Genomic DNA, 57,341 nt, shown 5'->3' with positions numbered 1-57,341 from the left:
TTTTGTCCTACAGCTCTTGCAGTTTCATTCCCAAAAGTGAACCTCACCTCTGCCACAACATCCACAAGCCGACTTCTTTTTCCTGAAAAGCCCCACATGTTGTCAGACTGGGATTCTTTTCAGAGCAATTGCTTTGAAGTTTCCGGCCTAATTTAGCAGGGGAAGTGATGTTTGCTCAGTAGAAAGTCAGAGGATAGGTATGCAGGTAGACAGAAATAGCTCCAAAAACTTTCGCCCCTCTTTTATGTGGGTGGACAGGACTTTGGGAAACAGTGGAGGCAAACAATGACATCAGGGTCACCTCCCACGCATACACACACACACACACACACACACACACCCACACACACACACACACACACACACACACACACACACACACACACACACACACACACAGTACCCAGCCTCCGCTCCTGTGGTGATCGAGGCGTCGACACATCAGGATTAAGTGATGTCATCCCCTAAGCAGCTCTGCTGTGGTCTTCCTCTGTGGCCTCTGTGACCCCTCAGGAGCCACCTGCAGTTCATAAACATCACCCGTGTGCACATATCAGCCCAGATGACCAACAATGAGCGGCAAAGGGCCTTAACTAATGCACAACAGCATTCCTGTTGCGTGTTGTCAGTATGATTGGGGGAGATCCCCCCCACGAAAGAGTATAGATAGATAGATAGATAGATAGATAGATAGATAGATAGAATTTGCTGACTGTGTAACCTTGTTGGTCTATTTTGATTCATTCATCTAAACAGACTCTTAATTCAATTTAAACTAACTAAGCCATAAATATCTTACAAATCAGAGTATGTCAGAAATGTTTAATCAAAACAGTTATTAAAGTAGATTGACAAAAAAATAAAATAAACTTAAGATCTGCTGACTTGTTTTGTTTGTTGCTTTCTTGCGAAGAGTTACGTGAGAAGATTGATACCACCTCTCACACCTGTACAATGAATATGAAGCTATACGGCCAGCAACCGGTTAGCTTAGCTTAAAGACTTGAAATAGGGGGAAACAGCTAGCTTGGCTGGTTTGTAAGATTGACTCACCAGTGAACATAAAGTAACAGTACGTTATGATTTCACATGGGTTATGTGCAAGACTTTTTCTTGCACAGTGATTTCCTGGCGTTTCCCAGAGTCGCCTGGCAATCTCACGAGGATGACAAGACTCCAGAAAGTCACAGCCAAGAAAAGAAACCTTAAAGTCTGTCTTTTTAGCTCCTTCATTTATCTTATTTCCCCCCCCCCCCCCCCCCACCCCCCCCTCCCTATCTCTTTCTCCTTCTGTTGCATGGATTGTGGAAATCTGGATCGTGGTCCGTGCCTACTAATTAATTTCTGTCATACTCATTGAATGTGTTGTAACTCTGTAATGCTGTTCATTCTGTACACATGACATCTATTGCTTCTGTCCATCCGGGGAGAGGGATCCTCCTCTGTTGCTCTCCTGAAGGTGTCTTCCCTTTTTTTCCTGTGAAAGGTTATTTTCTATTTTTTGGGGGAGTTTTTCCTGATCCGGTGTGAGTTCCTGGGACAGGGATGTCGTATGTGTACAGATTGTAAAGCCCTCTGAGGCAAATTTGTAATTTGTGATTTTGGGCTATATAAAATAAACTGTATTGAATCTTGCATCAATTAACTGAATGTTTGACCACTTGCAGAGCTGGAAAGGTACTCATTTGATGTATTTATTGACAGTATAAAAATACTTAATACATGGCAAGAAACTGGCAACTGTGTGTTCATGTTAATGTCCACCTCACATTCTCACATCAAGTCTGTAGTTAATAACCTTAACAAGTCATTAACAAAAGGCTGTTGGTTTCTCACTTTCTAGGGTCAGTGGTTAGCAGGTCCGTCTTTCAATCAGGGCGGTTGGCGGTTCAATCCCCGCCCTAGTCGATGTGTCCTTGAGCAAGACACTTAACCCTGAGTTGTTCCCTGTAGCTGTGTCTACAGTGTATGAATGTAACATGATTGTGAGTCGCTTTGGATAAAAGCGTCAGCTAAATGACATGTAATGTAATGTAATGTAATAAACCATCTAATCTGAATTGAAGGGCTGATGGAAAATGGAAAGAGGCACCACTCACTACTGATCTAAAACTCATTTTAAAGGATTTAACAATCATAAATGTGAAATAGTTGAAATAGTTGTGAAAGAGCTGTGCTGTTCAGTTTCTGTTCCCTATAAAGTTTCCGTGTACCTGTACTGCAACTTATTAATGAGGCACTAAGTAAGGGAACCCTCAGAGCATTTAGTATTAGGTACCTCTGTGACACCTCAGGTGCCGGTGAATGTCTCTACATCTTAATTTGTTTCTACTATCCATCCAGTGAGGGGAAAGTATGTCACAAACAGCCCAGGGGAAATAGAAACAGACCCACAGACATTGATGCGTGTCTAATGAGTCCATCAGCCTGACAGCACAGCGTCCTGGGGGACCCTCCGTTCACGATTACCAGCGTATCATAGATGAATGTTCCTGGATGGAGAATGCCATCCGTCATTACATCTGAGTGTTTGTTTACCAAACAGGGGTAAGTCATGGGCAAGTGCACCTGTTTGTCATTTTTGGTGAATTAAAAACAACTTCCCACCACATTCCTCCATATTCTCGGTCAAATGTTGGCGTGCATGTGTAATGGACAAGGTTCAGGGCCCATAACATGTAAGTCTGTATATGTCAAAAGCCACTAAGATATGAATGATTTACACGCCATACCTCAAGAGCACATGCAGTATATTAAGGTTTAAAAAATGTATGCTTCTTGCCGTTGCTACCCAACACAATTTTCACACATCAGGTGAGGCAATCAAACTGAAAATGATGTATTTCAACTTAACTTTGCCTTGCAGGACGGAAAGAGGTCCCCAGGGAGACACAGCGAGGTAGAAGTACTCATAATATTTAAAAGCTGTTGCACGCTACACATCAGGAGCCTCTTCCCCACTCATAGCTCTCCATGCTGAATGGTTTTAACCCTCTCATTCAGTCAACACTTGGAAATATCAACTCCCTTTCACTCGAATAGAGTAAATATTTTCACCCATGTCTTTTTTTTGCTATGCAACCTCAGCCCGACGATGGAACGCTTTTCATCGGTCGACATGACGAGCGAGCACGTAAACATCACATCACATGTCATCATTTGGTAATTTACTTTTGTCTCGCACCATGTACAGGTGCAACTCTCTCTGTAGTGGTGAGGTATCTTTAAACCAGGTCGAATGAGATGAGAAAATAACACACGAGTGAGAGTGGGTGTGTTTGATTTGCCAAATATGATTTTACTAAGCACACTTGAGCTCTTTGACACCTCACGTAAGCATGTATTCATTAAAAACTCAAGATAACAAAGAGTTCCTGTTGTAAAGAAAGCTAAACCTGCAGCCTTGGTATCAATATATAGTCTGTCGTGGGCTAAAACCCAGCGTGTCAAACATTGCATTTTACAACACCTTTTATTTCAAATACAATTAAAGCTCGACATGCATGTTAATATTTATATAATAAAAAAATGGGCTGCTGCTGTACTGTATCCAGTCTTATATGGGTACACCCAAAGGGCTGCAATAATAACGACAGAATAAATCAAATAAACATTGCTACATCCTGAATTGTCACAGCCACAGTTATTGTGTTGCAAGTGAGTGAATAACAGTGCGCCATGTGCTACATCTCTGCAGTGTTTCGCAGCCATGCTGCCTTGTTATTGCTCCTGCTCATATTCTGCACACATTCGTGGGCAGTTGTTCTTTCGACGGTTGTGACATGTGCTCTGGTTTCTGGTCGACTTCCTCTCGATGTGAAGGGAAGACTTCTGTGCCCCGTGATTCAAGTATGTGACATACGAAAAAGCAATCATATGATAAGACAGATGCTTATGGTTTCAGAAAGCTCTTTTTGCCCAGATACAAGCCTGAGTGTGTGCGTGTGTGTGCGTGTGTGCGTGTGTGTGTGTGTGTGTGCGTGTAGCGGTGTGGGTGGGAACTTGTTTACAGCTCACACACGCTGCTTAGAGTCCTTTCGACAGGGGAAGAAAGACAGCGAGCCAGAACTTGGCAGAGTGAAAGAGCAGCGGCGCACTAGCGGTGAGTTTTCAGGGATAAAAATACTGCCGGTGAGCAGCCTCGAGCTCAGCGGTGAGACTAGAGGTACAGCAGCCTTTGGGCTTTGAAGCATCACTATCTGTGGCAATCAGCCCAGTGTGCTGAAGTAGGCTAAACCAAATCTCCATAATATGCAAATGCCCGGTAAATCTTGGGATTAAACTTTCTGTAAAGTGAAGTTTGCCTACCACATAGAAGTCATGTGTTTTTAGTTGAAGGTATGTGGTTTTGCACGTGTCCTGTTGTCTGAATCCTCTTTGAATAAAACTACCCCACTAGCGTGGACATTTTCACAGTCCGCATACGGCTTTGGAGCGGATAAAAACACTTAAGCTTTAACCACCGACTATAATACATAATATAATAGGTTTCTGGAAAGAAAAAAGGGTTTGTGTGAAGTCAGGGAACCCTTAAATGAGCAGATCCTTAGGCCGAGGAGCTCAGCGAGGGACTCGGTGCCAACCAGCCCTGCAGCCTGGCAGCTCTCTGCTTGATTGGTCTCAGTGGGCAAATAGGGATGGAGGGCAGCAATCCCATCTACATGCACGTGCGTGCACACATAAAGACGTGAAGGCCGTGCACATGGTGGCACATGAGCGCGCATAAAGTGATGCACACAAAAAATGCTTTAATAACAGTAAAAAAAAAAGAAAAACGGAGTGGCGAAAAAGGACGGACATATCCAATTGCTCACACACCCACACATACAAAACACATACCACCCACATCCAAACACACAACACCCACATCACACCCACACACATTAAGAGTCTCACACATCACAGCTATGAGCGCAGCACGGGGGGGGGGGGGCTGGGTGCACGTTGCCCGCATGCTCAGTGCCTATTCAGAAGCTAATTCTTCTGCGCTGTGTTTCAAAGAGCCTGGCCGGCCACCTGCACTGATGAGGAGGAGGGAGGGGGGAGGGGAGGACAGTAGGGGAAAGAAAGGGAGGAGGGGAGGTAGCAGTGGAAGAATGACATCACCTCCTCTGAAATGTCACCATTATCTCAAGCCTCAGCTTAGCTGTCTACAGAGGTGACATCATCTTCCCGTTGCCCCTCCCCCCTCTGTTTTCTGCAAGGTTGAGTGTGGTGAGGGAGGGAGCGTGTTTGTTTTTGTGCATGTGCAAGCAAGCGTGTGTGTGTGTGTGTGTGTGTGAGTGTGAGTGTGAGTGTGTGTGTGTGTGTGTGTGTGTGTGTGTGTGTGCAGAAAATTATTTTCAAGGGAAGCATGAGTGGATGTTTGTCTGTGCTGCATCTTTCGTGCCTTTAAACTGACAGAAAAACAAAGCTTATACTTCAATGACACTTAAATGGTATTGGCTTTGTTTCGTGTGGATAAAATCATAATCAGATGTTTTAAACTGTATGTTGAGTTGCATGTTTATTTGCACATATTACTTAGAATCTAAATGATATGAATGTTAACGATATCTGAAGTCACACTATGAAGTAACCTAATGTTAAGCAGTCAGTTTTGAAGACATATTTTGTCTTTTGCCTTTAGTTTGTTGTTTGTTGAGCCAACACACATTGAAATGTTAACAACATCATGTAACTGTGCTAGGGTTATCTCAACAGCTAGTAACTAAAAACTACAAACAAGTTAGAGTCAATCCATAAAAGCACCAGACCATACATCTGAGTTAATGTTGTTATTGTTTTAAAAATATTACATCTGGAGCAGGTCCTTACCTACACAGGAAGAATATCCCAAAGGTTTACTAAATGTGGATTGACATTTAACAATAGTTTTAGTTTTGAGATATCAATTTGGCCATAATCAATCAAAATATACAAATCAAATCTGTTATTCTTATTCTTATTATTTATTATTTTTATTAAACTATTGAAAAATTCTGCAGAAACATCTCAGTCCAGATATAGTATCAGTGTTACTCTGGCTAAAAAGGTTTCAGTGACAGGATCACAAATAAAAATGTTGTGTTTTATCAAACGTATATCTCTTTGAAATAGCTTGTTTGCCAATCCAATTATAATATGAGGTGATGCGGAACTGGCAGTCAAATGGTCAGCAACATATTGCAAATTGGGTTGCTATGAAAAAAAAAAAAGAAGAAAATTGGGGGAGACTCTAATAATGAGCTGCTGGGTCTCTGCTCCCGTCTGGCCGAGGACCTTTGTTGCAAGTCATCCCCCATTTCTCTCTTCCCTCATCTCCTGTCAATTCTCTACTGCTGGCTATCTAATAAAGGCTCAATATACCCCCTAAGTCAACTTTTCTTCCTCTATAGTACGTTAAAATGCCTTAATGACGTCTCATAAACCTTCTTAACAATTTTTCAAACTCTTCCTCCCCGTTAGGCTGAAGACCGCTCCTGGCCTCATTGCGGGTCTTAGTAGACCAGTGCGAGGATTGACCTCTGTCATGTTATTACACCGTCCGATGCCATCGGCAGCTGGCGCTCATAAAATCCACCGAAGCATGCCAGCCATGCCATCGCTGCCCTTTGTAGACGTCTTAACACTCTCCGAATATACTCACTCCGGAGGACATCCCACGAATGCCTCGTTTAAACCGAGTCAAAAGAGAACGGGAGTGACAGGTAAATAAAGTCAAGTCTAATTGGAGGGTATTTCTGCGTGCCCCGTTCTGTTCCCGGGCCCGTGAACGCGCATCGCTCTCCACACTGAGAGAAACCACTGACCTTGAGGTGTCACTGGAAAGTAAAATAAAGATTTGAAAAGGGCGGTGGCTTTATGTAAGCAGAAAGCTTTAAGTTACCACACCAAAAATAACTTCATATTCAGGCATTTATAACAGGTGTGTGACCTGGAATTCAGACCTCCTTTGAGTGCGAGCCATCCCACAAAAGTCCTTTGGGTCAATAAAAATCAACGCCCAGTTAACGTCATTTCTGTGGAGCAGCGCCATGTATCATATCTTGTTAAAAGCAGGGCTTAGTTTCTAAAATTAAAGCTGCTATCATCACTGTTGTTATATCAACAGTGGATCCAATTCTACGGCTCAAAGGTATATTTTTAGCTGCTTTTGGCGAATTTGTCTGTCCCCGTCACATAAATTGGATTTTGTGTTTTTTTATTTTATTGACACAAAAGGATAAAACATTTGGGTTGAAACAACGTAATCAAATATATAATTAACCAATTAATAAAGATCTGCAATACAAGAGTTTAATGACTTCAATTATGTTTTACCCTTTGCAGATAAAGTAAAACAGGAAATACAGGATCTCGTTGTTATTACAACTTCTGTCGTCGCTCTATTTTTGTCTCATTATACTTTGCCGTATGTGGTATATTGTGATTTTTCATGCATCATTTTGTGTTTTTTTAGATGCTATAGTCAGTTTCTTTAGAGTGACTTATGTAAAGTTACTCTTGCATCGGTGTTTATTGTTCAAATTTCCCCTTTTATGGGATCAATAAAGTAGATCTTAATTACTATGATAAAGCTTTATGGTTGCCTGTAAATCAGACTCGAGATCAGTATTTGTTATTTTTCTGTCATCTTCCGTCATTTTTAAGTTACAAGTAAGTATTTCGGCCTATTCATCAATAGAAACAGCTACACAAGGTCAACAGAGTACCATTTAACACCACATTTCCACAGCATTTGACATCTTGTGTGAAAATGTAAATAGAGCTTTGTGATGTTATCAAGCCTGTCTAACCTGTGTTTACCAGTCTAACCTGTCTTTAATGACCTGCGTTTTTTTTAATACTTTTACTAGCATTTAACCACCACTGTGCCCTTTATTCTTTCCTCCAGGAGGCTTGATTGTATATCATTTCAAACAACAGTTCTCTATTCAAACTACCTCTTTAAGGATACGCACGGGGTGTTTCTTGTGCTTTTGGGCCTTGTTTGCTGAACTGTAATGTGGGGCCCCTGCTGCTTCTCACCTCTATTGTAATGCAGGCCAGGTTTATAATCCACTCCTGGCCCTGGCCACTTCACACCTCGATGAACACTGTGGACCCCTGCTGAGCTTGGAAGGGACTCAATGACCACCTCTTTACAGGACATGCTCATATAAACACCAAAGACCTACACACCTGCTACCTAAACCAAATAACTCCCCCGTTTCTCCTCTCTCGCACTGGTGTCCCAACTCTTTGTCTTGCAGGTGCCCGCTCCACGAGTCAAAAGGTGAGCAAATAGAGAAACGGGGACAAGTCATGGCTAACCATTACTCAGAGAGGTGATGTCAACAAAGCGTTGACCTCAGAGGTCTCCGCTAGAAGAATGTGGACTTAATGACCATCAGGGGGAAAGATAAATATTCTAGACATCATTAAACAGACAGAAGGTGGGGCAAAGATATCTGTAATGAGTTAGTAGGAGGTGGGGAGAGTGGACCTATAAGATCAAAGCATTCCAAGTCCACCGTTGGCACAGCCAGTGTTCAGGGTGGGGACTTTGGTAAGCAGGGTGGGATGCTTGGACAGGAGTCATCAGAGCTGTAATAACACTTTATCCCCCATGAAAGGGCAGCCGCTAAAAATAAGTCAAAATGGTTCAACCTCAATATGTGTTAAAGGTAGATTAAAGTCATTCATTAAGTTTTTTAAACATGACAAACCATATTTTAGGCAACATCAGATCACTTGTGTTATAAATCCTATTGTGGACCGAGGAAGAACGGCAACCAGCTACAACATAACAATGCTGCTTAACTACTTAATGATAATGAATGTACTTTTGACTGGTTTTATTAATACTCTTACCCCATCAGGACTGGATACTAATACTTCCTCCACCCCTGCTCTTGTGGCTAGACGATTACACCTATATGCATGTCCAGTTCAAGTTTTTGTTTACTTGTCATTCCAGCCCTAACAACATTCATGTTTCTCTCAGGACCTGGCTATAAAATCAGCAGAACATCAGACCAAACATAAAGGCACAGTCTGATATTGGTTTGAATGTTTTTTCATCCTATCATCACCTTATACACCCATGACGATGACAGGATGACTAGAATAACACAGTGAATCATATTGTTAGCTGCTTTGCTGCCATAATATATCTGATACTTCTCCTTCAACACCTCGGACTCCCCGGAGAAGAGACATTCTGCATGCCTCGAGTTTATGTTTCTAAATACTGTCACAGCTCATTGCAGGGAGGTGGCACCCAGCGAGGGCACAAGTAGAGGTGGAAGGGGGTGTGATGCTGAGGATTTAGGAGTTTCGGGGCAAGAGGGGGTCTCAGAGCGTCTGTGTTAATGATCACATAGAGCCCAGTGAACAGGGAAACCATTGTAGCTGCTAAAGCTGACCAGTGCACAGCCTGGGCCTGCTACTGTCTGAATGCATACAAATCCGGGCTTGACGGGCACCTGTTGTGGATTCTTGCCCTTGACACTGCTCCGGTCTGCTGGCTGGTGGGTGTTGTTTGGTCTCGTTCTGACCCAGACTTGAACTCCCCCACAGCTGTCACTGCTCCACACAGCTATTCCAAACTCCTCTGGCACAGAAAAGAGGACTGGACGCTTTAAGGAGGGAAAGGAATGGCTGAGTGACTTAAAGATGGCACTCTAATATGCTGTTGAGGACATACATACATACACCATGTTTATGTATTAATATATTGGATTTCATTGAGTTTGAATTTGAAGTTACACTACCCAAAAGTATAGAAAATGGTTGAATTATTTCCACCTCAATGAGCCACGACATTGAATTGCTGTTTACACATTGCATACACATGCAATCCAACAACATATGTGATAATATATACAAACACATTATGGGAATGATACTTAAGATACAAAGGCAGGACTTCAACTTATAATGTATTGCTTTTACACTATCAAATAGCTACTTTTATGTAACTTGTAACTTCACACACTCAGAGATTTCAATCGTAGGCTACATCACAGCTGGTGGTTCTGTTGCAATGAGGCTAGAAATGTAAACAAATGGGAGGCCTCCCACGATTTGTATTCATACAAGAATATTCCCAGAACAAAAACAAAACTTCACTGTATTGAACACCACTTTTAGTATCTTAGTCAGAAACTGTACAGAAAAGACTGCACCTCATATAAGTTAATCATAGATCATTTGTTTTTGCTTTAAACGTTGTCTTTATTTAACATTTATTTGCTTTAATGTCTGCATTGTATACCTCATGTCTTACCCTGTATTTCTTGCTGTAACCTTTTATTCCATATAAAGTATAAAGGCAAGCCAGGCTTTTTTACGGTCGGTGTCCAAGTCCTTTTCTTTGGTTTAGCTGGTCGCGCCATCTGCTGTTCGGGCGGTGTAATTACATCACTATAACGACAACAACCGTTAAGTGAAGACACCTGAACATAGGGACAACATTATCAAAAGGTAAGCTATGAATGAAAGAGAAAAAGAGCACAATTAAAATGAAATGCCCACAAAGTGTCGTAATCACTTCACGATGGATTTAAATTAGTATGTAAAGCAACTATTGTGTTTATCCAAATCGTTATTTCGACCTAAAAACTTTTAGTAGCAAAAACTACGAGCAAAGGTTATGAATCTAAAACTCCTGCGAGAGTCAGCAAAAAAAAAAAGAAGCATTTTTTGTTGTTGTTAACTTTTGTGTCGAAGGTACGAGGCAGTCCGCCATATTCCCAGTTTATGAGGCGCATGAAATAAGGAAGTGGCAGCAGACCGCAGAGGTGAGGGAGTGGCCACCTGCTCAGTGTGAGAGACGGACTGTCAGCGCCAGAGGAATAACACTTTCTGTCAAGCTTTTATTCTCAGAGGAATTAAACCAGAACCAGGTAAGACACGACACGAATAGATAACTTGCGTGAGTTTATTACAACTTCAGCCGTGGAAGAGTTTTACAACTAATTCTTGTGCTTCGGCCCACATTCATAGAGGTTAACGAAATAAACATGTACGAGCTGCGTTTAACCCATTACACGGGTCACACGTTCAGGTTGCTTATGTAATTGGCTATAAACATGGTTAAAAAAGGAAAGGAAAAAAAAAAAAAAAGAGTCATCTTCTGTGGGACCGTGCGACATGTCAAACTTAGCTTTGAAGCTTTTACAATAGCATTTTGTCCCAGGTAATTATATTGATTATTATGGCTTAATGTGAAGAGCTAGCTGCCATTTTTTTCTCCAAGAAAGAAAGAGAGAGAGAGAGAGAGAGAGAGAGAGAGAGAGACAGACCTTCATGTTCGTTATCACAGCAAGTCTGTGCAGGTGAAGAAGGAGACAGCCACATTCCACAGCCCGGGGGTGATGACTGTGCAGAGTGCAGACCCTCAGCACAGCCCTGTGGGGAGAGGACCTGCCTGTGTTGACAAGCACCTACACTAGGCTTCACTCTGCCACTCTGTCTTTATAAGTTCACGCTGTTTAATTCAGGGATTCGTCTATCTATCTATATATCTATCTATCTATATATCTATCTATCTCAAAAACATCCTTTTTTTTCTTTCTTTCTTTCACCTTTTCCTCCAATGACTTTTTGGAAATAAAAATACAGTCTGATGAAAACACTACACCCCCTGCTACCTACACGTGATATCTGATAATTAGTTGCAGTTTTCGTACAATGCCCACAAAACCATTGGATGACACTTCTTGATGGAATGGATATTAATTCAAGTCATGACAGATTCTGAAGTGAAGTGCCGCTTACATTGCAGCACTTCACTTATAGAGACACAGCAGAGAGACAGTCAAAGGTTCAAACTTGTATTGGAACGACAGCCCAACTATAAAACAATCCAATAATAGTATATTTGGGTTGAGATTGTAAACAAGATGAGACATCTAACAGTTGGACTGGTGGACTAACTTAAAGTAATATTCGGCGTAGAGTTAGTGAATTGTTTTCCATCAGCCAGCAGTGGCTCTAAAGAGAGGGTGAGGGGGAGCTAATTCAAGACTCACTCTTCAACTAAACTTTTTTCTCTGTTGGTATGGCGAGTAAACGGTTACTATGGCCAAATAAACAAAGCAAAGAGTGATGATTACAGATGTGAACACAGTTTGGATGTCTGGGAAGTGATATCCCCCAAAAACACAAGGTGCTACCAAAGACAACGAAAGGGAGATTGTAATGTTAACTCAAACCGTATTTCATTATTTTCTCGTTTAATCGTTTAGTCTTTAAAAATTTCAGGAAAATAGTGAGAAATGTCTAAAAAAATCCCCAAAAAATCCAACACCTGAAGGAGATATTCACTTTATATTTTATCATAAAACAGAAAAGCCTAAAATCCTCACTAGCGAGCCTAAAAATTGCTTCAATAATAATTTGACTATAAAAATAGCTCCAGAATATTTTTCTTTTGATTCACAATTAGCTGCAGCCATTCACACGACGCAAATCGGCGAATGTTTGGGTGCTGAATATTCCTGATGTGTTGAAAGAGTTTCTTCACTTTACCTTAGTTTCAGTTTGTGACAGATCTCCGGGGGCAGTGGTTACCATAACAACTCAAGTGCCAGCATGACCATGTGTGTGTGTGTGTGTGTGTGAGAGAGAGAGTAAACCCCACCGTGTGATTTTAGTTTGGGGCTTTTGTTGATGACAAGGAAAGTCCAAAATAAAAGACAGTATGTCTTCCAATAGGCTTGCAACACAGTTTCCAATACCTGAGTGAGATCGGCGATGTGGTGTTTCACAAGATGAAATCAAATGACGGCATCATCTCAGTTATTGTTGGCGTTAAAACAATAACTGAGTTTTGGCGCGATAACAAGAGCATGCCGATATATTACTTCACCAAACAAAGAAACACTTTTTTAAAAATGTCTTAAATTGTGATGCAGAAGTGTTTGATGAAGAAGAAATTTGATTCACGAGGATGAGATGATAAGAAATAGGCTTCAATGGGAATTCATGTTCCAATCCGACATTTCACTGAGCAGTCTTTTTCTATAGCTCAATGTTCTTGGTTTTAGAGTTTAAGTGTGAAGAATTAAAACTAGACAACAATCAACCCTTGTTACCTGAAGTTAAACGTAGGCCACCGGGTCAACGTGACTCAGACTACGGGTCCAAAGCTTCACCATTCACCACTCGGACGAGACTTTTCCTTTATTCTTGTCAAGATAAAAAAAGATTTTCAAAAAATGTTGTACACAGCTGACATTTGTTTTCACACAACATATTTTAAATTAGTCTCTCAGCGTTTATCGCGCAATCTGTCACTCGGCTGACTCACTGTTTCTTCCACGTGAGCCAGGGAATGTATTTGTACATCCACAGCGCCACATACTCCAACCCATGGATGTTTTCTTCCCACCAAGAAGTAATCTTAAACTTCACCCTCTTCAATCCCTTCTTGTCAGGCCTCCCACACCCAGGTGATGGTGCAACGCTGCACACTCATCTTCTCTCTCTCTTTCCCTTTCTCACTAAACGCACAAACACACCCACATAACCCTGCTGGGGAATTCATGGCCTCAGTCTAACAAAACACAACCTCGTCCAACAGCGAGGAACTAACGCAGCTCCGCTCCCTCGCGGCACACTGACAGCGTGGAGCAGCTTCTATGAGGAAGCACGTTGTGACATCTTTCTGACGGACACCATCGCGAGGTGGGTAACCGACGGGGTCGTCCGCTCTCACTGCGTTTGCCGAGGCAACGTGCCATCAGGTTTTTTGATTGACAGGGCAGAACATTACTGTGAGGAGTGGAGAGACGTATGTTTGGGGGCTCTACTTTCCTGATTTCTTTATTTGATGCACCAGTCGGTTGCTGCCCTTCTCTTTGCTGAAGTATAATCAAAGTGTGTGCAGGCTTTCAGTTTTTTCACCCAGCGAAAAAAAGACTACTGGTCGACCATTTCCAAGTGTGTAGTTGTGTCTGTGTGCTCAGGTTTTTTTGATGTATAGGCGTCCGTCATCATGTTTGTTTAAAGCTAAGAGGCCAGAGAAGGATCTCTTGTTGAGGTATTCACGTTTTGAAGAAATAGACATTTTAGGAAATACCTTTCTAATCTCAGAGTTAGATAAGAAGATTGATTCCACTCTCAATTCTGCGTAAATGTGTAGCTGGAGCTAGTAGCCTGTTAGCATAGCTTAGCACAAAGACTAGAAACAAGGGGAAACTGCTAGCCTGGCTCTGTCCAAAGGTAACAAAATAAGTCCACCGAGCACCCCTAGTAGCTAACAAGCCAGGGTGTAAAGCAGGAAGTCGGCCCAGAAATCACTCAGTAGTACGTATTAAACAAACAAGATATAGCTTATTAAAGTGTGAGCTTCAGAGATTCTAGTACGCAGATAAGTAATGCTGCAGGAATGAGTCCTAAAACACGGAAATGAGTCAGCATTTTTGCTCTTCCACGTCCGGTTCCGGTTTCTCAAAGTCAATGTTGTTGTTGTTGTTTTATATGGGTTTGTGGTTAGATGCATGAAATAAGGTTTATGGTTAACACAGGCTTAAGATACATAACGTCATCATGGTGAAAACTAGTCCGCCTTTAGCTTAGTGGTGGTAACGTGAAGTCATGCGACCGGGGTGTGTAGCCTAAGCTTTTACGACTGGCCATTGAATTTACGCTTCAAAAATCCTAAAAGTGGTGTTCATTTGTGAAGATGATGCTGAACAAAACACGTAAGCGTCCTACTGGTTTCAATAGTGATTTTCTCTGCAATAATACAAAATCCCATTGGGTTTTTGTGATGGGAACCAGTGCGATGCTAACCTCCGGGTTGACCTCCAAAAAATACATGATCCCTGCAGCACTTTGGCGTTCCTCCAGGCAGAGCTGGCTGTTTCCACTGCTTCCCGTCTCTATGTCCTCCCTTAATATTGAACAGACAGATATGGCAATGTTGTTAAATTCTTCATCTTGACGGTAATAAAGCGAGTACTTCTCAAAATGTCAAATATGTCCTTCAAGAAAGACAAATGAGCTACTTCCCTCCAACATTTAGATGTTTTTCAACCTTGTTGTGTGCAGGACAAATCAACACATGTTGCATAACAGCCCACAGCTAAGAAGTTACTACACAAGTCGATCAGTCATCATGAAGTTTGGTTTCGGACAGATTTAGGTTTACGCTTTAGGTTGTCGCCTGACGACACAGTGCCTGTCCCTGTCGATATGTAGACACGTAGTCTTTCAATACTGTATATTTGATGACATTTAAGTTCAATTTGCATCCAGGACATTTTTGTGAGTTTTCTCTGTGGACGAAGACGATACATGTCTCCACTCTGTCACAATTTAACTTTATGAATCACTCAAGCCCTCAGCTGCAACCACGGTCAGAAAGGAATGTAGGAATGTAATCAGCGGATCTCAGAATCAAGTGAGTTATGGACACAACATGGCACACGATCACAGCATGAATTTGAACTGGAGCATGCCTGGAGTACTATGATGAAGCAAGTCACAGAACAGTGTGTGCACTTTTTGTGGAAGAGTTTGCTTTACTGGGACCACACGCTTGAAAACCAGCACCTCCTTTCTAATCCGTCTACTTCAGGGTTCAAGATTGCAACCAGTTAAAGACCCCTATGTTTTACTACTCCTTTTCCTTTGTCTGTCTTAAGGATGATGACATGATGGTGCCGACCCACTCGTGAGAATGTATGAGGTGATGTCCGGTGACACCCTGTCCTGGAAGGTGCCCAGTCCAAGACCAAGCAGCCAAGACGACTCCACTGAGTCGACCTTCACTGGAGACGGAGGGCCTGTCAAGATCCTCAAAGTGTGCTTCTGCACCAACAACAACGTGGGCAAGAACTTCAAGCTGGTTAAATGTGACAGCTCCTGGCAAATTAGGGTGAGAGTATACCAAAACAACATGGGGAAGGGAAGTAACGTGTCAGAAGACTGTGATGAAGATGGTAATCGTGTTTAGTATTTCGAGCCAGACGCCTGTTTTTATTTGGCCCTTTGACATGCAAGGAAGTAAATGTGTTTTTATCAGAGTGCATATAATCTTATCCTCTTTCCGTGTACAGCAACAGGCAAACATCTTATAATTTTTGACTTTTCCAACTAATTTATCAGCCCTTGCATGAAAAGATGAAGAAAGTATCAACCACAAAGTGCAGTACGAAAAAAAAAGGTGCAATATATTAAAAAGAAATCCTCATTCCGTCTCCTTCAGGCTATTATTCGTTCGATTCTGATCTGTGGTCGATTGGGGCCGAACATCAAGCACGCGGGATGCTACAGCCTCCTGCTGAAGCACCTGAAGTCAGAAGAGCTTCACTGGCTGCATCCAGATCTGACGGTCGGGGAGGTGGAGCAGCGCTACGAGAGCCATCACTTGGAGGCTGAGTGGAGGTGCAGAGTGACAACGTGGACGTCTTGTCTCTTTGGGTCGAACACTATCGGTTCTGCAGTGTTTTTGATTTTGAAACGTGGCATTTGATGAACTCGCATGGTGTTTTTCTTTTTCAGGTATGACCTTCGTATCAGATACGTTCCCGTCAATTTCCTGGAGAAATTCAAAGATGACCGGTCTACGTTAGTGTTTTTTTACCAACAGGTAACAAGCGACAGCGTGTTTTGTTAGTTTTAAACTTTGTGTCAATAAGAAGTGAAGTTTCCACACAGCTGTCAATGTGTCCGGCTTTGTGATGACGCTTTCCTTCCCTGGTTTTGTGTTTTATAAAGTTACATTTTCTGTTCGTTGGTCATTTTGTTTCAAACTAATCTACATACAATGATAATAATAATAATAATAAAACCGGGGTGACCAGCCTCCGGGTCACAAACCGTGCACGGCCACAACATCTTTGCTACCAGCCCTCTGCAAACCATTAAATTATACAGCTGATTCATAATTAGCAAAATATAGAGACCTTTAACTCTTTAAAATGCAATTCTTTGTTTGCCACAGCCTGTGAACGGATATGGGAAAATAAAATGAAATTTTTTTTTCCCACAGATCTTTCGTGTAATAGTCTGGTAATATTGTAGTATTTGTTGGTATATCTGATTTCTCTTTTTGATTTTGAGACAGGTGCGTAGTGATTACATGCAGCATCATGCCACTAAAGTCAGCGATGGGATGGCGCTGCAGCTCGGTTGTCTGGAGATCAGGTGACTGCAGTTCTCTCCTAAAATCCTATAATTTAAATTGTTTTATTAAATGCGGTGATAACACATATTTGATGTGGTTGGTTAGAGTTGTATTGACAAGTTGTCCAGGTGTTGTACAGCACGAGTTCCGTGTAAGTGGTTTGGGTTAATAAAATGAGTAGGTCATGAAGTAACTTGTAGTTTAGGATGAACAACATTTGGTGGGGAACTTTTTCGTTATTTGCTGAGATGTTTTCTTGTTTCAGGAGGTTCTACAAAGACATGAATGCAAAAGGTCTCGAGAAGAAGTCTAACTTTGAGCTGCTAGAGTAAGTTTGTATTTCCATTAGTCTTATAAGTCTAATTTTGGCAACATTACTTCACTTATTACTCTGATTGATAGTGAGCCTTGAATTTATGACACTCTCTTAAAGAAACACGTTTCAGCAGCTTGACTGTCTTTTTCAAATGTGTTTTTCTTCCTGTTTTTCTGAATTTCCCTTTTCAAATGAAGAAAAGAAGTGGGTCTGGACCTCTTCTTTCCTCAACAGCTGATTAACAGCATGAAGGTAAACCATCCCAACTATTAAAACAACAAATGTTTGTATTTACGACTGGGCGCTCGATCAGATCTTCATCAGAGTGTGCAGACAGGAATATTTTTTATTTAATATGTTCCCTGCTTTTGATCCAGTCAAGGCAGCTGCGGAAGTTGATCCAGCAAACGTTTCAACAGTACGCGACGCTCAGGGAGGACGACTGCATGGTCAAGTTTTTCGAGACCCTCAAAGACTTCAGCAACTACGATGAAGAGGTCTTCCCATGTGAACTAGTGGTGAGCAGACCCCCCCCCCCCCCCCCCCCAAATCCTCTGGTAGTCATGGTGATAACCATGAGGAGCTCCAGACCTTAATCTGCTCTTGTTCACATTAATATGACAAACATTTAACCACGCCCACTTGTCAACAGCAAGGTTGGAGTCTAGCGGTGGAGCTGGTCATCGGTGGGAGGGGCATCCGCCAACGCACACAGAAGAATTCAGCGGTAGCGGCTTTGACTTTTCATCATATATTGCATTGTGTTGCGTTATATATCAAACATATCTAGCTTAGCATCAGGATTTTCATGCCGGAGGCATTATTTTTCTGTGTTGCCCATCCGTCCGTCTGGTCCAGTCTCCTAATTGCATTATCTCAGAAGCGGCTTGATATCATTTTTTTTTCCAAATCTGGCACAATCGTCCTCCTGCACTCAGGGATGAACTCGGTAGATCAAAGGTTGCAAAACTTCACACAAGAGCTTTTCGGGCCATAAATTCATGCGCTAATTAGGAAACCGGGGGAAACGGCGAGCCTTGCTCTGTCCAAAGGAAACAAAATCCACTTACCGCCACCTCTAAAGCGCACTAATTAACAGTGAGTTCCTGAAGTCTACGCCGGTTGCTTACTGGCTGCTCTGAAAGCTGTATGAATTAATTAGTACTAGTAGTATTCATTTATTCCTGCTGGATCTTTCAAGTCTAGACATATTTTGCACAGAAACATGTCTCTTTCCGTCAGTGGATGCCACACCATTCTAATATATCTAACACAGCTTGTAAAATGGAATCAGTCCCACCATAATTCAACTTTATTGCATTCCTCTCTTTTGTGCCTCAGCCTGTTTTCCTAGCCGACTTCAAACAGATCAAGAAAATACAATGCTTGTCTCAGGGCGATGGGAAGGCTCTCTTAGACCTCAACGTAGAGGGGGCCAGACAAGTGAGTCCTACAACACCATCTACCTATTATTATTATTATTATTATTATTATTATTATATAGTATTACTGTGTACAGTATATATCTAGAATATGTGAAGACATTTACTATTGAAAGCTTCTGCACTGGAAATTTGACCCACGCTTTCATTGCCCTCTCATCTTGTTCCTGACAGCGGCTATCGATCAATGTGGCCACGGTCCCGATGGCCGAGAACATGATGGACCTTATTGATGGCTACTGCCGCTTGGAAAAGGACACGGATGAAACCGTTATCTACCGACCAAATAAAGGTGTGTACGGCTCAGCCACTTCCCCCATTGCAACATCATCGCGGTAGAAGCAATATATATATATATATTTTTAAACTATGGAGCATTGTTGGATGCCTTAGAAGCTGTTTGAAGAACTTTTATTGTATTATATGAACGTAATTGGAATTATCACAACTCATTTCTATCCTAGATGCCAATACACGGAGTGCCCTCCCTGAGATTCCTACAGAGTGAGTGGATGTTGGCTGTTTCAAGACTTTGAATGATTTGCGCCCTCTCTCGGCCTCAGATTTCGAGCTGCTGTAATTCTTTTTGGTTATAACAAGAAGTTATTGAACCATGCTGTCAGCGCTCTGAGGAGCCTTAAGTTGAATGTTTTGTCATTCTGTCTTTTCTCTGGAGCAGCAGAGACTCCAGCTCGGTCAGACACAGTATGGGTGAGCTCACAGCTTTCTTCATTTTTTCGTAACCTGTGTGCATAATGCAATACATACAACTCATTTTATATCATGAAGAAAACAACTAGATGCTCATTGTTCTTTCTTTTGGGGGTGTTCAGGGTCGGATATCTATTGTGAGATTCTCGACGAAAGGCCGACATCAGGTCCGTTCAAAGTTTGTCTTTGTGTCTTTTGCAGAATGATTTGTGTGTGAACTGACTTTTGAACTTCAATAAATTGAAATCTCTTCCTGTAGTTGTCAAGTACGGGATCGACCGAAAGGACATTGTTCTCGGCCAAATCCTTGGTGCAGGTTTTTTTGGGGAAGTCTACGATGGAGTTTACACTAAAGATGTAAGTGTATCTCCCTAGTAACAGCAACAGGTATATAAAACTATCTATAAACTAACATCAGACATTAATGATGGGAAGCTTGTTGGTGAAATATAAATGAATAAAATATTTGTGCTACCAGGATTCACAATTGCTGCATACAATATCTAGTTCTAGACTATAAAACCTTATTAACGGCATATTGACTGGCATTACATTCGAAGTCGGGCTACACCTAACAATTGTTTACATTATTGATTAAGATCTTGAGATTAAGATCTTGAGATTACAAGTTCAAAAACCTCAACAAAATACCAGTTAACTGTCACATTCAAACAAAGAAAAGCAGCAAATCATCCCAATTTAATAGCTGGAACAAATAATATTTTTGTGTTTTTGCTTTATTTGGTCACACACGTGCGGATGCAGTCGAGGCATTATTTGTGGTGAGAATTCACCAAAGTTGAATTTGCTTCGCCTCCCAGTTCCCATTTAAAATCCTCCCTGCGTCTCTTTCCGTGATCGATTCGACAGAGTGGCGAGAGGATCAACGTGGCCGTGAAGACCTGCAAAGACTGTTCACCTGACGTGATGGAGAAGTTCATGAGCGAAGCAGGTAATTAGACAAACATGTAGCTTAGAAGGAAGGAAATGATGCAAACAATAACTATGACAATTACTTTGTGAACTTTGTGTGTTTGCCAGTGATTATGAAGAACCTCAATAATCAGTACATCGTCAAACTGATTGGAATCATAGAGGACGATCCCGTGTGGATAGTCATGGAGCTTTATCAGTATGGAGAGGTCAGTGCCAAACTCGCTCTGTATAACTGAACTATTGTACAGTTCTGCCACGAGTCATAGTGTCGCATCTAGATTTATGCATCTCACCGTGAAAGTGTTGAATTCTTGACTTCCTCAATTGTTGACGTTGCAGCTCGGGAACTACCTAACAGAGAACCAGAGTACGTTGTCAAATATAACGCTGGTGCTGTTCAGCCTGCAGATCTGCAAAGCTCTCGTCTACCTCTCAGGGGTCAACGTGGTGCACAGGTGAGCGCCTCCTTTTTGTATTGTCACCCAGGAGGAGACGCTGACGTTGTCTTTTGTTTGTGCTGTATTTATCACCGGGAACATTGCTGATACGAAACATACTGTGTGCAACTTTAGAACAAAAAAGATTCCTGGCTGAAAAACAATCGCATAATAATCACGATTGAACCCATATTGTAATAAATGCACGTTAACCCGGGTCCCCTGGAACTTTATGCAGAAAACCAAGGCCTCATGTTAAGAGTGTAGCAAACCTTTTTATCGGAGATGATGAAGATGATGATGATGACAAAGTTGTCACTTTGACAACGCTCCTAAGTCACGGTGACCAGCTGATCCACACTGCATTTGTATGAAGTGATCATGTCCGTGCTGAAACAGGAGGGCATGAGTGTATAAGAAATGAGGTCCTTTGTTACTGTCATCAGAAAAGAGGCACAACCTGTAATGTTCATGCCGACTTACAGCACGTTCTTGAAATAATTGTGTGTATTGCTGCACAGTGTTGATTCACAGGGATGGCGAGGAAACGGACAGTTTTATACCAAAAAAAATAAAACGGCATCTGAATGTAAAGTGGAGCAATATAATGTCATGACGATGGCAAACCTTTTTTCCATGTACACTTGACGTATTCATACAAACCGGGACAGCGAGTGGGTGTGAGATGACAAAAAAGCCGGTTTCTGCAGAAAGTTATCAACGGGTTTCCGGCAGCAAAGCAGCCGCGCTGGATTCAATCTTCTGTGAAGAAAAACACAGACAAAGGAAATTACTCTCTGGGTGGAAAATGTAAAGATTCCTTGTGTAATATTTCCGGGGCTTCAAAACTGTCAGCAGTTTGACATAATTCAGGTCAACCAGAGAAGGGGCCATTTAAGAAACTCTGCTTGTATGATCTAAATGTTTATTAATCATCTGTCATCAACCTTAACTTTTCTTTCTGCATTATTCATGTCACTCAGAGACATTGCCGTGAGGAACATCTTAGTCGCCAGTCCAGACTGTGTGAAGCTCGGAGACTTCGGTCTGTCGAGATACATTGAGGATGAAGAATACTACAAAGGTGAGAGATGCTTTTTAGGAAGCCCATTTGACTGTTGCACGTTTCATTCTCGGACCCCTGAATGTCTACATTGTAATGCATAATACACACATGTCCTCAGACAGAATAGACGGACAATGTTGACCGCATAATAACGGCGTCTCCCGTCTCGTTGCAGCGTCTGTTACTCGGTTGCCAATCAAGTGGATGGCTCCAGAATCCATCAACTTCAGACGTTTCACCACCGCCAGCGATGTCTGGATGTTTGGTGAGTTCGTGATACTCGAACTAGACTCAGGAAGCGCAGGAAGCCGCCCTCACTCACACGGCACTGCATGGTGTTATCTGCTGGTAAAGATGACTTGTGACTGATACAGAGACTTGTGGAGGCCAACGGGGACGACGGGCTGAACAACCACTTTGTAAACGTTTGTTGGGTCCATTAACGACACGATTGAGTTATAAAGTTGCCGCGTCATCGTTTACCAGCTGCATCTCGACCTGTCTTCAGCAAATCAGCACCATCTAGTGGTCAACTTCATAGCCACACTGTGATCAGGCACATTTCATACCAATAGATATATCAATGTAAATCAAACTGTAAATCAACAAGTAACGTCTGAGATGCTCACGTGTCAGACACAAAAATTAAAACTCGGCATATTCTCACCTTTTGATGATTCGTTGAAACACCCTCAAGAGAGAGAGAGACAAAAACAAACATGCATAAGAATCTTAATGCCGCTCTTTATTCATATTCCCTTTGCAATAATACTGGTTTATGTCCTCCCTTAAAGCAAAATATGTTCTTAAACGTAGCCAAACTTTTTATTTTTAATGTGTTTAAGGCATAGAAAAAGCGATACACCATAAACATATATATGAATATATTGCTTTTCAACCAGGAAGTAAAAAAAGATGAAATGCCACACAGATTCACAGATATGTTCTTATCAAAAAAGTGTATTATACTGTTATAAGTATATAGATTTAATTAAGTGTAATGCACTTGAGAGTGATTCATTTTGTGGATTATCTTATCTTTGACTTTTCTTTTAATATAGATCTCTATGGTTTGTAATAATACTAATAATAATGTGTGTGTAATAATAGGGTAGAATAATGAAAAGGTTAATATAGACTGTGCGTGGTCCTCCTTTGTTTACTCACCTTCACAGTACTTTGAGACTGAAGTGCTTCTTAATTAGTTACTCGCCTCGCGGCGACAACCTGCCGCTCCCTTTTGTTCCCCTTTGATCCTTTTGGTTAAAAAATGCACCACAGGAAGCGTGCGTCTCAGAACTTCCTGTTCCTCTGTGTTTGCTTGGCTCCGTAGCCGTATGCATGTGGGAGATAATGAGTTGCGGACAGCAGCCGTTCTTCTGGCTGGAGAACAGAGACGTCATCAACCAACTGGAGCAGGGAATCCGGCTGCCCAAGCCCGACCACTGCCCTCCTGCCCTCTACTCACTCATGACCCGCTGCTGGTCCTACGATCCCAGAGAGAGACCCAGCTTCACCGAGCTGGTGGTGAAGATCAGGTACTTCTTTACTCAATACAAAGAGAGCTTTAATTAGACCATTCGATTGGATCTACCGTGGTGGCCTTTCTGTATTGATTTATATTCACGATTGATGCATGAGCCTCTACAGTTCATGGTGTCAAGTGTATTTATCATAAGTAAATGTTTTGCGAAACTCTCAATTGCTCGAGCAACGGGGGACAAAGGTTGTCTTAATTTAATGTATCAATCCGCCTACCGTCTCATATTAAATTCAATATAGACGATGTTCAATCCACTTATTGCTGGTTAGCTTTTGAATTGTAAAAATGAAGATTGGAGAATGAATATTGAACATCAGCTGTGCATTGATTTGGTGCAGTATGTAAGTTACCTGTAGTAACAGCCCAATAAGTGTGTTTTTGTTCGTCTCTCTTAAGACATACTGTATATAGTAACTTGTTGTCCATAAATCTGCCAGTGATGTCCACAAGATGGAGGAGGAGGAGGAAGTGGAGAGAGAGAGGGACAGAGCGCGCTCCACCAAAATCTTCGACACCAAGTTCAACTTCAAAGAGCCTCCTCCCAAGGTACGGATGCCGGGGTCCAACTCAGCCACAAAAAAACCGCACACATTATCCAAAATGAAACCTTTTTGATTCAGTGCTTGTTTTTTTGACGCATGTTTTGAATATTTCCCCGCAGCCTTCGAGAATGAAACCAGGGCGGTTCGGGAACACGCTCAGTATTGGTCTACACATTCAGGTAGAGTAGCGTCCCCCGGGCAATCTCGAACCTGATTCCTCCAAGATGACGGCCTTTACGTCTCAAATATGTGAAGAGATTTGTGTATGTGTGCAGCTGAACGAGGCTCTGTGTGCCAGCTCACCCGACCTGGCCAGCCCATGTGAATACCAGTCCCCCCTGGACTCAGTGAACACTCTTCCCTTGCCGGCCATCAGGTCCCCTCGGCGTCGCAGCATGGGGGTAAGAAAGACTCATTATTTCAAGAACTGTTGTCCGAGAGTCTAATCGTGCCCGTGGGGTCATTTTTCTTACATTTGAAGTCACGTGTTCTGACGTTGATGAAGCTGGAGTTGATAATGAGACCTCAAAAAAAAAAAAAAAGAAGAAAAAGGCTTTGTGTGTCGTTCACCCATTTTTCTCCTGTTGCTCTCCCACCGATTCTAAAGGAGGGCGAGTTTTTCCGAGCGGAACCCAACAGCAGGGATGACGTCACCAGCCTGTGGCAGAAGGAGAGGCAGCACATGCAGAACACTCTCCGCCGGCAGAAAGAGCAGATGAGGGAGGATAAAAAGTGGCTGGAGAAGGAGGAGAGGCTCCTGGTGGGAAACGGAGCATCATTAACTTCAGTCAAGCCCCTCTCTGTGTCTCTGTGTCCCCCCACTCAGTTGAATGTGGCCCTGGAGGCTACGTGGAATGAGGCGTCGTTAAACAATATCATCCCACTTGTCGACTCTCGGCGCCGTGTTAGCTTTAGATTGAATGTTCCCCTGATGACAGTCCCGAAGAGGGGGTCCATGTCCATATTGTATCAAATGAACCTGCCTGTTCTTTTGCAGGACCCCATGGGACCAGAGGACGCCGTCGGCCCAGCGGTAGGTGTACGCCGATGCAAACTCTCACTGTTACCAAATGCTTTTCGGCAATGTGCCTCACATTTCTGGGCCCAGTTTGTTTTCTTTGGCAAAATATTCTTATTCCCATCAGTGAGCGAATAGTCAGCATGATGCCACACAACAGGTAGTAGTTTGTTTAGTCGTCACGATGGTTCAGGAGAAGTGGAATAAATAGATCGCAATGATGACAAAAAACAGTGGCCATTCATGTTTTGAGAAAATATATTTTTAAAATGATGTTCCAAATGCTAAACCGGCGTAAGAAAATGGAATTTAAATCATATCACGGAACAAGTTTTATCTGGTAAGAACTAATTGTTCTGCTATTCACCAGAATTACTGTCTTGATTACTGGTCCTAGAATATGGCTTGTGCATATTTCTAATACATTGCAGTGTTTGTACATTGCACATCCGAGTTTAAACACTGCATGTTGACTACATTTAGTGCAGTTGTCTCTGTGTTAGTCTCTTGGCACAGGCACGTTAAATAGTTTTGTCGTGTTGCGTAGTTATTTTTGATCGAAAGTGGAAAATGTTATCGTCCTCATGAGATTAATCTTTTTCTTTTCTTTTTAGTCCCCTGAAGCCGACTCAGAAAATGGTAAGTGCTCGAAAAAAATGTTTCATTTAAATTTTGAGTCATTCTGAGTGCTTTCATCGGCCTCTAAACCCTCCTGTCTTTCATCCCTCTCGTCTTTCTGCCATGCAGCAGCTCCAGAGAAGCCCCCGAGGCTCACAGCACAGGTAATGTATATTGATTCATTCTTTTGGGGATTTAAATTCATTTTTAGCCCACTGAAAAAACTATTTAATTGTATTAGCTTTGATTTTTAGATAAAGAGAATTCATAATGACTCGTGGAGTCATTGCAATTCAAATGACCCTTCAGTTGAAAGGAAACTGTTGCCACCATGAATTAATATCGTGCCCAGCGATCCTCCTGTGCAAGTGAAGAAGATGAATATTGTAATTATTAAAACACATTATTCTCTTCTACTAAGCCGGCGCCCACAGCTGAGCTGGACCGCTCTGACGACAAGGTGTACCAATACGTCATGGACCTGGTCAAAGTTGTTGTCCAACTCAAGAACGACATCACAGAGGTGCCACCAGAGAAATATATCACCATTGTCCAGGTACGCCGGGACACATGTCTGCTTTTCACTTTTTGTTGCTTCATTAGAAGCAAATTGAAGGCATATATGTCTTGTAATGGAAAACAAACTTGTTGAGTTACACAGCTGAATCTTTTCTTGCATTGATCTCTGCCCACAGTCTGTTGGGATGGCTTTACGAGATCTGATTCGCAGTGTGGATGACATACTGCCCACCTTACACGAGTCTGTCAGGACTGAGGTACGGTATATGTTCTGCAGCCTGTTTTCCATCTTTTCTCACATCCTTGCTTACTGTCTTTATTGATTTTCTTCTCCCATACGGTTTGTCCCAGAAACTAAAAGTGACAAAGCAGCAAGGAGGAAATTACCATTTTGTGTTCACTACTCTCGCTGAGGACACCCCAAAACCCATAGTTTTCACATTAAAGCAGTTTAAACAAAGCCTTGTTTATTAATTTTTCAAAAAGAGTACAGATTTTTCTTTTCATTTCACAAATTTCTTGCTGACTTGAAACTGATATGCGCTCAGCAAGATGTACGAAAAACTAAAAACTAAATAATAACAAGAACAGTTGACAGTATAATGCAGTTTGGAATTTCAACCAAAACGTGCACAAGCTTAACAAAGATAGTGCCCTTTTTTATTATATTACAAAATATGTACGGGTATGTTTACAGGCCTTTCATACTGCAGACATTTTAATTGTCAAAGTAGGAAAAGCACAGGTGTTACTAATGATATTAACGACTGGTCTGTTATATTATTTATATATACTGTGTGTGTGTGTATATGTATATATATATATATATATATATATATATATATATATATATATATATATATATATATATATATATATATATGCCGTGACAGCATGCTCAATACCAGGAGCCTGAAACTGCAGCAGCCAAATGGGATTCCAGCAACCAGTCTTTTTATAATTGTAATCACTTTTCCTAACTGTGACACGTCAAAATGTCCTCCGTGAAAAAGGCCAACTCCGCCACCTGTTTGTTTCCCGGCCCCACAGATCGAGGGCACCCAGAAGCTGCTGAACAACGACATGGCGGAGCTGATCAGCAAAATGCGCCTGGCCCAGCAGAATTACATCACCTCTTTGAAGGAGGAGTGTCAGAAGCAGCTGCTGACCGCAGCACACACTCTGGCGATGGACAGTAAGAACATGTTAGATGCAGTGGACCAAGCCAGAGTCAGGGCCAACCTGGCCAAGCCAGTGGCCCCCTAGTGGACCGTAAGCTCTCCTATTCAGTTTCAAGCTAATGATCCACATCCGTCTGTCAGAAATAACATTTGCACATAGTTGAGCATTTTTGTTGTGATCAAACTGCTTAATTTAAGGCTGTGTCACTCCTCATCATCGTACCTGTAAATGTGTGTTGTTGAAGCTGGGCTGCAGACGTTTTGTCTCCCCCTTCTGGCAATGAGAGTAACAGACATAAACGCCGTCAACCGGATGATGCATGTCTGCAGGTGAGCTCGTCGGTTGAAGGAGTGTTTCTCCTCACCGTCAATCGGTTCCCTTTCTTCTTCTTTTTACATCATTAAATCCTCTGAACACCTTTTTTTTTTTATCTGGGTATTCACTACAGAAACTCGTCTTCGCAGCTTCTGAGGATTTTCCGCCATAGTATCCGGCATACTCATTTGTCGTACAGCAAAAAACCTTCAAATCCCAAAAGCTTGTGTTAACCACCAACCTTATTTCAGGCGTCTAACCAAAAACCCATTCAAAGAACCCACTGACTTAAAGACGAGGAAACCGGAAGTACAAAAATGCTGCTAACTCATTTCTGGGTTTTAGGACTCTTTCCTGCAGCACAAAGTCCGGCACTTCAGTTTTAAGATGAAATACTCAGTGGATATGGGCAACTTTGAAAAAAAAGTGTATGTGCTCATCAAGGTAGTGTGTATGCTAAACATGATGGTCCACTGGCATCATATGTACGATGTCGTCATTTCAGACAAACTTCATTTAATGTTGACTGTTGTCATTTGTGATTTCTTGACTTAATTGTCTGCTTTGAAAATTGAATTTGTTTTGTAAATATGAAAAGTGTCGAGCACAATTGTTTTTTACAGCAGAGAACAACTAAACATTTGCAAAATAATGTGATCTAAATAAAAATGCAAGTAAAGGGTTTAGTCTTTCAAACCTGTGAAATGTTAAGATGATTAAACCAAATGGTTTGAAAGCTATTCTACCATTCAAAAGTGTTTTTTTTAATATATATATATATATATATATATATATATATATATATATATATATATATACATATACATACCGTAGACATCTCAAGTTTGACTGATGCATTATATTAAAATGATATGATGAAGACGAGAACAGTTTGGATAATGGATTGACAGAAAGGTTTCTCTTGTGAGAGGTTTTTGTATAATGTCCATTACTGGCACGTAATTCAAGTGATAAACAAATAAATATGATGTATACTACTTACTGTCCATGCCTGTTCATTGATGTGTTTTGCTGTTGGATATTTAAATCTAGATGTTCTGCGTTTAGGAAGGACGACATTAAGGTAATTTTCACAACACTAAACGCTACATAGAAGAGTTTTTAAAGGTTTCACAGTTTGATTATTAAAACATAATTGCATTCATGTGGGAAAATTCTCTCCAAACCAGCACGAATAACCCCATTTAGTGTGTCTAGTCCAGTATAGTGTATATACTCCCAGTACAGCATGCCACTGTTGGTCAAAACAAAGAAAGGAGGAATGAAGTTTCTCCGGTTTATTTAATTGGTCACAAACCGAGCATCTCTGGCTGGCTGCTAACGCTTGGTGGAGCGCGTCCCAGTGCCGTTACTGGTCCCCGCATCGCATAGTTAACGTAATGCAACGCTAATTACATCACTACATTTAAAATTAGAATTCTTCAAACGACAGAGAAAAGTAATCACATTACCGTCACGCTTCATCCAGCGCTGACACTGGCCCCATGCTATTTAGCTAGCACGTGGCGCTAGCTGACATGCTAAGAGAGACAATATACTGAACACTGGCTGATCAACATACTCGCATTAGTATGCTAAAATGCCAAATATTATGTCGTTTACCAACATTAGCGTGTTGAAAGTTGAGCAAAGGGACGAGCTGAGTCTGAGATCCACTAAAATGGCCGCTGTACAGAGGAAAGACCCTTTAAATGTTTTCCCCGCTAGTTCTAAGGATCTAAAATGTGCACAATAAAAACCTGCTATCGCAGCAAATTACATACATTTTTTTCACATTCAGAGTCTTGAAGTAGAGTTCAGCTACATTTTGAATGCCCGGCTTCACTACCGAGCGGCGGTCACATGACCTAGATCATGCCAGCTAGCCACGGGGGAAGGAAGAGGCCGATGGTCCCGAGCAGGCACACAATAATGAACATCCACAGGAAGATGCGGTCAATCACCATGGCGACATACTTCCAATCCTCTTTCACCTGTGGAGAATTAACGAGCAACACAAGGAGACGGAGAGAAATGATAGGAAACAAGAAATTAAAAATTTGCACGTGATATTCCTACTTGTTTGTTAGCAAACGGTTACACATCTAGCAGTTTGTGGCCACCTGGTCAGTTATGGAGCGGACTGATAAACAATGAAATTAAACTCTTTGGGAAGTTTCTTAAAGTCGGAAAAGATATTTCTCAGAACATTACCAGAAGTGAGTTTCCGCCTTTTGGATTTTTGATTTAACTGAAAAAAAACTTAATCGTCAGATTGATCTAAAATGAAAATTATAATAAGTTATGGCCCTAGTTAATGTTTTTTTTTGTTTGCTTGCTCTTTTTTATTTATGACTTGACCTTCAGTTTGATTAAGACGCTAAATAAATATAGATTTCAGTCTACCCCTGTGCACTTTAATAAACCAAATACAGCAATAACTCTCGTCAATGCATTTCTTTTTGTTGGGCTCTACCAATTGAATTATGTTATTTTAGTACAAGGTAAAGTAAACATGTTCAACAACAGTACAGGTGTTTATCGTGAGATTATACACTTTAGGATTAAAGAAATCCTAAACTGGACTCTGAGCTCAAGGGGATACTATGATATTTGTATTAATGCTATAACAAAGTGCATCTTAGGCATACAGTACGTTGACACATTACCCCATGTAATGTAAGGCTGATATTAGAATATGTTGTATTCATTGATACTCACGCTGAAGTCGGCATCCTCAGCCCTCAGATGGTCTGCAATGTAGTGCACGCCTTCCAGCGCGCGTATAACACTCGGTGAAAGCAGGAATGTTGGGTCTGACACCGTGTGAACAGCTTTCGTGGGCCTCTGAGTGGGGTTGACTCTGGCCCCTGTTAAAAGTCTCTTTGTCGCCGCGGGCCCCTCCTGTTGGTTCTGGCTGTTCTGTGGGTTTTTCTGATGTGGTGGAGGGGTCGTCCCTGGAGGTCTGGGCGAAGGAGGGCGAAAGGAGAAATACGACGTCAGCGTTCCCAACTCCAAATCCTCATAAGAGCTCCTGTCGTGGTCCTCCGACGTGGCGCCGTCTCCAAACCAGGTCGCCGAGGTGCTGAGGCAGTTGCCGGGTTTGTAACCGGCGATCCGTCCATGCCGGCGCACCAGCGCCGCCTCCTGCTGCATCAGCAGCAGCTTGCGACGGCGGCCGTCTGGCGCGGGCCGCCGCATGAACAGCCAGCGTGGGATCAGGTTCAGGAACACGGAGTGGACCCAGCGGGGCATCTTGTGAGTGCTGGGAGAGCGGTGGTGCACGTTGAGCACGAAGACGGTGATGACGATGGAGAGGGTGACGAAGATCATGGTGAAGAGGAGGTACTCGCCGATGAGCGGGATGACGAGCGACGTGGACGGTATGATCTCGGTGATGAGGAGGAGGAAGACGGTGAGGGACAGCAGCACGGAGATGCACAGGGTGATCTTCTCGCCGCAGTCGGAGGGCAGGTAGAAAACCAGGACTGTGAGGCAGGAGATCAGCAGACAGGGGATGATGAGGTTGATGGTGTAAAACAAGGGGAGCCTTCGAATGATGAAGAAGTAGGTGATGTCCGGGTAGATCTCGTGGCAGCAGTCGTATTTCTTGGTGTTGTACGTGCCCACGGCGTTGATGATGGCCCACTCGCCGCTCTCCCAGTAGTTGTTCAGGTCCACTGTGTTCTCAGTGCGCTCCAGGTCGATCTTGGCCTTGTCGTACGTCCAGGAGCCAAATTTCATTTTGCAGTTCTGTTGATCGAAGGGGAAGAAGGTGACGTCGATGCTGCAGGAGCTCTTGTAAATGGCCGGCGGGACCCAGCGGACTTTACCCGTGTGGAAGAGGTGAGCTTTCGTCATGTGGGTCACGGCAAACTCTCCGTCAGCGCTGGAAAAGCAGACACCTCAATTATTAAATATCTGGGAAGCGAGGCTGAAATAAGCAGATAAACAAACCCTGCTTCTGCTGAGAAAATGATCCTTTTTTTTTCTTCTTTTGAAAGTATGCAGCGTAAAAAAAAAGAAGAAGTATTGGTTCCCCGGTAATAATATTAATCTTCTCCAGTAATCTCCCCCTTATTCATCGCTCTAATGGCGATAACAGCTTCCCCCTGAGAACGTAACGATGAGTCGTTATCGCTCCATCGGTTTCACACCTTTTTTTTTAAAATTTCACTTACAGATTGTGATCGCACCGGCTCGATGGAGCTGAACTCCATCATCAACTCTCTGGGTTTAATCTCCTTGAGGTGGATTTAGGAGAAGGAAGAGCTTTTCTCTAAATCTATTTCACACTGAAGCGATTACACCGATGAAGGTCGACGGCATCAACACACATGAGCAGCGGCGCGCGTTAAAAATGCACTTCATAGAAACATAAATTGTGGCAGGAGGAACTGTTCAAGCTGTATCATAATTTGACTTAAAGCTGTTTTTCCAACGTGAAGGTGGAAACATTTGACCAGAGGAGCAGAATGTTTTATTACCACTAGATGGCACCATCTATATACCATACGCCTTCCAGGAAAGAAGCATCCGTTTGTGTGGCATGAATTCAAGAACAGTGGATGGCTCGACCGGACGATAAAATCAATTAAATAACTTGTGCTTATGAAGAGTAGAGCTGCGTAGATTTGCCAATTCGAAACAATATGAATAATCAATTTATCATTTAAGCAACGGAAATGCAAAAACTGAATATTTGATGGTTATCTTTATCCTTTATGACAGTAAACTCCAGGTTTTGGACTGTTGGTTATCTTCAACTCTGGGAGATTGGGATTGTTTATTAATTTGTGGCATTTTCTTTGGCCAAACAATGAATCCGTTAATTAAGAGAATAATTGACAGATTAAACAATAATGAAAAATAACTTAAGATAATTATAGGCCTTGTGGTTAGTCTGTTATCACACTTACTTGTTGTAGAGGACGATGTCTGGGACCCATATGAGCTCTGACGGCACTCTTATGGACGTCACATTGTCATAGTCAGATGGTTTCCAGCGTAGTTTGTAGTCATTCCACTCCTAAGAGACACACACAACATGTTTTGAGGCGGGCTGGGATCCTTGATTGTCACTCAATTCCTTGTATATGTTGTCAAATGAGTAACCTAGAGATAGATTTTTATATTCTTAACATTTGAAATCTCCAGATCCAATTTGAGGGAAAAAAAACCCAAACGTTAATAATAAATCAACACTGACACATTTTCCTGACCTGTTTAAGCCACACGTTGGTTGTCATCATTTGGTTCTTCTCATCCTAGCAGACAGACAGACAGACAGACAGACAGACAGACAGACAGACAGACAGACAGACAGACAGACAGACAGACAGGAGAGACTGAGTTACGTCTGTCAACTGAGGCCAGAGGAATATATGAGAGAGAGGTTCTTGGAGGTTTGTCAAAGGAGACCCAAATATAGCCTGCAGCTACCTCACTTCAATAACTTGATGGATCTGAAGTGTTCTGTAACAGTTTTTCTCTGGCAGGGCGGCGGGTGCATAATGTAGTTTCCCTAAGTTTCTTCTTGCTACTGTATTTAAAGAGGCCAAACGGTCCATGCTTGCTGAAGGACCGCGTAAAAAAACGGAGTAAAGTGGGTTAAAGTTGCAGTGCTCCCTAATACAGGGAGTATTAAAGAGTATTAAACACACTAATTAAAGCTCTCGGGATACATCACCGCACTTAATAATCAACTAAAATGTCCTTGAAGCGTGACGCATTTTGTTCACAAGTAATCAAAGTATGTAAGTATGTCCTTTTCTTTCTTCAAAAGAGAGCGACAAAAAATGAAGTCTTTGGTTCCCATTAAAAGCAGCGTGTGTTTTAAAACGCCACCTCCGTGAACGTGACTCACCACATCAATGAGTTGTGCGATGGACAGTCCGAACTTGACGATGACGACGTCGGAGATGTTGGGCACGGGTCTCGACCACTTGTTGTAACCAGCGAACAGCGTCTTGAAGAGCTCATCCTCGGCGTGCGAGTGGGTCTTCTCGTAACAAAGACCTGAACAGATGCATCCTTTCTTGTCATTGAAAAATGTGTATTTTCTCTGACAGATACAGTCACATTTATGCGACACTGCACAAATGTAATTCTAGATTCAATTTCCCACCCACCTTTTTAAATGTGATTTTAAAATGCACTCTTGAAGCTGAAATATGGAGTTTTTCCACATTTAAATAAAATAATCTGAAACTGTTAAATCAAACTGGTCTTCAGTGCAAATTTCCCTTTTGACAATTTTGTACATTTGTTAGTTTGTTCAGCAGTCAATATCTGAAGGAAGGCCACGGGCGTGAGCGGCACAGTATGGAGGGATCATATCCATGTTCTCTCATCCGCGTCGCCTCTAATCCTCACTTAACAAACTGCAGTAAATCTGGTATTGTGGCTTTTCCCCGAGTGAAGGTGAGTGTGTTGAACATCTCGCGTGTCAGCCTCCTCTCAACATCCAGGACCTGTCTTGGTAAAGTCTTATCGACTTTTCCACATCTTAGAGAATCTTCTGATCTCTTGATCTGAGCTCCCCGTGCGAGTCGACAGCTCAAACCTCTGGAGGTGAGCAGGTGGAGACCGGAGAGGGGGCTCTGAAGCAACTCCATTCCATTTATTATCTTTTTGTATCTCTCAAATGTTATTATGATGTGTACGTGTTGCTCCACAATGAGAGGTGGCTTAATCAAATTGATTTTGAATGCAGTCTAGACAGATTTACAAGCTCAAACTGAGGCACTCTGTTATTTAGAATAAATAGAATGCAAATAGACAGTAAATCTCCTCCTCTCGGGGATCACGGCTTCCACCTTCATCAATGTAGTCAGAGTCAATTACACACATCATTGCTTGCTTGTGTTAAGTGGAGGTGAGATCATTTCTCACCAGTGAGGGGTGTTTATCGTGGAGCTGGCTGCCACTCTGTGTTACAGCTGATGCATTAAACAATTAACTCATTTCACTTGAGGCGGAGGGGGCGATGATAACATGTTTACATCTGCGTGTACTCCCTCGCCACGCAACCCATATGTGATATTCAAGAGTTCTTTTTCAAAATCGGATGACCATAACGTGTTTTTTAAAGTGTTCAAAAATGGGGATGCCTGAAATTTGTTTTTCTAAATAATTGCAACCAAGATACGTACTGAGTGGGACTTGACTTGAACATTTGTTTATTTGTTTATTTAAAGCTACTTCAAGGAACTTTAATTTGGCTTGGATTTTGGCGGTCCCTGTGGACAAAAGCAATAATGTTTCAGTGCACCAGAGGCCCTTTAGGAAAACCTCTCATCTCTCTCTCTCCAGCGCGGTCCGACTTCCTGCTCCGCTCAGTCCTGGTTCGGGTTCTCCTGGACCTCCCTTCTTTCTAGCTAGCTGGCTGGAGGAGGATCTGGGTGCTGCTGGAGTCTGAGTTGAAGGACTCTCTGGTGAACGTGCATGATTTCGTCCGATATCGCGTAGAACCCGACCCCGTGGTGCCCATGAGAAACATTAAGAATAACTAAGTAGAAATAGAAGATCTTCTTAGCTGATGGTCACGTTTACTTCTGAAGGTCGTATCGAGGCATCAGTATTTAATGAGACTGTTTCGTAACCCGTTAAAAGTTCCCCAAAGTAACTTTAAATAAACTCTGACTCTTGACTCACAACACCACTGATGACTGCAGTGAGCCATAGTGTAGAAAGTATTTGTGGAATCAAATTGTCCTCATTGTTTAAAGAGAATGTATCTTATCGAATGTCTCATCGCAGCTTCTCTCTACAGATTTATGTCAGGAAATTATATATCTAACAAAAAGAAAAAATCAATAGCGACGCCAATGGGTTCACATGGCATAAACACCCACTCCCTCTGGGTCTCCGTTTGACAGTGTAAGGATGTAACGCAGCATGATGAGGTGTGCCTACATTAAAAGATCCTAAAACGAGACCTTGGACCACCGTCATCTGGCAGCGGTAATGGTTGCTTAGCCAAGGCCGCAGCATCACCTGGCCGTGGGTGAGCGGTGGTCCTGGTGACCATATTGACAAGTACTTACAACTCTTAAGTGGAGGATAACCAGCTGAGCGGAGTTAACCTGGGGGATACACGCACATCTGTTTTCCATGACTTATTGCCCACGCTAATTCCTCGGGCTGCGAGGGTCTTGAACAGAGAAATCCTGGATAAATATACAGATGAAGTCTATGAAACACGGCAGTCTTACACATGTGGTCTGTGGATATCATGTGAAGTAACAATTTAGACAACATATAATTGTTTGTAAAAAAGAGAATAAAAAATAAGCAGAAAGAAAGAAAAAGGAGGCATTAGAGATGTATAAATTCAGAGTTAATTTGCCCATGGTGCACTTGGGCTCATCTCCTGCCATCACCGACTAATTAGATTCTGGGCAAACAAGCGTGCTCCAGAGACTTCTTATCTGCTTTCTCGACAGTCAGGGCGGCGCACGTTCATCTGTCCGTGCATCTGGAAAGGACCAGATGTGGGACTTGACAAAAGAAAAGAGGCTCCTGGGTGCCACGGATCAAAGGGCCCTCCTTGCCAGCAAGAGACTTGAAATGAGATGACACCTCCAACACCCAGCATGTTGTACCGCGGCCAAGCCCCTTGGCGAGGTGCGTCAAAACACTGACCAGTTTAGACGGTGGAGTCAGCAGCTTCTCAAGCCAGAGGTGCTCTTTTGAAATTGGGCTGTCGAATATTTTAAGAGTAAAAAGTTCACTTAAAAAAGAGGTTGAGATTGGTAGGACATTTTAAACCCTCTCTCTCTCTCTCTCTCTCTCTCTCTCATGCTACAAGAAGACACATGTTAGAGCTCCCAGTGAGCACTGGTTTGTCCATGTAACTCTTTTGAATGAAAGGGGAGCTCATACGTGTCAATGCAGAAACTTTGAATCCAATAGCGCCGTCCTGAGTTCCGCTGTCAAGTGGACGGCTTTGGCTGTCGATTATTCTCTTCGTTAAATTATTGTCGGTCACTTTTACCCAAAGCCCAACTCAAGAGATGTTCAGTTTAGTGTCACACAGGAGGAGAGAAACTAGAAAGTATTCACAGTTAAGAAGCTGGAATCAGAGAATTCTTACCTTTTTTTTTTTTTCTCGGGAAAATGAATCAAACCGATTAAAACAAAATAGTTGCAGATTGATCTAAAAGTTGCCCACTAATCGATACATCGTTGCAACATACAAATATATACTATTTTCTACAAATATGTCCATAAAAAGGTATTCTCCTCATACATATGTGTATGTTGTGTATTTACAGTGAGGTGAATCGACATTTCAGAACTCTGGGCCCCTTAAACCTTCTCCAAATTATGAATATGCATCTTCCTTTAATCCATTGCTGTTCTGAAGAAACAAATCTGACCATGAACACCTACTGACAATATAACTATTACTAAGCCTTTGTAGCCTATTTCTCACACTGTTGCATCCTGGGTGAGGATTAGTCCATTCCTCATATCCTGCATATCTCTAACGCTGATTGTGTGTTGCATGTTTCATTCAAACTAAAAACAATGTGGAAGTGACAGGTGGATGGAGGGAGTCCCGTATCCACCACGCAGTGGTGAAACTGGTCTCCTCCAAGACGTGAGACGAATACAAACATGTCGCAGAGGTAACTTAAGATGATTTAAATGAAATATGAGAACAAGATATTGTGGGAATTTCGGATGAAAGCAAGCGCGCAGGTGTTGAGGCTCACGTGGGGAGCTTATGTTTAGCCACTTGTTAAGCCTCGTAACTTTGTATTAATTCGACGTTTATCACTTAATGTCGTGCAAATAAATGTGAAGCTCATCCTTAAAACCTACGCCATGGCTTGTTAACCTGCTGCTCTTTTCACGGAAGCCACAACAACAACAACAACAACAACCCCACGGAGGAAAAAGTGCTTACCTGACGCACACAAGAGCAGCAGGTAGAGCGCAGCCGTCCACGCGGAGAACAGGTGCTCGCGTCCCATTTTGTACCCGTTGTACTTCGCCGGTGTTTCCGCCCGCTGTCAGAACGTTACCTTGACACCGGGGCTCTGTGAGCACAACCGGTCATCTTCGCGTCCGGGAGGCATATCGGGCACAACCTGTGCGCTCTCTGCTGTCGGTGGAGCGGTAGCTTCTACACGCCGAATGACTTCACCGTCTTCCCCCCCCCCCCTCCTGAAGCCCCGCGTCACCGCTCACACCTCAGCTTCCTCTTGGACAGGACGCGCGCGTCTTGTTTTACGCGCACGAAGTCGGGGCCGAATCAGGGGGCGGCACCGTGACACCGTATTTTATTGTATTTGTTTTTTACCTCTTTTGTTGTTGATCTCAAGAAATTAATTCACGAAAAAGTATCTCATCCAAACAATTCCACCTTTTTTACGCACGGTGCCAAGATTTTACGCGTCCCCGGTGCCCCCGACCTAAGACTTCGATATCCATTAAAATGTTTTTAATGATATCTTTTCCATGATTATAAGCGTTGTCAGTGGCCATTCGAGTCGAATGGGTCCGTAACACCGCATCCACCACTGAGAGAAGACGGGACACATCTGAGTACTTCGCGTCTTTCATCTGGAACCGATAATAGTCCCTCCTCCTTTTCGCGCACTCACACACACACACACACACACACACACGCGCACACACACGCACGCACACACACACACACACACACACACACACACACACACACACCGTAAAAGTTATTACTTGCATTTGTGAGAGATTATCAACTAATAACTGAAGTTGCATCCCGTTTTCCCTGAACGGATAGAGACTGATAGTTTATTTGTTTTGGAAAATGTAAAAATGTAAATACGTGCCATATGCTACTGAAACATCCAGGAGATATTTCTGAGGGAGGCAGCTAGAGGGCAGACTAGGTGAATAAATATGTCTTGTGAAAATGTAGTCCCCCTTAAATATTGATAAGAGTAGAAGATGAGAAAAGGTGGCAACTCATGCAGGAAACAAAAACAATAAATAAACCATATTTCATCATACATTGTACAAATGCATTACACATTTTATGATTTCAAACATGAAAGCACTTCCCTCTCGTGAATCCGGCCAAAGCTAAAGTGAGAATGGAGCTGCTGGATTCACAACAAAAGCACAGTGAAACCGGTAAATCCAACCAGAGACCCAAACCTAGTTTTTCTTTTCTGGTCCTGTGGTTTACATTCTGTGTAAAATCCTTTAAACATTGTGCAGACCAAGAAGTGCTATGTTTAAGAGCTCAATCAGGTTATTATGGTGTGTTTGTTTCCTTCTTATTACTTCCTCATCACGGAAATCGTCGAATTGAGAATACCTGTTCCCTCATCCACAGGTTAATGCATACTGTTATCCAAACAACAGATAACAAAGCTTTATAACAATGCTTTGTAACAATGCTTTATAACAATACTTTATAACAATGCTGTATAATAACAATGCTTTGTAACAATGCTTTGTAACAATGCTTTGTAACAATGCTTTGTAACAATGCTTTATATATAACACTGGGAAGCGCCAGTCATCCTGAAGCGTAGCCCGGCCTCCATCCTCACCCTGGAACCAGATGGTCCTTCTGCTGGAGAACCAACAGAGCCATTATGTTTGGTCTCTGGCGGTCAATCTAGTTTGATCCATAAACACTCCACTTGGCTCAAACCTGCACCACATACTGTTCCCACATATTACCTCACCCAATTCCACAAATAATGCATGGATGGAAAATAATATTTCATAGGGGTTATAACTTTGTTGAAAAGGAAACAACAATTATTTATTGCCGTGTCAGTCATTCACTCTCCTAACTTTCCCGTCAACTTCCCACAGTTGATGCCTGACCGTGACACATTGTCGCATCCTAGTGCTCGAAAGCATATACAGACAAATTAACTGAAAATATTAGATCGTAGGAACCTTATTTTGGGGGCTCGCACATGATACCGAACATGCTCGCCCATGGTGGAGGGTGACAAAAGAGCACCGCCGCGTTTTTTTTTTTTCAACACTTCCTTAGCGATGCATTTTGGCCACGCCGTTCAGCTGCCTGGTGAACGAAGCGTGCAGGGCCTGCGACGAGATCTCCAGCCTGTTGGCGATGTCCGCGGCCTCGCGCAGCATCTCTTCAAAGGACGAGGACTCTTCTCTGATTCTGCTCCCCGAGAGACGGAGCGTCCAGGTCACCGGGTGGAGCGACGGGAAGAAAGGAACAATGGGATGGTGGAGAGAGACAGAGTAAGTCAAAGGGGGTAATGTGTGTGGTTGCTGTTAATGATGTAGAGCAAATATAATGCAAAGCTTGACGGAGACAAAAAGAGGGTCATTTTGCAAACACATAAAGAAATAGTCACTTTAGAGGTGCACCGTACCGTGTATAATAAAATCTTAACGCGCCGACATGAATGCTCTTCAGTATTCATGTAACCGTGATACCGATCTAGACTGCAAGCAGAGACACAATGCAGGAGCCTCGCAACATGATATTAATACTTTTGCTCATTTCCTTTGATTGACATGCATCATGGAAGAGCAGCCATGAATCGGCGGTCATCACCGCGGTCGCCTTTGCTTTAATAAAAGGCAAAAAAAGATAGCCGGCCACAATGTCTTCAGTACAGAAAACGCAACAAAACAAAAAAACAAGAACAGATCTTTTGTTCGCCGCTCCCTTTTACGTTCCAGCCGTGAAGCTATGAAGCTCAGCACATTCACGGTTCGGCTCAACAGATTCATTACACTCACTTCTGCATCGGCACCTCCCCTTTCAGCTGCTTTTCCATATCCTCTTCAGCTTTCTCCACCTCTTCGTGGCAACTCTTGTGGTCCTCCGCGGCGCCAACGACATTTTCCTTAATCACATCTTCATAGCTCTGATCTCCCAGCTCGGCCCCCACGAACTGCACCAAGTTCTCCATCACCGCCTTGTTTCCGTGCTGGATGGCGTGCAGATAGGCCAGCTCCTCTCTCTGGGCCTTCAGCCTTCGAGCTGAAGCGGCGCTCGTGCTGAAGTGGACCGAGCACTCGTCCGGTCGGGGCTCGTACTGCAGCGTCGGCGAAAGTGATGGTGGAAGAGCTGCTGATGCGGTCCAGTCCTGATTGTGTCCTGTCCTCACAGGCTCATCACCGACTGCCTGAGACGTGTCGTTGGTGGCGATTATCGCCGAGTAGATGTCAAAGCCTGAACCCCAATCTCCACTTTGGCAGAAGGTGGGGGTTGCCATGGATACCCAGGCCAAGACGAAGGGCATCCAACAACACCGCATGGTAACCTGCAAAGAGGAGGAGGTGGTGAGTGACTGTGAATAACTTCAGCGGACTTGATTTATAGGTGAAGAGGCGCCTTGGAGGAGTTGTGGGAAATATCTCAGCTGAGCATGTGGCACCGGCTTTGTGCAATGACACAATGTAAAATGCAAAGAGAGTAATATTCATATTTTCATCTAACTCTCTTTTCAGGGTGCTGCTTTAGCCCGCACAAAGTGCAAGTTACACTTTTAGTGGGATTTCTATGTTTCATACATGTAGGGAATGAACTCATTCACTCACTTCAGTGGTATTTACCAAATATGTCACAACGCCAAGATAAATACATTTCAATAAACACTTCAATTGTGTTCTGAACTGTGGATCCAGAGAACTGTTTATGAGGTGCATTAGCACAGATACATTACATACGTACATACATACATACGTTCTCTGGTGGCCTTAAAGTCTAAACCACATGGACTCTGACCTTTCATGACCTTAAGACATTTATTGTGTGCATTTTCCAGTTAATATTCCCGCTGTCACATTGTACCCTTCAGCATTATAGAAATGGCTTCTATTGAATTTTATTATTGTTGTGGCTCAAAAATGTGACACTAAAATATGCAGTGTGACATTCAGTGATCATTTCATACCAATGTACAATTTATCAGCTAACATTTCCTTTGTCTCTAACATTTCTAATATGTCTCTGAACGCATATATCTTTATACTATGGCATGACATGCATTATATCATATTTTACTCAAAGAAGTAGCTTGTGCTTCTTTTCACAAAGAGTTCTGCATGGATGAGTCCCAAAACCCCAAAATGAGTTTGTGGTCAGGTGTCTGAAATAAAGTCTGTGGTTAAAGAGATTTTAAAGTTTTGTTTTATAATATAGATTATGCCAATAGATATCCCTCTCTGGAATCTTGAACATTTTAGGTGCCTTAAAAAAGGCGGTATAGCAACCAAAAGTGTAAGTATCCTTAAACTTAAGATCTTTTGTCTGCAATAATCTAACATATTTTATATTTCTAAATAAATTTGATCTCTTAATGTTGAATACTTGAAATAAGTTGACATTTACTGTAAAACTTTACTGTATAGCATTGATATATTATCTTTTGTAACCCATCATTACCTGAAATGATGTGGTTTGAATCCTCCAATTTGAAATGTCTAGAAGTTTCTTTCAGGTTAAAACACTTGATTTAAAACTTTCGCTTTTTAGGTCCCACAAATTGCAGAGAAAACCGTTTTTTCGTTGGTGAAATTGAGACACCAAAATTCAAACGTTGACATGGTGGCTATGAAAGATTGATCAGACTTCAGTCCTATCAGGTCACGTCCTCAGGAGTCCATGAAGAAGAATCCTCCAGATGTTGAATCCTCCAGATGTTGAATTTTTGGTGGCTGAATTTCATCGATCCAATTTAAGAAACCTGCTTTTCAAGAAGAAATATAAGATTTTCCTGGAGAAAATGTATTCATTCAATCTTTTTTCCACAGTTTTCTAACACCAGAGCTGTACACATTGGCATTAAGTTCTGCTGCTGGAGTTATGTTTAAATACTGTGGGTTGCCTCATTCTCTGTGGTTTGGCCGTGGGGCTGTAAAAGCTGACAAACCCCTCACATTTGTGTTGTTTTTGGTAACTGGCGTTTTTCTGGGGTTATTTTACACCATCTATGCACCTCGTAAATCCTCACAGCTCATTAGAGTACAGTGAGGGAGCGTCTTTTGCAACGTTTCTTTGGTTTTCTCAAACGGTCAATGTCAAACAGTGTCATTTTGGAAGTATATTTAAAAACCCACGACAGGCCCGCGAGGTCGCCTTTTGTGCTGCCGGAGGACATTTGGTTTTCAGTTGCGGTCGACTTTAACAGAAGCCTCGAGACTATTTCAATGTCTAATCGCTGGAGTGAAAACATTTGAATTGGTTGTTGACTTTGCACCTTTTTCGCCACGTCATGCTCAAACGGACCCCGTAAACGTGTCTGTTTATTTTAAGACGAGTTGGGGTGTGGCCAAAACCCATAAAACAACCAACTGTTGGCCGTCCTCTCTGCTCTCCCGCTGCCTCACATGTGTTAAAGCAGCTGTAAGGAGATCAGTAAACTGAAATATCCAAACTAATAGAGACCGCGAGCAGAGACACAATCCAGGAGCGTTGCGTCACAGTGTTCGAGTAACACATTTTGCTCATTTCTTTTGATTGACAAGTGCATTGTAAGTAAGTGACTGTAATCAACTGGAATAAAATGGATTTAACACGTTATTTCCAGAGAGGTCACATGTTATGAGGAAGGATTCAGGTTGGTTATTTGGACAGTTTTAATACCGCCACTCATATTTAACTGTTCAAATAATAAAAAAAAAAATTGAATCCGTCTTCTCGTTGGAGAGCTGCAGGACAGCGCGTCCTCAAGTTTTATTACTTTACTTCTTCTACTTCTCTTGTAAGGGTTGTACATCAATCCAAACCGTGACAACACATTCGGCCCGAGTGACAGAATGAATCAAAGGGAACATGATTCATCTCAAAATATCACTTTATGGTGTCTGGGTTCAATTAGCATTGCAGCAGTAAAAAGGCAAAGGCCATTTAGTGGCATCATTCCGTCTCTGAGAGGCCCAGCTAACTAGAAGCACACCGGCTCCTCTCCGTCACAGATTGGCAGGAGCATGTGGCCTTTGTCTTTGGGAAATATCTGCACAGTGTCCACGCCGGCGTCTTATGGTTTAGTTGAAACGGGGTTTGTGTTCGACTCTCTGCGCTGTGAAGGAACTGTCATTGTGAAGTGGCTTTTATAGGCCGACTTTTCTTTTGGCTTCGAATGGCAGAAGCTTTTAAGATTATTTAAGAAAAGCACATTGTTTAGCGGTGCAGCAGTGCAGTGATTATTGATGGATGGATTTACTATTATAATTCCAATACACTTTTTCCACTTTTGCTGGTAGTTGAATGGGCAGTACTACTTTTGACCACTACCTTTGAGTATAGCCAGTATGCACCCTGATGCTACTCACTATAGGCTGCACAATGACATTAATCAATTAAGAAATCAGGATTCATTCTCACACCTGGTTTTGAATAAATTAATCAGGATAGACGACTAATTTCTCGATTAATGTTTGGTCAAAAAAAAGTTTTTTTATAAGTTTAAAGAAAAGTTAAATCTATAAAATGTTTATGATCAGAAAACACATATTTACACGATTCAGAAGCTGGAACAAGAGGATGTTGAAGTAGTTACCACATATTCTTTTCCCACTTAATTCATGAATTCACTTACTAATTGTTTCAGCTTGAAAATAAATAAGATGAATTGGTGGATTGTGTTGACTGGCTTTAATTAATTGCACAGTTTTGATATCTTTTACAAATGAAATGTCTCTTTTTTCCAGACTTTGAGTTGTCACAGTGCGTCTGGAATTTGACGCTCATCGCGAGCGACATCTCTCGTCTAATCTGAGGCTTTGTGATGTCGCTGCAGCTCAACCCCGCGGCCCCTCTTGTCAAAGAGCTGAACAGGTGTGTTTCACAGGTGTCAACACTCAACCGCTTCAATGCTGTGATGACAACTGGGTCTTCCCAATGAGCCGATACAACAGCGAGAGGTGTGCATTTGAATGATGGGCGATCATGCACATTGGCAGAGAGATACATAAAGATATAAGCACATACACGCATATACATGCATATATGTCAACATATACAGAACATAAATACCATTTGACCTAGAAAATAGGTCACTTTTTAACCATCCACGTCACAAACAGCATTCTTCAACCAAACACTAACTTATTTATCTGCACATACTTATAAACATCGTGTCAGTTAAGCGTCTTTCTTTTTACCCGTGGTGTAAGCGCCAGGTGAGGAAAACCCCAAACATCCCATCAAACACGTGAACTAAAGTTTTATGAATCCAAAACTTACCAAAACTCCAGTTTTTTCACAGCTAAATTCTGCCACCTCCACTTTTTTTCAGTCCACTGAAACGGTTCAAACGGCGCAGGACGACCATTCACAGGCACAAAGAGCAAATACTCAAATACTGGTTTCCTTTTTCATGTCAGGGAAAAAAAATGCAGACACACACACACACAGACACACACACACACACACACGCAAGCACGCACACACACAATTAGGGTTTGGCTGGAGAGTGTGGTCATCTGCTGCTGGGAGGGGGAAGGTAGGGGAAGGGGGGTGTTTGTAGAAAAGGCTGAAACTGAATGATTTCTTTCTTTGCAGTGGAAACAGGGGCTGGAAAAAGGAGGGGCAAAGAGGGGGAGTAATGTACTTCACATCTGTGGGCTCTGGTGAGGGACCGAGGAAGCGTGAGGGTTCCTTAGTATATAGGTGGAAATGCCTTTTATGACCGTGCTGGATATGCATTTCTTATTCATTCGAGGAATTGTCCCATTAGATATGTCAGAAGTTTTTTTTAAATGTGAAAAACAACACCAAGCTCCTCTTTTCCAGCCGATATTATCACTTCCCGACCAAGACAATTTACAATAGTGACAGATTAATAACTCACTGGGTTTATGAAATGCATTCTTAAAAAAACACTGAGTTCTTGAAAAGGAGTGTGTAGTTCTCACTTCATATCTGAATCTCACTCGTGGAACTTCATTTAAAACATTTCTTTCTTAAAGCAGCAAAATAAATAGTGATAGGGAAAACGGATTTGTTTTGTGTTTGAATTCCTGAATCTGTCCGTTATGAATGACCATATGTCAAAGTGTCTTATTATTATTAATCGTATTATTACATACAGTGTTTTAGGGTTGATTCAAGGCCAAGGAGCTTTTATTACACTGACAACTGGTATTAAAGGGAGATGTTGTGCCCTTCTATCTGTCATTTACCCTCCAGCTATCTCTATGAACAGATATCGACATATGATAGCAGAATCTGTCGGCAACAGGACACGATTTTGGTATCGGGAGTGTTCTGCTTTCAGTTTGTGGTCCGTTTGTAGGATTTTTATTCGATTGGTAGTATTGACCAAGGCTGAATAGTTGTCAGCTGATCGATTCCAAGATGGATTCTTCCAAAATTGCAAAACACTGAAACTTCAGGACAATTGAATCCAGCAGGTATACTTTGGATGCTTTTAGGGTCATTTGTACCCGACTAGACTGCATTGTTCTGCAGTGCTACTCGCTTACGTAGAAGTTTACACGGAAAACTACACGTTGTTCTATAAAATTAGTCAGTGTGCAAAAACTAGGAAAGCAAGAATGGCGTCAAAATAAATGGAACTATATCCTTAAAAGGCAACAGGCGTGTTTTCGTACCAGTATTCCTGTGAAATGTGCCGACATCAAACGTACGATTCACACCCAAAGTAGGAAGCAGCGTGCCCTTTATGTAGCGAGGTGAAAAGTAAAGGAAGGTTGGAACATGTCTGACTTTAAGGATACCAGAGTTTTCTGTCCTGATGTCAGACCTGCAGATAATGTGTCTTTTCTTCATTTTAATCAAGGGTTCAATAGTGGTTACCTCCTGTGACCAGACTGGACAGAGGTTTAGTTGCCATAGCCATGATCCTTCCCTCTGTGCAACTATATAGTTACAAAGTGCAAGAATTTCCCCCAAAAAATGTTTGTTGTCGTTTTCATCAGTGAAGTCTGCTTCCACCTCCGCCTGTCGCATCCCTTCATCCACGGTGAAGGAGGCGCAGTTCACAGCAGCTGCACAACTAAATTGGATAAAAATGACCGTGATTACCGAAGAGCTATGAAGGACAACGCTTCCCATTTAGAATACAGCGGCGATGGAGCGGATTCTCGTCTAATGACCAAGCTGCGTTTGTTTTGTTGACAATGTTTTATCGACAGAGTGCTTTATAGCACCGGGTATAAATGGGATATCTTTCTTTCCCTTTTCCCTCACCCTGCACACGTGTTCTCGTCTCTTCAATGCAGAATAAAAGACAGCGCCTGTGTCTGGAATGGTGCCGCAGGCTGGTGGGTTCACGCACAAGAAAAGAAAGGAGAAGACATGTATTTCTTCATCTTGGAGGTACAAATTAATGACAGCTGCTGACGGCTGCCAGTAATCCAGATCAGCAATGATTCGAGAAACTGCAGAACAGAATATCACCAGAGGGCATGGAAGAGATCTATGATTTTTATTGACGTCTAATAGGCAACCAAGACACAGCAACATTGACAGGTCGGATATCCGAAATCTGACTTCGATCTATTTGGATATGCCCCATATCGGGTATCCAAATAAAGCTTTAATGCAGCTTTGAATAAGGATATGATATGGCTCATCTTATCCTCCCTTCACGTTGCATTTAGGTCACTTTTGCATCTGTAGTTTGGTGTAAAATGTTTGTCTTTTTATTTCTATTTTGTTTTTTTTCACAAGAAAAGACTAAACATGAATATGGACATAGAGGTTCGTTGGAAAGTTTCTTTTTTTTTCATCAGGGAAAACTCAGATGAGAGCACTCAACTGTAATCTATCTATCCATCCATCTATCCATCTATCTATCTATCTATCTATCTATCTATCTATCTAGAGATCCATATGTCTATCTAGAGATCCATCTGTCTTGACCTCGAATACTGTTCGATTATTATTTGTTTTTACTTTTGGTATTTGTATTTTTTTTAAGGGATATTTTTGTCAATCTTTGTGGCTTACAAACATGCATGGAAACCTCTTAGAAAATGGTTCTTATTCGATAACAAATACAAGTGCAAACAACAACAATACTGTAGAATGACTGAAAGACACGTGTTGCAGCGATATCTCAGCCGAGAATGTAGAGAAACGTCTGTTGCTTACGTCGGGGTGTAATCTATGATGGCTTGCAGCCGGACACTGCTGAGGAGGCGGGGCCTAATGTCTGGAGAGAGCAGCCTCCAAATGCTGCTGTTCAGGGGGAAAGGGCTCACAAACATGACGTCAAGGTATCCCTTCACTCAGATGGATGAGGAGAGGTTAAAGCGCTCCGATCACGGCAGTACGGTTCCTCAGTTATCTGACTCAACATAATGATTTACATACTAGTGTAATAGTTCATGTTTAGTTTACTCAACTTGTTGTTATATGCCCTCTCATAATGTAAAACCAATAACACATTTCATTGAAAAACAATCCTAATGTACAGCAACCACAACCTTTTTTTTTTTTTTTTTTTTTTTTTGTACATAGTTTTCTGTTTTTATTGCATTATTTGCATATTTCTTGCTTAAACATTTCAAAGACTCTTGAAAAAAAACCTTGAAACCAGCACCTTTGACACACACATGTTGCCCTCATATTGCAGCCAGATGGTCTTGTCAAACATCACCGAGTTAAAAGCACTCCGCCATGTTTAGGCCTGCATGTGGCATGTTCAGGGTGCTCCATTTTACTGAGGCAGGAAGGCACCATGTGGGAGCTGTCTTTCATTCTCAATGTAAATCGTGTTGCATAACTGACGGCATAATGCTTGATTTCTGCAATGACAGTTTCATGAAATGCAGCAGCTTCCCTTAAGTCCGTAGGAAAAATGTTCAAGAGACAGCAGTTTTGAACAGGTTAAAAAAAATCCTGTGTTTCATAGCTGAGTATTTCTTTAGAAGCGACATGGATTATTGAACTTGTGTTGTAGAACTTGTATTGTGCGACACGTTATGACGATTAAAGCTTAATAATTAAACTTTGTTTTAATCATTCAGTATGCAGAACATAACAAATTCATTTGAGAAAAAACCAACGCTTTTGATATTTAGGAAATTGATGTTTCGTCTTGTTCGTTATACTTTAAAAGAATCCATCGATATTTTGTAACAACACTGTCTACTATACTGTCCATTAAAATAAAAAATGAAAGCAAAATATGAATTCACACAGCGTTCCACTGGAGTGTTGACAAAATACATAATAGATTAGACCGTGACCATGAATATATTGACCAAGAAACAGCTTCAGCCTTTTTTCTAATTGACCAGAACCTTGTGTACCCCGAGGGTTGTTATTGACCAAGGCCAAGGACTCGCTGCTCTCTGCAGCCACTTATCCACCGCAGCAGAGCACAAGCAGTGAGTGCCACAGTGTGCTGCAGCTGATAAACTCTGCTAATCCACTCTGGGAGCCCAACAGTCCAGGCTTCTTCTCTTAGTGCTCACAACCAGTGTTATCTGCCACTTTGTCCACGCTCCCTTTTACAGCTCAGACTGGGGAGCTTCGGGAGTAACGGGCAGGGGTTTGAGTCCGCTTTTTAAAAAAATCTATATAACATGTCGAAATGTGTGCGGCGATTCATGAATCTGACACTGGAAATGTTCTGTGAAATGTATAGGGGCTGGTTGCCAGTGACATATTGTATTTCTTAGGGCCCTGACACAGCAGACTGACCTCAAATAACGAGCACACAACAACAACCCACAAATAAGTTGCACTTGAACGCACCCGACATACTGTACATGTGCATTCTGACATGCCCGTGAACACTGAATGTGAGGAAATACAGTATGCAAAGCAAAAGTTGAAGCCAAAAATCTTAAGAAAAAATACTACAACAATTAAACTGTCTTGATGTAGGTTTGAAATATGAATTGAGTATACGTCTGATGAAAAGTTGCAGTAGGTCCACAGATGTTCTTTCTCTTCAATGCAGAATAAAAGACACACGCATGTGTCTGTGAGAGTGCCGCAGGTGGGTTCACCGACAAGAAAAATATTAATTAATGACGGCTGCTGATGGCTCCCAGTAATCCATATCAGTAATGATTTGAATGAAAAATTAAACCTATAGCAGAACAATATATCACCAGAGGCTGCATTTGAAAAGGTCATGGAAGAGATTTCTATTGATCTCTAAACGGCAACCAAGACACAGCAACAGTGACAGATCTCTGGCATGTTTAACTTTTCTAAGAAGAGGATTAAACACATTTAAGTCATGGATATTTGATATGGGCATGTGTCATCACAGTGTCTGGCTGTTGTGTTTAAAAACCTTTTGGGGTTTCCATTTTAGGATTCTTTAATAACTATATAAATCACCCTTTAATGTAGCTTTAAATAAGAATATGATATTAAGCAATCATGTTATCCTCATTTATCCAGGTTGGCTTGACCCGAATATTATACCATTCAGTTATTAATTTGTTTCGGAGGTATTTGGTTAAACATTTTGGTAATTAGATTTATTTCATGGATATGCTTTCCAACCCTTATGCATTACAAACATGCAAAAAACACACCTGGAAAATGCTTCTCATTAGAATAAAAGTACAACGAGGCATTGCTGAAGAGGCGGAGCCTAACGCAACCTCAAAACGCTGCCGTTCATCAGACATCTACACATTTACTCAATTCATATTGTGTAACCTACAACAATACCTTGCTTTAATGTAGGTTCACTATATGAATTGAGGATATGTCTGATGAAAAGTTGCAGTTGGTAGAGTTACGAATTGTTACACTAAAATGACTTCAATGTCCGCTCAGTGTGTATGGATCATGTTTCCGGTCATTGAGGAAATTCGTTTAGGAGAGTAAACCAATAGAAATAAAAATAATATTTAACTGCCAGTTCTTTAAAAATGTCACATGCTCTGCTTGTTTCCCTCCGATCCTACATTATTCAACCAGTGGACATTTCTAGATACAATTTTAGTCAAGAATATGCCTCTTAATGATGGTTAGATGGTTCAGCTCCAATGCCTTGCCTTGATTATATCTTGTGCAACCAGCATCAGGATGTCGTAAAACAAAGAAACAAACGTTTGTGCTTTGACCCAGATTGTCAGTGTTTGCAGTGCAACTGTTGGGGAAGTGCAATCTTTTTGCTTTTGTTTTGTTATTGTGACCTCAAACTAAATCATTCATCATTGTGCATAATCATGCACATTTGTGACTTGGCTTAGAAAAAAAGAGATTGGACATGTGATATTTTTTTTACACATATTTATATTTGAGCTGCTGTGTGTGATTACATTGCACATCCTGAACAAAAATATGAGTTTGCTCTTTTGAAAAGTTGTCCGGCACTCTGCTGATGCTGCATTACCAAACTGTCAGAAATGTTACGGTACAGCCGAAACGCGGTGCTTTCAAAGGCACACGCTGAGCTGTGATTGGCTCTGACTGATGTAAGCCCCCAGCACACCCACTGCTCCTGTGTGATACTGGTCCCTTCTAATCCCACACCATTACCAAGAAGGCCACGGGTCACAAAGATACCAAAAGTGCTACAAAGCTCTCTGCGAACTGCACACTTGACCGCACTTAATGCGGTACATCTTGCTCCCACCTCCCAAAAAAACAAACCCTAAACCCTCAATGGAGTTTAAGTGGAGATTGCAAGGCTATAAGTTGCATCCAGTCAAAGGGCGCTTCGCTCTGCACAAGCTGTCTCGGCTTTGTTAAGTGTTTTACAACAGAAGCCAAAAACACAGACCTCCATCCAGACCTCATTATATATATATAAGTCAAGCAGCAGGAAATGAGGCAGCCTCAGGATATTGTGAACACTAATCAATCAGACTGACACTGATTTGGACCAATGGAAACACAACGTGTCTGCAAGTATCAAAGGCAGTGTTCTTTTACATCCCAGTTTTCTTAGCTTAGGTTTAATGTAATTAAACATCCCTGGCTAAATATGCGATAATGGTTAGAAGGCAAGTCCAAATGTAATCAGGCAAACATAATTAGCCATGTTATTGTGCTTCCCGGAGACCACAAGGACACAATAGATGATCCCATAATGGAAGCCATCACTCAACTCTGTCAATCTTACAGTTATGTCACAACTTACCCGAAAGGCTCAGAAACAATATTGCACGTACATTTAATGATAGATATGATTATTTTAATATTAAGTAACATAGCACAATGGCAATGGGAGATATTAAGCTTGTTTCCATAAACTATAACATACACGTGTATTTGAGCACTTTAAACTGGAAAATGTTGCTCTTGATCCAGACAACTTCACACTTTTTTTAAGTGCTGTTGAGTATGTAACTGCAATATCATTATAAGCTTGGACGTTTTCCACAGTGTCGCTCACTGATCATTAAATTCAAGGGAAATAACGCTCCGTTGACTCCTTGCTCACTATTTTCCCGTGCTTTTTTGTATTGATTTATGTGGTTTATGAGGGACATGTTGTTCCAGCAGGAGGAGAATACACTGCTAGAGGAGCCAGCAGAAGCTTTGATCACCTGCATAAGACTGAGAGGGTAAAGTCAATGGGGTATCGGATGTTACAGGTTACTCATTTCAAAAGAACTATTTCCAATCAGGAAATCTAGAGTGGGTCTATTCCTGAGTACGTGGTTTTATCCAAATAGCGTTTAGTCCAAATTATTGTGGTCTCAGTTTCGGTCTTTCCTTTGTCTGCCCGCTAAGCGGTGTTAAATGTTAGCGGTTAGCCAAACACATCGTCCATACCTATAAACCAGAGCAGCGGTGTGTGTGTGTGTGTTTGTGTGTGTGTGCTGGTTTTTTCCGTTAACCGTTGGCCAAACACGCCACAAACTCTTTTCCCTCCACTGTGAGCGGATTGGGTAGCGGCTGGGGGTCAGACATGCTCTCAGCTGTGATCTCCCCCCCCTATTGGCTGGGGGCCCATTGAGATTAGAGAGTGAGAAATCAACAGGAAGTCAGTGGCAGTAAGAAACAGGCCATAAAGGAGAAAGTGTGAGTCACCACCACCACGCAAGGCCCCTGAGCACATGGCTATAGTTGGCCAACCAACATATTATGCATATGCTGCAGCAGAATGTGAGATCAGCTGTGGACACTCACTCACTCACAGATAAACACACACACACATGCTAGTAAAACACACATGTATAGTGATGTGTTATGTTTACACAAAGGTCATTGAGCATTAGTTAACCCTTTCAAGATTGACCAAAAAAAATACATCACCGAAGAGAAAGTGTAGAAGTCCATAAGGATGTTTTCAGCTTGATTTTGGATCATATTCATACAGTACCGCTGCAGAGAAATGCAGGCGGGACGGGTCCAATTAGCTAATGTTCATGTTTTGATGTTCAGTAACAGCATCACCACCACCGGCGCCTGAAGCATGATGGAAAATAGCAAATCTTATCAAAGGAGTTGGACACCATTACAATTAATGTAATGCAGTTTCGAAAAAAATGACCATGAAGTTGGGTGAACAGCAAAAATCAATCATCACAAAGACAGCATTGTGTTTGACTTCCTCTGATTATACAGATTATCATGCTGTGTCCACCTCATGCGCAGATGTGTGCCTTTGTGTGCTTTATGTTTATGTCTGATGGTTTTAATTCGACTTCCTGTTATGGAATTAGTAGCTATTTATGTAAATGCATACCTTGCATGTTTTGCTAATTTTAAGTTGTGACAGCAATGATTAGAGGAGTGATCATGAAAGGGCTTCATCTGCTGGAATATGTATTTGTCTGGAAAGGAAAGATGTGATTCATTCACATACATATAACGTTGTTTCTATATCGGTCATCCGCATCATCTTCTTCTTGTGAAGTAATCCCTCTTATCGTATTTTATTTCATTTCTTTATGCATAAGAACGATGCACACTAATCAACATTTCTGTAACTGTGCCTGCTCATTTCTAACTGCAGTCATTTGACTAAAAACCCGTCGAAGTGACAAGTTAAGGAGACTTATGATGCCAAAATGACCGCAAACAAAACACATTGTCGCGACAGTACAATGACAACTTCCACTCATCAGCACACGCAGCCATGCAAAAGCATAATAAAGCAACATAACAGAAAGTGCTATCACACATTAGCACTGCGATTAGAACGAAGATAACAACATGTTTGTTGGTCAGCTGAACTAAAAGCCTCCACAAGTTTAACTGTGACAGATGAGCTTTTTTTCCTGAAAACCTTGTTTTCTCTTTATTGTGCACACCCTCGGTCCCACCCACTGGCAGTGGTCTAGTGCACAGCGCTTCTGTCAGACCTATTCACATTGTTGGCTTGATGTGACAGTGTCAGTAATACAGGCCCCTGGCCACTTAGCTGGCTGTAGCCCCCCGGAGTAAATAGGAGGAATCAAAGCGGGAAAGGAAATAACTTTAAAGAAAACAACATTTCGGAGTTCGTGCGCCACGGTCAAGCCGAACCAATCTGAAAATAGCAAGGTAAAAACTCTTCAGCACGCCTTCAAGTTGTAAGTCTCCTGCAGTCTCCTACATGCTAATCTTTTTTATCTTCCTTTTATATTCCCGTCTCACCCTTTGCTTGCAAATATCCATGAAGTTAAGGATATTGTTAGAAAAGCGATAAAGGACCTTTAGGCAACAATTTACTCAATGCAGCAAGTAAAGAACTAAGTCTGTTATACCGTGTAAGTCACAGTTGGAGATCCGCTTGCTGAGGTTGTTTGATTTAGGTCGGACACATATTGATCTTTTTTGTCTTGCGATTATGATACGTTTGATCCTTTCCGTACATCTCCTGTACATGAGTAGACTTTGAAGGAGGCGTTCTGTATCAGAGAGGACGCGTTTGATTTCCATCCAGGAAACAAATCCACTCAGAGCAGTTTTCCCTCTCACATTGTTCTTTTAAGTGTTTTAGAGGCCTGAAGAGGTGAGAATATCTGGTAGGTGACAAGAGAAAGATCGATTTACATAATGTTGTGTTTTCTCTTATATCCCTTTGATCATCATTATCCTTATTATCTTGTCATGAAATAACACAAAAAGGAGAAAACAAAAAACAAAAGAGTTATTTGATTTTTCATTTTAAATAAATATCTGAAACTAATTGAAAAATGTGTTACTTGAGGTGGACAGTTCTGAAAACCACAACCAGAAGGATAACAGGAAATACTGTCAGCAAGTCAGCTGAATGGGATCCGACTTGAATCCTTTCACATCCTCTATCTCCCCGTGCCTCTCTGGTTGGTAATGGAGGCAGGTCAGCGGGAGAAAAGTGAGAATCGAGACCCCAGCTGTGTCCTCATCCAAGCAGGGACTCCTAATCAATACCAGACAGCCAAAAGAGGCTTGTTGAGAAATTGTGAGGGTCAGGGTCACAAATATCAAGCCATGTCTTGTGTGGCAAATTGAACACTGGGATTCCAAGGGTGCAGAGGGGTCTTTGGGTGCTGATCCATCTGAATGAAGACAAAGAATAGAAAGAATCTATTGTATTTCTGTAAGTTTCATCAGAAAGAAGGTCTGGAATAAGTTTTATACTTTCACCTTTTTATAGTATTTGGTGTGTTTCTTCAAAAGTGACATTTGATTGGAAAAAGCACTCAATTCGAGCCTTTATTTATACTTTCTTGATGTTGGTTTTCACACAGGACCGCTGCTCTGCTACCTGCCATCAGCATCCAGATCACAGTGGTGCCGATCGCACTCAAGAAAAGCTCCGAGGGAATCCGTCTGTCCTTCAGGCTCTCGTCACTGTGCTTTAAGAATGGGATTTCCACACATTTGTTTACAGACTCACTGCGCGCTCGTGTGGGAGAATAATATTTCCAGAGTCCCAAATTGAATTTCTAACATCACCATTGACTTTAAAAGGGGGGCTGAAGCACGTGTAATGCCCAGAAAATAATGGCGCGCTCCACTGAGCAGCAGAGCCCCAAGAAGAGGATTAAAGTGTGGCGCTGCAGAACACTGGGACGCTCCCGGGGCAGTTCAAACATTAACACTGATTTTAGCTTACTGTAAATACGTCGGAGCTGAACATTTCTAGTGCTGTTATCCAGAAGCAAGCTGGGTCTGGAATTTCTACTGTTTTGGCTTCTTACTCCTGATTTCCTTTGTGTTTCCTGCTCTCGCCCCTTTGCACACACACACACACACACAATCATTAGTGACATAATAATTCATGAAATTGTGTCAGTGTTCGCATTAAGACATGGACATTACCCGTCTACAAAGCTCCGTCTGAAGCATCACACAAATGTATTGCACAATATTGATCTGCTGCATTTTAATGCAGAGCTTGATCTCTCAGGGTGGATGGGACTATTCCCAGTATTGTTGAATGTGAAGAATTAGCATAGATATTGCTCAATTGTTAAAAGCATTGTCTAAACAAATATCCGTCAGCAATTTCTTGATGCAGCCTTTTATGTGTATTGTAATATTTTATGATTACGGGCGGTGTCACTCATGAATCTTTCACATCTAACTTGTGGATTCCGATGCAGCTACAATCCTACATGTCTGATGGTGCTGCGTCCAGACACCTCCATCTTTGTTTGAGGAGAAACCCCTGCTTAGCTGATTTAGTTTATTATGTGGTCGCCTTCCAAATTCATAAGGCAAAGAAGACAAAGTACAATATGTTTTACGGCTTCACAGGGAGATACTTTATATTGATGATGTATATACTTCTGTGTGTGTGTGTGTGTGTGGGCGCTGAACTGCTGAGTAATCAGTCTGCAGCCCTATTACTGGATGATGAGACACCGTCACTGCCGGTAATAGTTTTGACTCTGCTAAAAGTAACTGGACAAGCATTTCCGCATCAGTACATTTTATTTAGTAATATCGTAAAGAGGCTCTTAAACATTAGCACGACAATGAAATGTCATTTCATCACCATCCGTCAAGATTGTGCTGAAATAAAGTTGGATGCAGGACAGTCAATCGCAGCTCATGGTGGACGCAGACTATTTTGAAGCAAATGTAGTATCAGTTAAGACTTTTCAACGAATATTAGGATCAAGGAAAATTGCCTTTGGCAATGTTATAGCGCTGTTGATTTAGGAAGTGTTAAACATTGTGAACTTATTGTTGGCATGATATCTTGTGCAGATAGCCTTGGTCCCCAGAGGAGGATTCTAATAATTTAGCTGACCAGCTGACCTTCCCTTTAGTGTCCGTGTGCACACAAGACGTATCACAGTGTAAACGGAGGATTGCGGATCATTTAGCTGAAGACATTCATGCTCCCTCCAAGACTATTGAATTGGCTGTTGTGGGAAATTGCGGCCTCTATGTGGTGCAAGCACGGCCGTAGACATTTCATCTCGTTCTTGTGTCATTTCAGCAACAGTGGAGCAAGCAGTTAGAAAATCGGGAGCTGCAACTATCAAGGCCATCAGGGAGAGCGCACTGCAAGAAGTGAACAAGAATGGCACAATTGTTACGGTTGGGCTTCACTCTTGGCGGGTGTATCGGTGAAGACCCGAGGGAGTGCAGTCTCAAGAACGAGATATTTCAATATCAAAGGGACATAGTTTCCTTTTCGTTGCTCGCTAGAATATTGACTGTTACGCCACCGAACGGCATGCTCGGTGCAGCTCGCTACATTCATGGATGTGTTTTAAGAACTGGAAACCGCGTCCCAAGGTGGGTGGGGCCTGTTCAGTACAATGAGA

At 42.0% G+C, this 57,341-nt stretch overlaps 3 protein-coding genes and 1 long non-coding RNA gene across 8 annotated transcripts; 1 reads left to right on the top strand and 3 right to left on the bottom strand.

The window, feature by feature from the left end:
- Window positions 1-10,765: 10,765 nt before the first annotated feature.
- ptk2bb (protein tyrosine kinase 2 beta, b) lies at window positions 10,766-28,462 on the top strand. 5 transcript variants are annotated; one of them, XR_004609036.1, is made up of 31 exons: window positions 10,766-10,871; window positions 15,621-15,853; window positions 16,184-16,362; window positions 16,480-16,567; window positions 17,045-17,124; window positions 17,370-17,432; window positions 17,618-17,672; window positions 17,798-17,938; window positions 18,073-18,147; window positions 18,762-18,863; window positions 19,037-19,154; window positions 19,327-19,366; window positions 19,542-19,573; window positions 19,696-19,740; window positions 19,833-19,930; window positions 20,444-20,525; window positions 20,615-20,715; window positions 20,849-20,964; window positions 21,930-22,030; window positions 22,188-22,277; window positions 23,346-23,550; window positions 23,993-24,101; window positions 24,217-24,276; window positions 24,373-24,498; window positions 24,705-25,130; window positions 25,730-25,754; window positions 25,863-25,897; window positions 26,155-26,289; window positions 26,429-26,509; window positions 27,303-27,763; window positions 27,883-28,462. XR_004609036.1 is itself a non-coding variant. In XM_034527572.1 (31 exons), the coding sequence occupies exons 2-31, from the start codon at window positions 15,656-15,658 to the stop codon at window positions 27,516-27,518; spliced, it is 2,985 nt and encodes a 994-aa protein (XP_034383463.1). In that variant the 5' UTR covers window positions 10,766-10,871; window positions 15,621-15,655; the 3' UTR covers window positions 27,519-28,462. The 5 variants fall into 5 exon arrangements, 4 of the variants coding, with proteins under 4 accessions (XP_034383463.1, XP_034383461.1, XP_034383462.1 ...); XM_034527572.1 differs by having other exon boundaries at window positions 24,705-24,857; window positions 25,095-25,130; window positions 27,303-28,462; XM_034527571.1 differs by adding an exon at window positions 13,553-13,656 and having other exon boundaries at window positions 10,778-10,871; window positions 27,303-28,462.
- On the bottom strand, window positions 21,458-23,338 carry LOC117727330. The gene is made up of 3 exons (XR_004609037.1): window positions 23,180-23,338; window positions 22,680-22,703; window positions 21,458-21,708 (listed from the first exon to the last, which is right to left on the bottom strand). It is a non-coding gene; the product is annotated as an uncharacterized LOC117727330 (long non-coding RNA).
- Window positions 28,463-29,617: 1,155 nt separating the features above from the next.
- On the bottom strand, window positions 29,618-37,732 carry chrna2b (cholinergic receptor, nicotinic, alpha 2b (neuronal)). The gene is made up of 6 exons (XM_034527575.1): window positions 37,666-37,732; window positions 33,616-33,767; window positions 32,972-33,016; window positions 32,669-32,778; window positions 30,471-31,638; window positions 29,618-29,743 (listed from the first exon to the last, which is right to left on the bottom strand). Exons 1-6 carry the CDS (start codon window positions 37,730-37,732, stop codon window positions 29,618-29,620), a joined length of 1,668 nt encoding a protein of 555 aa, XP_034383466.1.
- A 2,026-nt stretch (window positions 37,733-39,758) lies between these two features.
- On the bottom strand, window positions 39,759-45,182 carry si:ch211-142k18.1. Its single transcript, XM_034528156.1, has 3 exons — window positions 44,941-45,182; window positions 40,488-41,014; window positions 39,759-39,897 (listed from the first exon to the last, which is right to left on the bottom strand). Exons 2-3 carry the CDS (start codon window positions 41,006-41,008, stop codon window positions 39,759-39,761), a joined length of 660 nt encoding a protein of 219 aa, XP_034384047.1. The 5' UTR covers window positions 41,009-41,014; window positions 44,941-45,182.
- Window positions 45,183-57,341: the final 12,159 nt, after the last annotated feature.

The sequence above is a fragment of the Cyclopterus lumpus genome, chromosome 24, assembly GCF_009769545.1.
Source record: "Cyclopterus lumpus isolate fCycLum1 chromosome 24, fCycLum1.pri, whole genome shotgun sequence".
Taxonomy (NCBI): Eukaryota; Metazoa; Chordata; class Actinopteri; order Perciformes; family Cyclopteridae; genus Cyclopterus; species Cyclopterus lumpus.
This window is presented reverse-complemented; position numbering and strand designations above follow the sequence as displayed.

Excerpts from the sequence above, each read along its gene's own strand:
- chrna2b (XM_034527575.1), bottom strand. The coding sequence starts at position 37,732 with ATGGGACGCGAGCACCTGTTCTCCGCGTGGACGGCTGCGCTCTACCTG. Across the intron at positions 33,768-37,665 it reads GCTGCTCTTGTGTGCGTCAG|GTCTTTGTTACGAGAAGACC; the intron begins GTAAGCACTTTT and ends GCATCTGTTCAG. Across the intron at positions 29,744-30,470 it reads CTGAGGATGCCGACTTCAGC|GTGAAAGAGGATTGGAAGTA; the intron begins GTGAGTATCAAT and ends AATTCTCCACAG.
- si:ch211-142k18.1 (XM_034528156.1), bottom strand. The coding sequence starts at position 41,008 with ATGCGGTGTTGTTGGATGCCCTTCGTCTTGGCCTGGGTATCCATGGCA. Across the intron at positions 39,898-40,487 it reads GGGGAGGTGCCGATGCAGAA|AATCAGAGAAGAGTCCTCGT; the intron begins GTGAGTGTAATG and ends CTCGGGGAGCAG.
- ptk2bb (XM_034527570.1), top strand. The coding sequence starts at position 15,656 with ATGTATGAGGTGATGTCCGGTGACACCCTGTCCTGGAAGGTGCCCAGT. Across the intron at positions 15,854-16,183 it reads ACAGCTCCTGGCAAATTAGG|GCTATTATTCGTTCGATTCT; the intron begins GTGAGAGTATAC and ends CGTCTCCTTCAG. Across the intron at positions 22,278-23,345 it reads CAGCGATGTCTGGATGTTTG|CCGTATGCATGTGGGAGATA; the intron begins GTGAGTTCGTGA and ends TTGGCTCCGTAG.